The sequence below is a fragment of the Alexandromys fortis genome, unplaced genomic scaffold (genome assembly GCF_014885135.2).
Source record: "Alexandromys fortis isolate MF-2015 unplaced genomic scaffold, M_Fortis_MF-2015_v1.1 scaffold_179, whole genome shotgun sequence".
In the NCBI taxonomy this organism is placed as follows: domain Eukaryota; kingdom Metazoa; phylum Chordata; class Mammalia; order Rodentia; family Cricetidae; genus Alexandromys; species Alexandromys fortis.
Window position 1 is genome coordinate 3381691 of NW_026068062.1, and position 72089 is coordinate 3453779.

The window sequence follows — 72089 nt, forward strand, 5'->3', positions numbered from 1 at the left end:
GAAGCAGGATCAAATAAATAACCACCACACTGATAAGAAACCGCAATAGAAACTCTAAGGCAGTAATGCTTCACGAACGCTCCTGCCAGTCAGTCCAGTAAGTGCATGCATTCCCTGAGCTAGACTCAGGAGGAACCACGACTTTGGCCTGCCACTGGTACCCTATCTACGCTGAGTAGATATATACTCATTTAAACCATCATCCGTCAGTGAGGAAATATCAAACCATGCCTTTGAATGGGGTTGCATTAAAATGTTTTACTTTTAAAGCAGATAAGTTGCTGAACTGATCTTCAAAAAAAAAAATTCATTGAACTGACGTTGGCTTGGAATTGGGGTGGGATTCCTAACAATTTCTGAAATGGCTCTAAACACCATTTTGTGTTATACTGTCAGGTGAACGCCTCCTGGGAAGGCATCAACACACATCCACTTACCACAGATACAGTACAGGGACAGAACAAAGTCCTGATTCCACTCCAGTCCATGCGTTTACTGGACAGACAGACAGGAGCATCCCTGAAGGATTACTGTCTTAGGGTTTCTATTGTGTTGAGGAGACACCATGACCACAACAGCTTGCATAAAGACACGTTCAGTTGAGGTGGTGGCTTATTACCATCAGGGCTCTGGAGCATGGCAGCATGCCGGCAGACATGTGCTAGAGAAGGAGCTGAGAACCCTACGTCTTGCAGACAGCAGGTAGTAGACAGAGACACTGGGCAGTGTTTTGAGCATGTATGAAACCTCAAAGCTCATCTCCACCATGAGACTCTTCCTCCAACGAGACCACACCTACTCCAATAAGACCACACCTACTCCAACAAGACCACACCTACTCCAACAAGACCACACCTAACTCCAACAAGACCACACCTTCTAATAGTGCCTCTCCAGGAGGAACGCCACAGTTACTTATGGCAGATGGATGATCCCCAAACAGTCCCATCACTGAAAAGTCTCACCCAGGCAAGGACAACTTCTGTGTACCTGTGTAGATGGGGTCCTCTCCCTTAGTTAACCTTCCCCATGTTATATACTTTAGCCTTTCCTGAGATTGGCTACAGGTGTGTCAGAACTACATACAGCTGGGAGGATGTATAGACAGGAGTCGAGTCTCCTAGGAGGGAGTATCAAGAGGCCAGATCCTGAGAGTCTCTTATGTGTAGTGATTAAGACGTTGCTGGCTGATATATTTGCTCAGAAGACAGCATTGCATCACATCTGTGCAGATGTACCATGGTAGTCTCATCATTGACCACTATAGAATCAAACCACTGGTCAGCTCTGAAAATGTTCAAGGGGTTCCATGTCCTGCAGTGTCCATGGTCAGTCAAGATTTAATTCTTTATGTAAAAATAAACAGACATCCATCTCACCAACATGCAAGTGTCTTTTCATCTTCAATAAATGATGAATTATATGTATACCAAAGAATTGTTTTAAAATAAATTTCTTTGTTGAATATGATTAGTCAATGTTTGATTTATAGCCTTACTTTTTATAACTATATGCTGACATAAAACTTTCTCAACTCATGAGTCACAAGCAGACAAAGTTTATGAAGCCAATTGCTGGAAAAAGCCAAAGGCATGAACCACCAAGGGTGAGAAGTTGAAATCCCAACTCAGGAAGCAGTGTTGTGAAGAGATCAGCAAAGCCACAGGGAAAGGTGGGGTCTTTGGGCTTTCAAGGCTCCTTCCCAACCTTAAATATGTGCAGTCTCAAAGTTGGGACAATAAAGTAGTTGGTAATGTGCTTTCCATACACGAGAACCTGAGCTACATTCCCAGGATCCAGGCTTTTTAAAAAGCCAGGTGAAGGGCTGGAGAGATGGCTCAATGCTGCCCTTACAAAGGACCTGGGTTCCATTCCCCGCACCTACATCAGGTGGCTCACAACTGCTGGCAACTCCAGCTCCATAGGTACCTGCCTCCTCTGGCCTTCTTAAGCCACCTGAACTCATATGTGCAAATCCACACACATACACATAATTAAAAACACTAAAAGTAAATTTTGCAAATAAAGAGGACAGACACAGACACCTGTAGCCCCAGCACTGGGGAGGAGAAAACAGATCCACGGGGCTTGTTGGCCAGCCCATCTAGCCAAATCAGTAAGCGCCTGTCTCAAAAAAAATCAGGTGAAGATCAGGTGGAGAGTAACTGAGGAAGATACCTGACAGCATCCTCCGGCTTCTATGTATATAATGTATATGTATATGTATATATGCCTCCAAGCACACACACACTATATGCATGTGTATATATGCCTCCAAGCACACACACACTATATGCACAAACGTTTGCTGCCTCTGGTTCCGTGAATCAATGAGGCCAACACCGCAAAGTGGGAAGGAACTTCTGATGAGGTTTCTTCCCTCGATGATGGGCTCGGTCCTGGCTTTCCTGAGCAGCGGTGAGAACAGGAAGCGAGTGTTGGCATGAGAGGGATGTTATGTTTAAATCTTCATCACAAACTCGGTACAGGGATTTAGGCAAGCCTTGGAGCACTGCATCCATTGTGAGTGACCCCTTCCCTATCAAAGACTGAAGTCCTGAGGGCTACAGAGCAAGCCACCTTGAGGATTCAGTTGCCTCGTGCCTACCTGTTTACATACCTGCTACACAGAGTCACCAAGTGGCAACTTGATCTGCCCATTGTCTACAGGGCATTAGAGGAACACCCTGCTCCCAGAGAGAGAGCTGAGTCACCTACTTAGAGACTGCCAAGTTAGGTGTAAGCGTCTCAAACCAGAAGGAACAAGCACACTGAGTGAAGCCACCTCCAGCTAAACGGTGGTGAGGAGGGTCCACGGTGGAGTGTGTGAGATTTTGTGCTAAGGTCTAGGCTTCCCAATCAACAAGGTGCGGCACGCCCCTTTGTACCTGTCTGTCTTCCACTCACACACTTGCTGTGAGCACAGTGCAAGCCACATAGACATGACAGAGCTGGGAAGCCCTAGGAACCAGTTCCACTGAGTCCTCCCAGGCTGGCTCTAGATCCTGCACTTAAACAGCAGCACAGGGCAATGCCCCTCTGTGCCAGAGTGGGAACAGAAGCCTGGTCCCAGGATGTGTTACAGTCTCAATGTCTTTCTTCCTCTGAAGGGACAAGTTTTTGGTATCTTTCTGCTCCTCTCCTTCTCCTCTTCCTCCTTCTCTTTCTTCTCCCCTTCCCTCTCAGAGACAGGCTGCCATTTCTTCCAAGATGACCTCAAGCTCACTTTGAACATCTGACCCTCCTATTACCACCTTTGCAGCTCTGGGATTACAAGCCTCTGCTACTACCCAGATCCCACTTCTATGGTACTAGGGACCAAACCCACGGCTTTGTGCATGCTAGGCAAGCGCTCTACCGCAGCCCTGCCTTTCTGCTTTCAAAAGCTAATTCAACAAAAACACATTCCTGTGAACACCTGGCCCACATGAGCTTAGCTATTGTTGGCTGAGTTTTGTCCCTCCCTGAAATCCAGGTATGGATTTCCTACCTGCTCCTCAAGGCTCCACATCTCTGTGTGGCCTGGTTTGGAAAGAAGGTCATTCATGGCAGACATACTCAGCAAAGATGAAGGTATGCTGGAGTGGGTGGACTCTAACTCTGTATGACTAGTATGTTATTAAAAAGAGAAATTTGGGGGCTGGAGATTGGACTTAGTGATTAAGACTACTGGTTGCTCTTCTAGAGGACGTGGGTTCAGTTCCCAGTACCGACATGGTAGGTCATAACCATCTGTACTCCCACTTCCAAGGAATCTGATGCTGTCTTAGGCAAGCATCTAGTGCACACACATATGTGCAGGCCAAACACTCACACACATAAAATAATAAACGCTGTTTTAAAGAGAGAAACATGGATGCAGATGCCCCTCCAGTGAAACACCACATAAAGATGAAGACAGAGCCCGAAAGAGGGAGGCACCAGCTGCCGCTGAAGCTGCAGAGAAGCCCAGAGGGAACTCTCCTTCCCAGTGCTCAAAAGGGAGGCACCACTTAGAAACCCCAGTTCTGTGAGGCAGAGGCAGGCAGATCTCTATGAGTTTGAGGTCAGCCTTGTCTACTAGAGCTAGTTCCAGGACAGCAGAGAAACCCTGTCTTGAAAATCCAATAAATAAAAAAGAAAAGAAAGAAAAGAAAAAGAACCTAAATACCACCTTTTGTTTAAATTAAATGCAGCATAGCTCTTTGGCTTTAAACACAAATATTTAGAAGGCAGTTTGTGAGCATGAACATTTATCTAAACATGAAACAAAACAGTAGGCTCCCACCTAAGACTTATTTATAACCTCCATAGTTATGGGCTTTTGACCAGGTTTACAACACCAAATATCAAATTCCTCCCATGAAGAGGCTGCAGATCCAATCAGAAAGGGGTTAGTGTTTGGGTAGAAGCTTCACCTCAGCCCCTGGCATCCATATATCCAAAGAGTCTGGAATGTCTGGGTGAATGTTCCATCTCAAGCCCCCTCCCCTGGGAGTTGCCTCAGTCCAGACTCCACCCATGAGAAAGCCTGCCCAAATGGTGACCCCTCCCCAGAGACGCTCAAGACCACTCCCACAGGGTATTTAAAGTGCAACCCAGAGAACAAATATGTGGTTTTCCAGTCTTCCTTCCCCATCTCCTCTTTGGGGAGCTGGAAGGCCTCCTGGGAGTGTTAATATCCATTAAACCTGGGCTATCTCTAATTCGGTTTGATTTGGTCTGATTTGGATTATTATGTCAGCGGAGAGGTGTATTGGGGTGCAGAAACTTGTCAGCTAGATACCATCATGACCACTATGCCACTATGACACCAACTGGCACAATTTGTCTGATTAGTCAGGATCGTATAGCATGCGGTGTCCCGCACTGGGCAGGACGACTGGTGTCTTCTCTCCCCCAGTGCCCTGCATAGAACCTTGCAGCTCTGTGTAAACTAGCTAGAGTGTCCAAATCAATGAAGAGACATCAGCTGCTCCCTGGGCCTTGCGTGTACTTGTTTAACCCCAGGGAAGTAGAGAGTAACGTGACTCGGACTTCTAATCGGTCCCTCATGTATCTAACTGAACTCATTTGGCTTGTAGAACAGGTTTTGTTATTTATCAACTATTTGATTACCATGTGCATTATCCCTCTGGTGACTCAGGGCTGTTAAAGAGGTAGGTCCTCGTCACCATTGTCACTTCCAAGATGGTGAGAAACCACGCACACTGGTGTTTCCAACCACAGTACCCTGTACACCAGTGGTTCTCAACGTTCCTCATGCTGCGACCCTACCATAAAATGGTACTTCATAACTGTACTTTTGCTGTTGTTATACATTGTAATGTAAATATCGACTGTGCACGATGTCTGATATGTGACCCTATGAAAGGACTCTTCAATTCCCGGAGGGCTCATGATCCACAGCTAGAGAATTACTGTTCTATGAGGTCAAGCCATTCTCTTTTGCTTGCAACAAGTGAAAAGCTTACATCATGGGAAGTCATATTTTAGTGCCAAAATTATAACTTGCGTGTGATGAAATCCTTTGATTTGGCTCTGGCTAACATGGAGTTTTACAGAACTTTGTTTTCTCATGCCCACACGAGAATCACAAGCTGGTTAGGGAGTGCCAGTCAAGGTGGTGGCCTGCTTTTAACCTCTTTTTAAGGGGGACAGAGAGTTACTTTGAGAACAACCTCTCTTCCTCTAAATACCAAATTCTGTGACAGTTCTAGAAACTTGACTTTCCTCACCAGAGATAAATACTAAGAGGTGATCAGAATCTAACTCTTCAAAAACCCACACAGCATCTGCCATTTGAGATCACTGCTTGAACTTTAACCTTTGCAATGACAGTGATTACCTAACTTGGGGCTCACTAAAAGATTACAGCGTCCTTTATCTGTCTTGGCTTAGTAAAGAACACAGGAACTTTTTTCCGGGGTCAGAGATTAGAAAGGGAGAAATAGACAACACAGAACAGCAGCAATGTTTGTCCAGTGAACTCTGCTGAACTGGGTCTCTGCTTAGAGACCAAAAAGCAAGAGAGGCCTTTGATTTGGCCAGTCTGAGCTGTGACAGTAAGTTTCAGCATAGCATCCCACTGAAAGTATCCTCTGATGACTGGGAAGACAGGAGGGCGTAGCAGCCTCCCCTGAGAATGGACAGACAGAAAAGTGAGTGTGTCACCCGCAGTGACACTCCCCGGGAAAGACAAGCTCTTCTCAGAGGAGGGCTTGAATGACAAGGCTGAGGGACGAAGACACAGATAAAGGGTCTCTTTGAGCACAGTTCCAGCTGCCTAGGACAGCCCTGCGATGGCATGTGGGCACTCTCAGTGAGCACAGAGAATGAAAAACAAATGACTTGGAGGTTTCTATGCAAATTCTGGCGTGCTTTCTCTCCCCACGAAAGACAAGAACTTTGCCTGAGGAAACCTGTGTGTTGAGCACTTAATCGTGGCTTCCACTTTAGCCCACGGCTCATTTAGTGAAAAGCCAGCTACACAGCATGAGCCGGAAAAGCCAAGTTGAGCTTGTTGGTGCACTAACCTAGAAAATCATCTCTCAGCCCATAAAACTGACAAGGTCCTATTTGGTACAGATGACTCTCTCCAGCCATCCCCGAAAACAGCTTAAACTGCTCAACTTCAAGCTGGGAATTTGCAAAGGCTTGCCATGCAGGCATGATGCCCAAAGTTTGATCCTGATAGCCAAGTAAAGGAGGGAGGCATGCGGCATGCACATGTAAACCTACTCCTGGGAGGGCAGACACAAGTGGATCTCTAGGCCTGATGGACCAGTCCGCACAGCACAACTAGTGAGCACCCCCCCCCCCCCGGGTCCCAGTGAGAGACTCTGTTTTAGAGAAACACAGCGAGGGCTGGAGAGGCAGATCAGTGGTAAGGAGCATGGGCTGCTTTTCTAGAGGACCCAGGTTTGGTTCCTAGCCTAAACATGATGGTTCACAACAGTCTTAACAGTCTGTGACTCTAGTTCCAGGGGATCTAGCTTCCTCTTCTGGCGTCCCCAGGCACCAGATATACACATGGTGCGCAGACATACATGTGACACTCAGACACATGCCATAGAATTGAATGAATTTTTAAGAAGCAAGTCAAATAACAACACAAATCCACAGCACCTGAGGAACGACACCGAAAGCTGACCTCTGTAATGCACATATACAAAGGGGGGAGCACCCATAGTGGAACTCCAGTTTCTGTAGCAAAGAGCATCCCTGTGGCAGCAACAGCATCAAAGACAAGCCATTGCCAGCTCCTTCCTCAGACCAGGAGTCCGAGGTCTAGGTTGCATTAGAAAGAAATCTTTTAGTGGCAGCGAATAAACTATCTTAGACAATAAGGAAATACGCAAGCATGTTAAAATTAAATTATTATGACTTTCTGCTTACGTTGACTTGGAGCAATGGGCAATCCAAGCCTACAGTTATACAGGCCTGCTGCATTTGAAAATTAAGAAGAGATGGGAAAAGCAGGATGCCCCAGGGAAGGAAGATCACTTGAGAGTACCAGTTCCACTTTCCTTGCTGCTGAAACACCTTAGTCTTGTCCCACCTCTTCCCTGGCCAAGTCACAGCAAATGGAAGGGCTACAGAACAGAGATCACCTACAACAGGCAGAAGAGAAGTTGCCTGTAACAGATACCGAAGAGAGACCGCCTAGAACTTTGTGACTTTGCATGCTGTTTTGAGTCGGTAAGATGAAAAATAATTTTTTTCTCCCTTATGAGGGTACTATAAAAGATTAAGAAAAAACTTCACCTCTCACCAAGGAAACTTCTTGTTGTGCAATGAAGTTACATTTGTTCATACTGCATTTGTTATTGTAAAGATGTGTTGCATTTGCATTAATTAAATACAATTAACCTGGGCTCAGAGAGGTGGGCTTAGCAACAGGTTGAAAGGAAGTAGCAGGGAGGAGCTTAGCATGAGCTATTTTTCATTGGTCAGTGTGGAAGGGAGTGACTTCCAGGATGCCAGCAAGGAGAGCAAGTTAGCTATTGCTATGCGACCTCTCTGAGCTTGCAGGTTTTCACCCTAGCCTTTGAGTCTTGAATTTGATTAGAACTGTAGAGATTTAGTTAAAACTAACTACCTTTAGCAACAGCAGCAGAGCCACTATCTGGGGGAACAGAATTCCCCCCAGGCTACGGCCTTAGCAGCTGGATACTAGCAGTTTAAAGCAACAAAGTTGAAATAGCAACTTCTCTTTACAATAAAGACCACTACAGAAAACCACAAGCATTCAAAATGCAGTTGTGAAGCCCAGTTCCAATGGATGCATCTACAAAGCACTTGTGCACCTAAGGTTCAAGGAACATTGTGGAAGAGAGTGAGAAAGACTGGCAGAGTCAAAGGACCGGCGAGTTTGCTGTGAGTCTGTCTCCTAGGAATGTCAGACACCACACCTCTAAAGTCTCACCGACGTGATTGCCCAAATGTGTGCTGAACAGGAGGACACTAAAGGACATGACGAACTGGATGGGGGAAAAAACATTAGACCTCAACCCTACACAAAGAACTACAGGCATCTGAGGAACGCTGAGAGTGATCCTCACCAGGGAATGGTGATTAGTCGGTTATCCCTGTCAATCAGCCCTGAGAACAGACACACACACACACACACACACACACACACACACACACCCCACATATACACACGAACATTATATGTACTCAACATATATTTAGGAATATATATATGTATGTATGTATGTATGTATATATACAAATACATATACTCATGCAATAACAATGGATAGAAAAAGAAGCCATGATTTTGAAGGAAAGTGAGAAGAAGTATATGTGAGGGTTTGGAGGGAGGAAAGAGAAAATGTTGAAATTAAATTACAATCTAAAAAAAAAAACAACAGCAAGAAAGAAAAAATAAAGACAAAAGTCCCTCATTCCTTTTTGCTACCGTATTTGCTGTGCTGTTCAATAGAGAGAGAGGAGTACCTTTGTCCATGTCTATTCTTAGATTAGACCCTCTTGGGTTACAACAAGAAAGACCAAACTCCTCCAAGTAAATCAGGTCACTATTTTACACGTGTCTATACAATGGGATTTAGTCTTTCTTCTTTAATGTGGCATTACCACACATGTTTTCCCTCAAGGGTTTTGTTTTCTATGATTTATGAGAACATCAGCTACTATAACCAATCTCTTGGGAACTGCTAGGTGCTCAGTGTGGGCACTGATGTCACCCCAGTCCCTGGCATCCATCGTAGGGGCGCCAAAGGAGCCCCAATGGAACAGAAAGCTCCATCTCAAGTCTCCTCTCCCTGAGAGTTGCCTTGAGCCAGACTCCACCTCCGGACTCCAACTCCCAGCCTGCCAAGCGCTGACCCCCTGGGGAGGGTCAGGACCACTCCCACAGGCTATTTAGGCTTGCACCAGAAAAAGGAATGAGTGGTTTTGGGTTTTGCTTGTGCTCTTCCTCTGTGTGTCTCGTGTCCCCGCCCCCATGCCCCCAGCCACCCAAGAGTTTTATTAAAAAGAGTTTTTATGCATTTATTAAATGTGGGCATTTTTAATTCAGTCTAACCTGGTTTGATTAGAGTTCTTTGCACCGGCCGAGAGGCCCGTCTTAAGATTTTCCCTAACAGGCGCGTGAATGAATCACATGCTCCCTACCCCAAAGAAACAAGAATGTGTTCTCTCCTACTGCCAGACCTCAGCGGGAAGTTTTGGGTGCTAAAATAATAATCTTTTTCCCAGGAGGAGAGTGTCACTTGCAGGTTTGGGACGAACGGAGGGGAGTCAGGACTGGACATGTTACTCGAAATGTGAACTCTCCTGGCCCCAAGGAACTCACTACCTGAACCTCCGCCAGTTGCTGTAGCGAGTCACTGTGGCTGAGGAAAGATAACAGAACGTCCTAGGTCTCAAGAGCTTGAGGCTGGCCCCGCCCTCCGTGTTTGCCTCCGATAATCTCCTACCATCCCTCGCCCTGGAGTTTTGGGTGGACTTCAAGAGAGACACAACGTCCATCTCCACAGCACTTCAGAAGCCAAGAGATCTGGAGAACTAATAGTAGACAGGATTTTCTTCGCTTCTTGCCAGTTCGGACAACCACTGGAGCTGAACACACCTCTACTCCAACAAGCAAAACCCAGACCTAACCATCTGTCTGCAGTTCTCAGAACACCCTGTCCTAAATGGGTGGTGAGCAGTTTGGCATGGCCCTGGACTTGGTGCCTTCGCCAAGGCTTGCAGCAAATGTCATATCCAGAAGCGGTCAACGAAGAATGGCTCAAAGACGATGGCAACAAATGATCAGAGATACGGATTAAAGATGGAAGAGCAGTTAGGAGATATCAGTCATCCATGAGCTTTGATATTCAGTTAAGAAACACCATCTATATCTCAGTAATTGGACTAAGCTCCCAGGGACATAGTGCAGACAGAGACAATAGCCTGGCAGATCAGGGGAGACGAGTTAGCAGTTCTTGCACCAACAAGTCAAAGAGAAAAACTGTGTGTGTGTGTGTGTGTGTGTGTGCTAACACTATAGCTTATATGAAAGTCAGAGGAATTTGTGAGAGTCAGCTCTGTCTCTACCATGACCCAATGATCTAACCCAGAGGACCAAGTTTGGTGGCAATCACCTTTACCTATTAAGTCATCTCGTGGCCCATATGACCATAATGTGTCTCCACTTGTCACCAGTTGGTGGTTTTATGAATGGGGATTCACATACCAGTCTTTTGGGGTTTTTTTACTTTTTTTTTTTTTTTTTTGAGACAGGGTTTCTCTGTAGTTTTGAGGCCCGTCCTGGAACTAGCTCTTGTAGACCAAGCTGACCTTGAACTCACAGAGATCTGCCTGCCTCTGTCTCCCAAATGCTGGGTTTAAAGGCTTGCACCACCACCGCCAGGCTCACAGACAAGTCTTTATGTGAGCACCCGCGTTTACTTCCAGGCATACACCCAGCAAAGAGACAGCCGGTTATGAAGCTCTATACTTCTGAAGGACTTGCCATTCCCACAGAGGCCATGCTGTTCACGCCTTTCACATCCTCACCCAAAAGGCAAGATGTCTCCCCATCTCTCAAAACTTGTTTCTGAATTTATTATAGTAATCCTAGTGGGGGTGAGGTAGTCTTCACTAAGGTTCTGGTTTGCATTTCCCTAACAACTAATGTCACTGAGCCTGCTAAAGTGACAGCAGTCTATACTGGTCTTTTGCCTGTCTTGAAAGGTTTTTTTTTTTTTTTTTTTTTTTTTTTTTAGTTTTTTCGTTATTTGGTAATTTCACACAGGCATACAGTTTGCGTAAATATCTTCGTCTCCTTCCCCAGCCAGCTCTTCTCAGATTGCCCCCATTCTCTTCCCAGTTTCACGTTCCCCTCTTTTTTATTACCCACTGAAGCCAAAGCACCCAGGCATTGAGTTACCCATGAGAACAGGGCAACCAGCTAGAGGCCACACCCCTTGCCCGCCCACAGAAGCCACCAATAGTGCCTCAGCTAAGGGGCGGGGCCTAGTGAGCCCCTCCCCATCAACGCTGGAACTTTATCTTGATCTCCTGTGGGTTGTGTCCAGGAAACAAGAACAGTGAGCTTATGAATGCAACAGTCCTGACGTGCCAAGAAATCCTCCCAACCTCGGTTGGGTTCTTGTAATCTTTCCACAGCCCATTTCCGCAATGCTCCCTGAGCCCTGAACAGGGGATACGACACACATCCCAAGTCGGGCTCAGTGTTCCAGTCACTTACTCTCTATACCAGTTGTGAGCCTCTAGCAAAATAGTACCATCTTAACAAGTATTTAACTTATTTTAAAGTGCACATGCCCTTGTCAACTGCAGCTCATAGCTCCTCCTTCTTCTGTCTCAAGCTCTGAAGAGTTTACAATATCGTCCGACCCTGACCCTTCCCCTGCTGGACAAGAACTGTGATGATGAAGAGTGGCTGGGGGTGGCTCGGTGACACAGCATATACTGAGCATGCGCAAGGAAGGCCTGGCGCTGACGCGTAGCACCATAGGAAATATCGGGAAAGGGCGATGCATGCCACTGACTATAAAACGATTCCTCTTCACCGGAGCTAGAAAGATGACTCAGTTAAGTTATGCTGACCTTGCAGAAGACGTGGACCCAGTTCCTAGCTCCCACGTGGTAGCTCGCTACCGTGTTCACAATCATCCTACAGTCTAGCCTCTGTGGGTACTAGGCACCCGTGCAGTACATACACGCAGGCTTGCACTCACACACATATGATAAAAATAACTGAAAAGGATCCTTAAGAAACAATCTGTGCTCTGTAGCAACGGTAACGCTCCTTTCTGATGTGCTATTTCTTAAGAACGCCACTTCTGGTCACCTAGTCACAGCTCGGTACAAGTACCACCTAGCAGATTACCCCCTGGGGTTTCTGCATTTAAAATAAAAAGTCATGGATGCTAATAACACACCATGCAGGGGATAACAACGAAAGCTTCCTGAGAGGTCCAGGGAAGAGTAAGCAGAGCCACACCACACTTCTCGCGGCTCATCACTCAGCAGCTAAGGCTCCGCCAAAAGAGCAAGCAGCAACTCTGTCCAGATCTGTGCTCTGATGAGTCACTCAATCAGTATTTCCTAAGATGAGGACATACTCTGCTGTTGTCTCTGGATGGGGAATCTGTAGAACTTCAAAAGTTACGAAACTGTGAGTCTCTGGGGAACGACTTTTAAACAGAGAACAGGCCGTTACAACAGCGTTCCCCAGTCCACGACCTGGTTTACGCGGCTGTTATCCGTCACACACAGAGGACGCGGTGCCTCTTTCCTAGATCTTGTAGGTCACTTCCACACTCTGCCATGCATTTCTAGTAGAAAAATTACCAATCTTTGAGATATAATTTCTGAATCTTAATCTTTTTGAAAAAGAAACAGCGCTGGCACTTCACTGGTTGGCTAGGAAATGTCCCCACAGCTTGTGTGTTTGAACATCTGGGTCCCATCTGGTGGCACTGTCTCGGGGAGCTGCGGAACCCTGGCCTCTATGGCCTAGCTAGCGGGAATGGGTCTTAGCGCTCTGCTTCCTGATCCAAAAGTGTTGTCACAGACCCGCTCCCTACCCCTTCGGCCTTCCCGCCATGGTGGAGACTTACATTCTCCTCTTCCTTCTGCTGCTGCAGCCAGTTATGCCTGTCAGGCAACGGATATAAAACCATGTAACAGGTGTGTGTTAACTGCCATCAAGACAAGAACAACCAAGCCTTCATGACACAGACAACCCAGGTCTGGATAATCGGCACATCAAACAACTCTGCGAAATAAACCAAAACACTAAGCACTGGAGGCGTCCTGCCAAACAAACACACGGCAGCATGTTTTAAAAGCCAGATATATTTTAAAAAGATCGTGCTTACAATAAGTAAATTATGTAGTGAAGAAACATCAAAATGAAGTTGATGAAAAAAGGCACATTTGCAGAGTTGAAGAGTACAGAGAGTTCCTCGCTGGTTCCACTAACACAGAAGGAAGGGAGACAGATATGTTACAATTATGTTCTCAGCGGACGGTGGCTGGCAGCGGACATGATTAACACTGGCTTCTTTTCTCCCTCCTGAGGGGCAGTCTTTCCCCTTCCTTGGTTTGGAGAGGAAAGTTAGTCTTCTGCCATGTAGAGGCGATACATCAGGGCGACAGCCAGGGCTGAGACGGCTGGGATCACCCAGTTGGTCCACCAACTAGAAAGACACAAGAGCAACAAGATGCTTGAATGCTCCTCACTACAGAGACCTCAACCTCTGGGCTCCTCTGATGGAAAACTCCCACAACCTAGTTTTCTTACTTCTGGAACCACGTGAGCTAAAAGGTCAGCTCAGCTCTGCTAAACTTGAGCACAGTGCACACTCTAGAACGTTGACGTTGCTGCTCTCCCTGGTTGTCACCATGAGAAAACTCACACCCTTGCTCTGCTCCCAGCTATTCCCATATCCTTTATACAGAGAGCTGCGTTGGCTCTCTCAACAGACACTGCCTAGGAGCAGTGACTTTCTCCTGACGTGAAATCACAGACCACACAGGGGAATGCTCCTGATATGTCTTGTCCTCTTGCAGGACCCACTTAGCACTACGATGAGAATCAGAGGATTGGCATTCCCGTGTGGAGGACACTGTTAGCCAGCTCTACAGCAGAGGGCAGACCTTGTCCCCAGAGCCACCAAGTAAGGAGCCTGATCCCCAAGTGCAAGGCTGCCACTCAAACTCAGCTTTAAATTCTCAGATACTTCTTCAAAACCCCAAACTTAATATCTATGCCATATGGATTTAAACTGTTAAGTAAAACCATACCCAGAGTATTTAGTCTGTGGTGTCTCTCGCAAATTCAAAAGCATATCTGATTTACACTGTTCAGTTTTTCTAAGCTTCCAGTGGATGGTAAATTAAAGATTATAGGTAAAATTAGACACATAGCTGGGAAGAACTTTAATGTAGCTATAAATTTTCAAATTGGATTTCAACCTGTAAATTTCAACTTTTTGGAAGACAGAAATCAGATGGGAAGATGTCTTAACTCTGGCTCTGGAACCCTACAGGAGCCTTTGTCCAAAACAAAACAAATGAAAAGACAGCAGCATGTACCTGGAATTAGAGTCCACAGTAGTGATGAGACTTTCCTGGAACACAAAAAAACATGAAGTTAACATCTGAGCATTGATCCCCCTGATTCAAAACATGCTTTAAGATTAAAAAAAAAATCACCATTTTATTCAACTGTCTTTTAAAAATTGTTAAAAGAAACAATTATGTCCAAATTCTTCTTACTAAAAAGCCTGATTTCACCATGTTTTAAGAAAATGAAATTTTAAGAACTACATTTAAATTGGTGAATTTGAAAATGTCAATAGAATGCATATAATAATCCACACTTAACATTTAAGCACTTCATCATGAAAACTGTAAATAGAATACTCGTGGGCACATATGCAAGGCCGTGTCACTGTCCTTGGGAAGGGAACTTTAACTCTCCATAGCACCGAGTATGAACTATAAGTGTCATTTATGTCCACCACACCTGCCAGGGCATGAGAGTGCACCTACACCACGTTACAGGCGTGCCGACCACCATGGTAAGAGCACCGCCTTTCCTGAGACATCTTCAGCCCACTGGATGGCACCAGAAAGAGCCCAGACTAACTAGGGAACTGCTCTGCCTCGCCAACAAATGGCAGTATTTACCTTCTAGCACTTTCTGAGCACAGGCCTTCTCAGGAGGACAGTTAAAAAAAAAAAATCACCACGTATTTTCTCAGACCGTTCAAGGACTGCGTCCCACCGAAGCACACGCATTTAGGTTTTAACACATTTTAGGAAGCACTTGAATATTCCACACCAGCGAAACTGTTAGTGCGCCAGCAAAAGCAGCCACAGACAGGCCAGCTCTGTCAGAGAGTCATGTCTGCACTTCCTGCAGCATAGATGGAAAACATCAGCCAGGTAAGTAGCTTGACGCAGCAAAGCAGAGCGGTGCCCCTGAGAGGTGTGTTAGGGACCCCACCCAAAAAAAAGCAAATTCATTTTGGGGGCGCATGAGCAAAGCAGCCCAGCAACACACACCAACCTTGACACAGCACCTTTAGGACTCCTGACATAGTAGGGGGAAGAAAAACGAATCATTTAAAAAGAAAACGTCACACCTGTTACCCTTTTAAGCAATTTTTAATAGTGGTGGCGACAGGAATTCGTAACCAGCACAAGATTAATTTTCATGAGCATCTGGGTATAATTGACACCGAGTGTGAGAGACAATTAAATACGCAAACAATATCATTCAGTTATTAGAAGAAGCACAATGACAGACGACACCGAAGAGCCCGCTGAAGGCATGATACTATCGCATGCTGGATAGTGTGAGGACGCAGAGAGCAAGGACCACTTGCTTGAGATACAGGCAGGGGTGCATGCATTTCAGGAGACCCCGTGCAACCTCAGGTAAGCCTTCCCGGCCTCCCCTGTCTTTGTGGCCACATTGAGAGCACAAAGGCACCAATATAAGGTTAAAATATTGCTGAGGCTCAAATGTGCCCACACCATTTAAGATACGGTTATAAGGGCAGGTGACTTGGCTCAGCAGGGAAAGGTACTTGCTTCAGAGCTGGACAACCTGGGCTTTCCTGATCCCTGGGACCTGTGCAATGGAAGGGGAACCAGTTCTCCTGAAAGTTATCCTCTGACCTGTGCGTGTGTGTGTGTTGTGGCACACAAGCGTGTGCGCACATACACACACACAATAAATATTTCTGAAGTTTAAATATAGGTAAATAAAATAAATAATCCTAATGTATCATTACCACCACCATCACCAGTAACAATGACATTCCAAAAGGTAGAATTTAAAAAAAAAAAAAAAAAAAAAGGAGTTTTTGGATTGTCTACTTTCTTCATAGCCTTAAAACCCAGAATGCTTGGGAGTTGAAGCTATAATCTCCACTTCACAGAGGGATAAAGAAGCCCATTTTATCTAGTGGCCTGTGCTCCTAGAGGATCAGCTGGGTTCAGGGAGCCAGCAATGAACTCTCTGCTGCCTGTTTTCTGTGCAACCTGGAGGACTTCCAACGTGCAGTACAAACTACCGGTATAGCACGTATAATGACTTACAAAGGTCATGTGAGTCAGCATAATTCATGATTAGCTTCATATAAAAAAATACAAATCCCTAAAGCCTTTGCAAACCAGTCATCTCAAAGAAGTTCACGTAACCTAGCTCACTCCTTCATTGGAAGTACTGAAAGTGGAGTCTTCCTAAGAAGTTCGGAGACTCCAGGAACTGAAGAGACCAACTGACAAGCCAGACGCTGGACACGTGACCTCCACAGCTTTCATGGCAGCTCACCAGAGCTTCAGGGCCCCGAGGTCTGAGGATCTCAGAGACTAATACAACCTTGTATATCACGGTGCTTTGAAAAGTATCAACAAGGAAGTACCCCAATACTGTTACTACCTTCTATATAAGCAAAGTTGATTGCTGGGGATTCATTCATAGATGTATAATTTCTGTAAATTCCTTAACTTGGCAGTTTAGCTTCTTTTGGGAAGGTTCAAGAGAATACTCTCCAGTCCATCATATTTCTCAAAATTAAACTATATATTTTAGGTAAGCAATAATTTTTTCTCAACACTGAGGACTAACGCACACACCAGGTCTTATGCAGACTTGGAAAGTGCTCTACCACTGAGCTCCAGCTCCATGTGTGATGATTATTTAAAAACATCAGACTGTAGAACACATCCTCCAGCCTAAAGATGATTACATGATGCTGTGGGACAATGGCCTTTTATCCTGTCACTTGTATTATTTTTAATAAAATGTTGATTGGCCAGTAGGCAGGCAGGAAGTAGAGGCGGGTCAACGAGAATTTTGGGAAGAGGGAAGTTTCAGTCTTTAGTTGTTACCCAGGCAGAGAGAAAGCCAGACACAGAGCAAACAAGATGTGACTGCCTGGCTGAAAAAGGTACCAAGCCACGTGGCTAACACAGACAAGAATAATGGGCTAATATAAGTTATAAGAGTTAATAAAAAGACTGAGCTAATGGGCCAATCAGTTTACAATTAATGTAGACCTCTGTGTGATTTCTTTGGGACTTAAGGACTGCAGAAACCGGGTAGGACAGAAACCCCTATCAATAACACAGGACCCTAAGAAATACACAGTTTTGTTTGGCAGAAATAACAAAGCACCCGGAAAAGCAGCAAATCATTTTCTTCATGTCACTTGCTTCCAGCCTCTCGAGTAACCAGCAAGGGTCACCCCTTTCTCCCAGCTCCGCTCCAGTTTAAGCGAAATCACAACAGGAAATAAAGGGATTCTTTTGCTTGTTGGTTTGTTTTAAAACAACAAAATACCCCAAAGCTGGTCCATCTGTAAAATCTTGAGAGTAAAAATATCTGCTTTGCACACCAAGTAGATGTGGAGTCCAGGGAGAGGCTCCACGTCCACTGAGCCACGCGTGATAAAATGGAGGCCCAGTGTCTGACTGAGAGAGAGCTGCTCCCTCCTGCAAACATGGGCAGGAGGTCTTTCGTTAACACTGACAGTGCGAGTCCCAGAATTCATCCTGCCGTGTGTGCTCCGTCCACCAGCTACTCCAAACATCAAAGTAATGGAAACTACCCACAGAGAACAGCAAACATAGCAGGCACACACACGCTCGTCCCTCAACACTGCCCTTCGGGACAGTCTCATATATCCCAGGCTAGCCTAAAACCCACGAAGTTGCCTGGGACGATTTCTGGTGCTCCTGTGATCATTTCCCAAGGACTCAGGATTCCAGGTGAGCACAATAACGGCCAGTTGTTGGAGACTGAACTGAGGACCTCGTGCATGCTGAGCACCAGCATGTGGATCTCCAAGACCCACAGCTGCACAGCGAACATGTTCTAAGAACAAACGGATGAGGGCGGCCTCCAGTGGTCTGGGGTAGGAGACAGGCTAACCACCAAACACACCTGCATAGGCACTATGGTTAGGGATGTGGTTAGCCTGCAGCAGATCAAAGCTCAGGAAACAAGCCTCCCCAAAGCCTGTTTTCCTGCAGGTGACTGGCTCACAACAAAACCACTAACATACTAAACATCTAACAGGACTGAAACGGACCTCTTCCCTAACAGACTCTGGGGAAACAACCACAGATGCTCCAGCATGTCAGCCGCCTATAAAGCAGCCAGAAAACCCACCTACTCGTCAGAATCTGAGCAACTGTCACAGACATAGTTCAGATTCTAAACACCATTTCATTTTCTTAACTCTCCCTGAAGCACGCCTATCACCAGTGTTAAATGTGCACTGGGAAGCTGACACATGGCTTTTCCTGCACCGTGTGGGAGTCGGAGTGAGCGCAGCATCTGCACCCATGCATCTCGGCAGCAGAGACAACACGGCGGGCTGTCCACAGAGAGGCGCGCCCTGTGTGCCTTCTCCACTAAGGCCAGAAGCACAGAGCAAAACGGAAAAGCTGGGTTTCCTTGCTGTCGTTTCTAAAGCAAAACCTTCCCTCACCCTTCGTTGTTTACGAGCCTGAATTAACTTTGGCCTAGGCTTACTTTTCAGGAACTTCGGCTGCTGTCCTCATAAATTCTTACTCTAGATTTGATGAGCAAATTAAATAAGAAAGTCAGCTCAGACTGAAAAACTAGGGGATGCCAATGTGAGACGCCTTTTCTGAATGCCCAGGACACCACACTCTACAGAAAAGGGAGAGCCATAGGTAAGTCCTCTCCGAGTCAGGGAGGAGAACATGCTTCCACTTAAACAAGCATTTTCAATCGAGCTATACACCCAGACTTTTGTTTATTAATAATTATGATGTTTTTCACAGTAATACATTTGTTGTAACACACAAGGTCTCCTCAAAACCACACTGACTGGTAAGAAAAACAAAGGAAAAACCCCAAACCAAGCTTTTGCAAAGCCAGTAAATCACACATCTACCTAACCCAGAAAGACCTGTGCAGGCGGTGACCTTTGCCCCAGTTTGACCTGCAATGAAGACACACAGTGACCTCTGTCCACCACTCTGAGGTGGTTGTGCAAACTTACCGAAGGCTTGGCGATCTTTGATCTGTCATCCTGTAAGGGAAAAAAAGAAAAGAGTGGGATTAAAAATAACAGGACATCTATCTGTAAAAGTCTCATATTCAAAGGGCTGACTTATTTTTAAATTATTACTCAGTGACTAGCATTTGGCATTCAGCAAAGTTAAATACAAAGTTTGATCCGTGTGGTTTGACAACAAAAATTCACAGTAGTTAGGAACAAGAGGCATTTCCATTCACAGTTCCAGAGTTCAGAATGGACCCACGACTGTCTTGGTTATATGTGGAGAGGTTTAGAGACTTACTAGAGTTGTCAATTCAGAGAACAACTGAAAACAAAATCCTTCCCTTCCTTCTCCACTCTCAAGCTCACTGAGATACGCATCTTTCTGCTATGATGGCCTCAGTGAAGCCTGCAATCTCCCAGAAATATGACTATAAACTATCCAACCCTCAGGCTGAGGATGTCAAAATCCAAGGGCATCTAAATGCTGACCACAGAAGAACCTCACAGGGAGGTGACCTAAATGAAACTCACCCTCCCTCCTCATAGGAAGAGAACTTAAAGGAACAGGACAAGGAGGAATTCTCACAAGGGCAGACCTTGCCGATACAATACAACCATGTTATTTCTGGGAAGTATGAAAATGTGTAGGCTGATAAAACCTCCAGAGAAACACGACAGAGTCTAAGTATACATAACCTCCCAGCAAATCCAAAAGACGGCAGGCAAGCAGAAAAAGAGACACATACATACATACACACACACATACACACACACACTCACACTGACAAACACACACAGATACACACACACACAGACACACAGAGATAGCTCAACAGAACCTGCTCCAAAGTGGATTTCTGGGACTTCTAAAAAGAGCCTACTTTTATCTTTTCTTCACTTTTGGTTCTTACAAAAACCACCATTCATATACAGTAAGACATAAAAATAGGGATATGCCTATATTTATTTACCTTCAGCATTTATTGCTTGCGTAATGGGCTGGGGCAGCTACTTGTCTCTCATCAGGGAATGTGTACTCATGGCCCCCTTCACTCCCCTGGCTGCAGGAGAACAAACTGACTGGACTGATTTCCCCACTCTGAATGTGTCTCTCTCTGGGCTCTCAGAGCCTGGGGAGTGTCCCCAGGGCAGAGCCTTGGAGCACAGCATTCTGACCCTGATTAAGCAATAACCATAACCAAAAAATGCCAAGCAAAGAAAGCTTGAGCCAATTTATTTTATGACAAAATGGGGTCCTGACTAGGCATGGTGATGTACAGTGATAATTCCAGCACAGATAAAGGTTTGAGGAGCCAATTTCAGGCCAGCATGGGCTATATAGGAAGCTCCAGACCAGCCTGGGCTATGTATTGAGACCCTGTCTCAAAGTATTCTAAACTCAGAAGAAATTGGTTTTGCTCTATTGTTTTTTAAAGTTTTTTTCCTCTCTCTCTCTCTCTCTCTCTCTCTCTCTCTCTCTCTCTCTCTCTCTCTCTCTCTGTCTTTCTCTCTTTGTGTCTCTCTCTCTGTCTCTCTCTCTCTGTCTCTCTCTCTCTGTCTCTCTCTCTCTGTCTGTCTGTCTCTCTTTCTTTGGTGCAAATCTAAACTTACCCATGTCAAACACTAGCCTTATTGAAGAAGAAAGGCACCTCCTACCCCAAGAACTGACTTACTGGGTGGAGCTCCCCGATGATGTACGTTTTGGACAGTTCTCGTGCGTCAGTAGAGTGCCCAACATCCTCAAAGTTCTCCGTAGCATCACCCCCGGCTTGTTCTCTTAGAACTTCTTCCCCACCGGGATGCTGTTCAAAGAACAGATTGCATGAACGTTAAAATCTTTCAGGTCAATGAGTTAAAAGGAAATGGTTACTTTATTGAATCCAATAGCCTACCCCAGAAGTCACTGATGACCATGGCTGACTTTAAGTGTCTATGATGGGAACTCTAAGCATGCTTCTTCACGATCCAGTTCCTTGGTGACCATACAGCAGACGCTTCCTCTGATGCTATCTGTCACCGTGCTGGCCCAGCAACAACGGGTTATACGGGTGGTGGCCTTAATAATGTGGTGGGAACTGGAGAGATGGCTCAGGGGTTAAGAACACTGCTGCTCTTTCAGAGGACCCGGGTTCAATTCCCAGCACCCACCTGGCAGCTCAGCTCACAATTGTCTTTAACTCCTGTTCCGGGGGACCCGATGCCCTCGTACAGTCATACATGCAGGCAAAATACCAATGTACATGAAATGAAAATAAGTAAACTATTTAAAAAGATGTAGTAATGCCTGCTCTGCTTCTCTGGGAAATTCCCCAAATTTTGCTTCTTCACCCATCCCTAAACAGTCTCTTCAGCCATCTACTTAAGGCTCAGACTTGGGACCCTCTCAGCCTGATTCTGGGCCAAGGAGGGACCGTCCATTGGTCAGAGAGAGGTGAACACAAAACTTCCCTTCAGGACTCACTCCGTACAGCTACACTGCACAGCTGGCATTGCTCAGGGGACAAGCAGGAAGGTGCAGGATGAGTGAGCATGGAATTCTTTCTGGAGGGATCCAAGTAACCGCCATCACGATGTATAGCCAGAACATCTACAGAAAAGACAGTGCACTTCTACGTGGAGCGGAGGGAAGAACCCTTCATTTTGCAGAAGCATTTTAGTGCTTTAGTTGCATTAACTGGAAAAACAAAGGACAATCTTGCTTCAGGAAGCCAAGTCCAACAGTGGAAAGAGACCCTAGGGGATGAGGCCCAGAGGTTCCTGGCTAAGAGTTCTCAGACATGCAGAAGGAAAACGCGCTCTGCTAAGTCATCCAAAACACTCTGGCAGGAAAGCAAAGCAAAACAAAACAAAAACCACTTCTTATGTTTTTGGTTATGAGCCTAACCTTTAATGACTCAGCCATCCCTCTCACCCCTGAAACTCTTCTTAAATTAAGCTTGAAGATGTACCTGGATCGAATTCATCCTGATCTTTAAGTAAGTTACCTTAGGGTCCATAAGCCACCTCCCTGTGTAGCCGAAGGCAGTCCGGCCTTCCTTCCTAGGAGGTGTGGTCTTATCAGAAGACCTGTATCACTGGGGATGAGCTCTGGAGGTTTTCAAAGCCCACACCAGACCAGCGTGACTCTCTCTGCCTGCTGCCTGGACTTCATGATGTAAAGCTCTCAGCTACCGCTCCAGGGTCACCCGTGTCTTCCTCCTGCTGTTATAACCATGGACTGTAAGCAGGCTTCTGATTAAAGCTGCTTTTTCTCATGAGTTGCCTTGGCCATGGTGAAGAGATCTTCACAGCAACAGAACACCAACTAAGACACAATGGGAACCAGAGAAAATAGCAGGACTTGGGGGCTGGAGAGGTGGTTCAGTAGGAAAGAGCATTTGCCACTTGCAGAAACCCAGATGCAGACACCAGCACTCATCTCGTGGGGGGTGGCTCAAAACCACCTGCAATTCTACTGCAGGGGGTGGGGACCTGCACACATGCGATCCACATACATGCACTCAGGTACAACACCCATACATACATCCACATAAAATAAACAAGGAAGGAAATCCTGGTCATAACTTTGGAGGATATATTTTATGTGTCAGACAAATATCATTATGTTTAGCGAACACAACAGTACCTTAATAAACACTTCCCGATATTAGTATCTGCCCTCAGCATGACTTGCATTGCATAAACATTCCTCTGTGTCACTGGAATATGCTCTGCTCCAGCCCTTCTGACAATCAGAAGTGACTGGCAAGACGTAAATTTACACTAAAGGCTCTAGATGCACCTCAGGTGTGGCAGTGGTAATCAAGACTTTCTGGTTCTGGAACCATCTGGAACTGCCAAACATTGATCTGACCAAGGAGCAGAAAGGCAGGGACGTAGGAGATATGAAGAGACCAAAGTCCCCAGAGCCCAGAGGTGACCAGTCCCACACTACTGCTCCTCAGGTAATGACCTAAAATTCACAAGTTCCTCAACTTGGGATTCCTGCTCAGGACAAGTGAGCCTCATTGGATCTCCTGGAGTCTCGATGTCCACCAGAGACAGCCTATCTTCCGAGACAACACAAACGAGGTGATGTCATCATCTTGGTCTGCTATGGAGTCATGAGGATCCTGGACTGAAGGGGCTAAGGTGGAGAAACCACACACCCCATCTCAATTACACAACAGTCTTAACCTAAAAGAGCGATGCCAAGGGGGCAGCCCTACCTCAGCTCCAACAGAAAACAAAGCAAAGGGCCTGTTTACCTGAAGCTCCGTCTCAAGTGTGAACCTGGACTAAATCATCTGTCAGGCAATTTTCTAAGCAAAGAAGAAAACACTTTGGGCTACTGGTCTCACTGATCACTGCTAGGCGAGTGTGAGTGTGTGTGTGTGTGTGTGTGTGTGTGTGTGTGTGTGTATGAATAACTTAGGAAAAACACAACACCAAATAAACTGATGGATGTTGGAACATTTTAACTCTACTCTAAAAGCTTTGAGTGAAAGAATCAGTAAGAAAATCGAAGCCTGAAAAATTGTTATAAGAGAAAATAAACTTTACATCCTGATAAAAGAGCAAAGATAAGGGACTAGCTCTTAGCAATAGCCAGTATTTTCCTTGAAACATGTGACACACACAGAAAAAGAGAAAGTGCTCGCCATGTAAATTAGGAGAAAGAGGGGAAGGATGCGGGGCAGAGTAGAGCAAGATGGCCAATCGCATTTGGGAAGGGTTCCCATTATCCCAAAGGAAGCTTTCATTTTCTGTGGCTCTAGTCAATTCACACAACAAATGCAGGCCTCTGTCCTCAAAACCCAGCCTCAAGAGTAAGCCAAGACAGTCCTGGTTCCTGCTTCTAAGGACCACAGGCCAACAGGCAAACATGAACAATGCTCAAGTGTGAACTACAAGAGAATGTCACCAAAATGAAGAATGGAGAAGAAAAAAGTAGAGGCAACTCGAGTTATGAGAAGGTAAGGGTCACAGAAGGAAGTCCCTCTAATTCAGAAGTTCCTGAGTTCAGGGACAGGAAGGAAGCCTGCCTGAGGCCCAGGAAGGAATCCCAGGTCTCTTCAAGGATCTTGATCTTTTTGGTGATCAATAAGATCTTGCAATAGGAAGTCATCAAAATGAAGGTGATGAAGTCAGACTTTACTCTGAGAGTCCTGAGGGCGACAAAGGACAGTAAGTATTCTAGGCCAGAATGACAGCTCATAGCGGAAGCAGCTGGGAGATGAAGGAGGTGAAGATGGGAGAAGGGAGGGAGGTTGATGTGGGGTTTAGGGAGACAGACCAGATCTAAACTGGTTGTTGGGATAACCTCAGCACTCTGCCCACTTACCCTGCAAGATCACAGTTCCTTCCACATATTTTTGTGAATTCCCAACTTCTCTAGCTGCCTTGATACACCCTCATCCTGACGATACATGAGAACAGAGACAGAGATGAACAGAGACAGAGAAAGGGAATGCCAATAAATGGTGTTAGTAGTCTTCACGTTTTTATCTGAAAGGAAGGAAGGAAGGAAGGAAGGAAGGAAGGAAGGAAGGAAGGAAGGAAGGAAGGAAGGAAACTCTGTTTTAAAATACTAAAAGTTGACATGGTCCATAAATGGAGAAATTTTCTGCCACATCTCCAACTCAGAACTAAGGATACGTTGAGGAAGTCATGGTACAAGCTGTACACTCCTGATCCTAAAACCTCAAATAAAAACTTACTGGGTGCTGACATGATACCCCGACTTCACGTAAGGGGTTGCAGGAAAAATATAAGTACACTAAAATCATATAAAATTACCCTCGAGTTACGTGTGTAAGAAGGGCAAGGCCTTGCCATACATATCCTGAAAGAATAAAGAGCAGTCTTAGCAATAAAATGGCTGCTGACATTCCAGAGATGTCTACACCACTCGAGAGATGCACCTATCTGTTGCAGAGGGACCTGGAGGGACCCAATGGCGGTACTCCAATTCCAACAACTGCACTGCTACACAGCCCAGTTCTTAGACAGGAAGAGAGGCTCCGGCTGGAGCAATGGCAGGGAAACTGGAAGCTGATGACTGTGTAGACTGTCTACAGCCATGGACAGCGCACCAGGCCTCCATTACGAGATCTGTAATGACGCTCATGCCATCACCAAGGTTTATACTCGGGAGAGTGTGTCTCTTGTTCCAATCCAGAATATCCTGGGGGAGAAGATCCATCTGCAGGGTTTGGATGCAGACAAGGGGTGCCTGCTGTGCCTCTCAAGCACAGAGATGAGTTCACAATGGTTGGAGGAAATGACGCTGAACTTGTTTCAAATTTAGCGGCTCTGATTCAGAGAGCTACAACAGCTTTGGTTGGTTGATTTTTAAAGGACAACAGAAAAAAGCAGGTGATATCTGTTTTTGCAAAAGGAACGGTGCAGTGGTCTCGATGAGACTTCACGCATCTACACAAGCAAGGTCATCATCTGACAACACAAAAGGCTTAGGAAGAAACACAAAAGAAGCGTGTGTAACAAATGGATCCCGCACTGGTGGAGTCCCATCCCTAAGAGGCCATTGTGAGTACACAAATATCCCAAAGTTGGGGGCCGGAAACACTTCTGGTGCCAAGCATTTCCAACTTGTATCACAGACAGTTCAAACTGGCTACCCACTCCTGAAATTCAGCTGGCTCTCAGCAAAGTTTCTCATCATGGGTCTCTTCTTGAAATGCTGTCTTTCTCTGACACGTTCTCTTTGTTCTTCGGCCCATCAAAGCCACCCGACACCCAAGTGCAAACACTGAGGCTCCGTCCTTGGCCCTGCTCCCAAACCACTTGCAGTATTTCTCCTGGTAATTGCACCTCCAGTTTGCATACCATCCGTCCACTAACGAAGACAGCTGAGTAACAACTTCTGTGACCTCATAGTGCCAGGCTCCTAGCACGTCTATATACTTGAAAACTTCACACAATGCCCAATGTCCATTTCAAGCAAAACATTTCTCTCTCTTGCCCTAAAGACACTCTTTCCGATTCTTTTGGCTCTTGGTTAATGTTGCCCCCGAGACCTCAGCGGCTATGGCCATCTCGCTCCTGCTCCAGTGACAGTTTCCAGTTCCCATCCTTTAATTCCCACTCCCAGCATGGCCTCCCTGTTGTCCTGCACGACAGCCTCTCCCCATTCCCTCAGCTCACACTGCTACACTTTCAAGTCGTGTACACTTCTGTTTGCAAAATTCATGACTCAGACTCAGCCTGCTCTGTTCATCTGTGTTTGCTACCCACGTCAATGCCTTCAAGTATGCGCTAACTAAATACACGAGATTAGCACGGATCTTTGCTTTTAGGATCACTACCTATGCCAGCCAGCTGAGGAGCTGAACTTTCTCACTCCCAACGGTTCACACAAATCTCCTTTCCCTGAGATAACCCACTAAATTAAAATCTATATGCAAAGCACTATGAGGCATATAGAAAAGGACACACCCGATCCTGTCTGACTGAACAGCTTAACAGGCTCAGGCCTGTTCATAGTTGGATGGGAGAAAAATCATGAAAAGAAAAAAAAAAAGTACGCGCTCTAATCCTAAAGAAGCATATACTTCATGTACTTCCTTTGGCACTGACAGGGCCTCAGTTCTGACTAATCATGAATGGCCCACAGGCCCTACACCTCAGGCGTGACTTGGAGCAAGGTCCCTAAGAGGCAAGGACGAATGAGCTGTGGGCTCCCAGGTATCCACCTCTCACTGCAGCTGCAGGATTTTCATCTCTGTTAATGTTCAAAAAAACAAACAAACAAACAAACAAACAAACAAAAAAACCTTTCCCTAGCGTTAGTGTAAAACAAGTGCTCTCCCCTCTCTTTCTCCCCCCACACTGTGTTTATAACAGAATGTTTTAAAATATATAAACATCTTTAAATGATTCGATCAAGCAAATTACTCTTAGCAATTATCAACTATAAATTCTACTTAGCAATAACCATCAAAGGAAGAATCTAATACAAATCAAAATGTTTCAGAAGAAAAACCCTTCGTAGCTGACACATCCCTCGAAAAGCTGAGGCGGCAAAGGGCCAAAGGACTCTTCTGTAACTACCGAATGGGCATTAGGATCAAGCCAAACCTGTTTTACAATCCTCCCAACTGTAGGACGCTGAAGAGGTTCTGGTTAAGTCTTGTTCGAACAGTGGAATTAAAGCTTATGTAACATTTCATTCATATTAACTTTAAATAGATTAAGTGTTATAGCTTTAATCATTGCTTTGCAATCACTAAGTATCTGAAGTGATTTCTTAACCATCTCATTTAAGATTTATTTAAATAATTGGGGTTAAATTATTAAATAAAAATATAGCAATATATATTACAAATTAGAATTCAAGGGCCTACCTATAAAATGAGAAATATAAATAAGTAAGGGAGGAAAGTAAGCATTAAATGAATGAGAGCAATAAACTCAGGCAAAGAGGTCACTTCAGAGAGGAAAAGAGACAAGAAAGGAAGCCTCACTATTCAGAATGACTGGCTGGAAAAGTGGGGCTACCCTTGACTATGTTAACTGGGCATCCTGGTCAGTGGCTTTCAGAGAGCTAATATAATATTCAAAAACGTAACAGGTGTGTATCTTTGGTTTCCTAAAAAAGAGATAATATCACAAACTTGCTCATTATTCTTCACTGAGCAACATTTATCCATAACAACCTGAGTGTGCTATTTACAGACCCTTGGCCAATGCTGATTGATAAAAGCTCGGATTCCTGTTCCATCTTCACTAATAATGGTAACCTAGTATTTTTAAGTAAGTAGTTAAATTATTTGCTGTGAGAAATGAACTCAGTTAAAAGCATGACCACAAGATATCAGCTTATCTAGCTACAGGGCCGGCCATGACCCTACCCACCCGACACCTTTCCAAAGGAATTTAATGAAAAGTACACAGCCTGGGTAGAGACCACCGTTCCTGGGATTGCTTTCTTCATGAAGAGACACCAAAGTTATCAAAGTGGCACACGCAAAATCTCCCTAAGGGACCAGATGATAACACCATCCACAGCCAAGCTCTAGGAACCTCAGTGAGAGTGTATGTCTCTCGTTAAGACTACAGTGCACAAAGGTTTACCCCAGGCCATAAAAAATGAACCCAACCATTACAGGCCACGCCGGCTAGCCCGTGTCTGACCCAGTACTGTTCATGTGGTAAACTTGTCCCCAGAGGGTCCTTATCTTCACCCCCTTCTCTAGCTTCTTGTTAAGTCTCCACTTCAGTACAATCAGGAGTAAGGACGACACAGCAACGGCTTTGCCAGTGGAGAAGAGAGTGGAATTTCTCATACACAGAAGACAGTAATACCAGAGTAAAACTGAAGAAAGCGTTCTCTAAAGAACAGTATCACAGGCATATCACACCGCCCTGGAATGCATTTATAACAAACTCATGACCTGGGGTTACTTTCTAAGTTATGAGGACAAGAACGGTAAGATATTAGTAAACTGGTACTTCAAACCCTTTTCAGAATGAGGCCAAAGAGAAATGCTAAGAGACAGACGTATCAGACTCTACAACAGTGCTTCTCAACCTCCCTAATGCTGTGACCCTTTAATACAGTTCCTCATGGTGGGGGACCCAACCATAACATTATTTATGCTGCTACTTCATAATTTTGCTATTGTTATGGACTGCAATGTAAATGTCTGGTATGGATATCTGATATAGGACCCTTGTGAAGGGTCATTTGACACCCTAAAAGGTCACGACGCACAGGTTGGGAACCACTGCTCTACAGGACCCAGAATATGTATTTTTTAAACTGCAATGGGGAAAATCTACTTTGGATTTTCTGGGACCTGTGGATCTACAAAAACTGATAAGAGAACTTTTGATACTAGTTATGATATGGATTATTTACATGAATAATAAATAATTCTTGACATAGAGGCAATGAACTCAGATGAGAAAAAATGCTGCTGCCAGAAGTCAGCATCACTTTAGATACAAACCAGCAGCCTGCGGCCGTCATTAGAGATGCTCTCTCCTCGGCAAGACTGGTCCCCAGGCTCGCTCTTCACCTGGGACTAAGGGAAGCAGAGGTTCACTCTTCACCTCGGACTAAGGGAAGCAGACACAAAGGACTGCAGGATCTTCCAAAGGTCCTCCCTCCTTTGCCCTAGCTTCTTCATCTCCTCCACTCCACAGCTGCTCCTGAGATGAAGGAGGAAGACCTGCCCCAAACTGCCTGAAAAGGGCGGGAGCTCGAGTGTGGACTCCTCAGGACAGAACGGTTTACCCATAGCCCTGGGCAGGAAAGCTACCTGCTTTGACAGAGAATCAACTCTCAGCTCCCGTGTGCGCAGTTACTTGGGTTTCCTATGAGTTTAAATCTAATAACTGCATTAATTACCGACTTAAGAAATCCAGCTTGTGTGATACCATCTCTAGCAGCATAAATACAGTTTTAAACCGAAAAAAAAAAAAAAAAAACCTCAAAGTTCTAGGACAAGTGTCTTGACATATATCAATGAGAGAATTATTAAGAAGTCTTCTTTCTGGATTATTGACTAAACAGTAAGACTAGACATCTAGGTAGAAAAACAGGGATTTTTAAAAAACAATCTAAGTGCTTTCTGGATTGCAAAAACTGAAGTTCACAGAGCTGGTACATAAAGGAGCAGAGGTAAAAAATAACAGGTTACTCACAGATATTGAAAAGTCTGTTATTAACAAAGAAATTAGTTTAAATTTAAAAAAAAAAAAACTATGAAAGACTAGATGGTTAGAAGTAAGTAAGCACATAGGGTGTTGAAAGCCAGCATGCTGCAGGAGACTAGAACGAAGGGTCACTCTGAGGCCGGAAGAACACGGCATTACAGATGTGCCAAGTACCTTGTCCCCACCCAACACAACGAACTGAAGGACCCAGCCACATGTAGGCTAAAAGCCATTGCAACCCAACTCCAGGAAATCACAGCGATGCTGCAGGACAGTGTTGCAATAAAAACTGTCACACCACACACACACACACACACACACACACACACACACACACACACACACACTCGTTTGATCTGAACTAGTCCAGGGCAGCTAGCCTCACAGCAACCAGTCCTGGACTTCTACTAAGTCTGGCCTCCTCTGAATCCAGAGCCCAGCCCAGAAACATCCATCTGGGTCAAAGTTCCTGATTCCAAAAAGGCTGAAGGTCAAAAATCCCCCCTCCACCCCGAACCAAAGAGATTAAATGGGAAACGCCCTTCTGAAATTTACAGGTGAAGAAAGCTGACGGACAAATGACAGAAAGGCTGCAATCAGAAGAAAGGACGGGGCCACAGGCACTTTTCTGACGCAGATGGATTACTTTTTTAAAAAAAAGTGTGACCCAAGTAACTTTATATACAAAACCAAGTTTCTTCATAAACTTCTCATCGGGGAATTTGGAAGGAAATCACTCCTGTAAAACCAAGAAAACTAAATGCTTACCACCGTAAATGCTCCAACTAAAAATAACCCAAAGGAAATTTGGATAGCACACACGCATGCGCACGCATGCACACAAACACACACCCCTCCCTCTCACACACACGCACCCCCTCTCACACACACACACCTCACACACACACCTCACACACACACCCTACATACACACGCGTGCGCACAGACACCCTCACGCACCCCCACACACACACCCCTCACACCCCCACATACCCCTCTGCACACACACGCACACACACACACCCCTGACACTCTTATGTCGGAGCTCTGAACTGATGGCGAAATGGCCCCTATAAAAAGTGAGAGAGCACTGGAGAAGCAGGACTGGAGGAGCCCCAAGGTGAGCAGACTGCACAGCACTGTAAATCACATCCAGTCAGGGTCTACACTGAGCTTGCTTAACCGAAGACTGAAAAACAACTACAAAGGACAAATACACTTTGCCACGTAATCTAACTATGTGGGCCAAAAGTCCACCAGTTCTGGAGTCTGAAACAGGCTCTTTCATCACACACACACACACACACACACACACACACACACACAGTTCCGAAAACAATGACAAAGCAAAAAGACAACAAAAATCCACAAAAAAAAATAATGCCCCCCCAAAAATCACAAGCAAAAACTTATTCGAGATTATCTGTAATAGTTAAAATAAAAAATACAAAAGAATTTGAAAAGCAGTAAGATTTAAAATCACAAGAAGTCCAACCAGATGTTTCCTTTCATTTCTGAGGTCTGTTTTTCTAAGATGGCAAAGCTTTGACGCCGGCTCGAGCTCATCCGACTTCTCTTAGTTGGGCGCTCACATAAGACCCCTGTGCAATCACCCAGCTGACACACAGGCCTGCCCGCTCACTCAGACACCTGAGTGCTATCCCAACCCCGTGACTAAGGTGGAAAGGCCAAGGAGGGGTCTCTGAGAACTCTGACCATGCAGACAAATGGCTAAGTGACAGCCAGTGCGGCAAGGGCAGAGACAGCAGAGAAGGGACGGCGTGACCAAGAAACAAGACGTGTCAGAGGCCTGGAAAGAACATGGTGGACCTGACACGGAGGAAAAGCAGCTGCGTGTAACAATGGAGAGTGTGGGGGAGATTCGTGCGCAGGCTCCTCTCTGCAAACAGAATTAACCTAGAGAGACGGAGAAAAAGCCACCTCAGAGAGTTTGCCTGAGGTGCCTGCATTTCACAGCAATGCTTCAATGCCCCTATCTGTCTGTCTGTCTGTCCATCTGTCTATTATCTGTCTCTATTCATCCATCTTCCAAAGTTTCCCATTCCTCTGTCAGCTTCTAGCTCTCAATCTCTTTCCACTTGTGTGGTGAAAGTCTCAGACTGGGGAGCAAGGTCCACAAGGACACTGAGACAAATTGAGGAACAAGGAGTTTATTAGAAGAGTTATCAGCAGCATAAACTGTCAGGCAGACAACAGCATGAACTGTCAGCCAGACCACAGAACGAGCTGTCAGGCAGACCACAGCATGGACGGTCAGCCAGACCACAGCACGAACTGTCAGGCAGACAGCAGCATGCATGAACTGTCAGCCAGACCACAGAACGAGCGGTCAGGCAGACAACAGCATGAACTATAAGGTAGACAACAGCATGAACTGTCAGCCAGACAATAGCATGGACTGTCAGGCAGACAACGGCATGGACTGTCTGGCAGACCACAGCACGAACTTTCAGCCAGACAACAGCATGGCAGAGCTCCTACAGAGAGTTCAGGTCTCCAACATCAGAGACAGCACAGGAGGAAGGGGCTCTGCAGAGAGGAACCAGGGCCCCAGGTGGCACACGTAAGAATCTCTTCTCACAGTTTTCGGAAGAGAGAGGAGGTTTCTCAGCAAAATCCCACAGCCAGGCTCTTTGATTGCCGGATAGGAGTCAGAGAAGAAGGCGGGGAAGAAATGTGTGGCCTTTGGTAAACTCCAGGTGAGGGATCCTAGAACCTGACGTCTGTTAGATGTGGGGAGGACTAGCAAGCTAAGTCACAATAGGGTGCCTGCAGGACCTGTGAGGAGAGGGGAAGGCGCTGTGGCCTGAGTAACAGCCAGAGTCCAGTAGATAGCTGTTTCTTCTGCGTCAAAACACCCCATCTTTGAGGGAAAGGGGATGCTAAGAGGTTTAGGAAACTTTCCAGACTCACAGGCCACTCCCCATGGGGCCACATGGTGAGCGACACCGGTTGAGGAGGGGAGATTGCTCTGGGGTGCAGCTGCCCAAAGGCTGCAAGGGGTGGTAGAGTCCTCACTCAGGCTGGGTGGGCTTTTCCGGTGATGCCCCTGCCCCAGGCACCCAAACTCCGTTAAGCAACCCCCTCACTCATATTCCTGTAAGTAATGCCAACAAATTCATGGGTTCAACCAGCCTGTTGTTATAGCTCTTCATGGGGTGAACAGACATTGCCCCACCTCTCCCTGGGAAAACTCACCCAGCATTCTTCTCTTATCTGGGAAAACAAAGTAGGGACAACAGTGTCAAGTAACAGTGACAAACTGCATTTCGCCAATGACAGCCGTGCCGGGAAGTGTTCTGAGAACAGCCTCTCCACACACCTCCAAGCGGGATGTTTCTACCATCATCCCAGGGAGAACCGGAGGCAGGTATCCAGGCAGGCTGACTGCAAACCACACCACTGCCGTGAGTGATGCTTCCAAAATCCAAGTCCAGGATGGTTTCTGCGCCACAAGCAATGCTTATCTGCTGGGCACTCGCCCTCCTCCCTCCAACCTCTCCAGATGTTTTCTGGTGGCCTCTTCTCTAGGTCAAGGCTGCCCTTGAAGGTTTAACCAGATTTTACAAGTATAAAAATATAGTGGTTAATGGTTTGCTTACGTGTTTTGTGTGTTGAGGAAACATTCAGAAAGAAGAGAGAACAAAGCAGATCTTCCCATAATCATTTATCAAAATCTTAAAATAGACCCTCAAACTATAGAAAATTAAACAGCAAAACAGTATGAAGCCTGGCACCTAAGAGTGTTCAAATAATAATGTAGTTCCCATTTCTCCCTATCCCATGACCCCATTCCCTAAAACCATTAAAAGTCAGTTCTAGCACCAAAGCCCAAAAAAGCCCATTCTTACCACCCCCACCCCATCATCATTAAGATGATGAACTTAAATCAGCTACCATGATTCTGAGAAACTGGGAGGTAGACAGACTCCCTGGTGAGGAGACAGAGAGGGAAAGAGGCCCTGGCTAGGTAACAAAGGTGACAAATTTCCATATTGGTCAGCTTCTTCCTCAACGTCCCGACTTGAGACAAAATCTACCTACCTGGGAGTCTATCTGACTCCCAGTGTCTCGATTCTAACAAGGCACACACTGAAAGAGTTCACGGAAACATCATAGTGACCTCAGTCTCTAGGGTCAGCCATGAGGAGGGCAGCTATGAAACACGGGGTCAGCTGTGAGCGGGCAGACAGCAGTGCTTTTCCTCCTTGAGAAAAGCAAGCAAAACTTCACTTTTTATAAATAAAACAGTAAATGTTTGAACTAAAATATTCCATGCATCAATGATGATTCTGAGCTTGGTCAGTATGCCCTGACCAGCACTTTCAGTCCACCATTACTAAGCCTGTCTCAACAGATAAAATAAAGCAAGTAAAGAAAGTGAAGACATAACTATTATTCTGGTTCCTGAAGGGCACAAAGCCCCAAGTTCTGATGCAATGGCTTTGAAGTAGAAGGAAGAAAGGCTCGGGACAAGGCCTGCTTCCCAGGGACAGAACCACGCACAGATGCCATCAGGCTGGGGTGGTCACAGTGGACTTCTTGACTGACCACCCAACTTCAATTAAGACTAGTAAAGCTACCAAAACCAGGGGCCCAGAGGTAGCTGACTTTGACCTGAGAGGGGCTGTTGGTCTACCTGAAATCCAGAGTGAGTCAGAAGAGCCGAAGCTATGGGCACCAGAGGGCTGACAGTGGCGCCATTCCATCCTCCTTGCTCCCCCCCCCCATACCAAAAACATCAGGGCCCTTCCTTAAGTGTTAAGAATAATAAATGGGCTGGGAGGTGGTGGCACACGCCTTTAATCCCAGCATTTGAGGGGCAGAGGCAGGCAGATCTCTGAACTTGAGATCAGCCTGATCTACAGAGCGAGTTTCAAGACAGCCAGAAATCCTGTCTCGAAAAACAAACAATAATAAATGGGGCTGAAATCTGCAGGCGGGCAAGGAAAAAATTATAAAAATTGCCAGGAAACTACTCAGTCTGATCCAACAGCCATTCCTAGGAGCTTTCTTCTATTTTATACTTTTAAGATTATATTCATTCAGTCATTTCATTCATACGGAGTCCCTTCTCCATGCAGGGCTATTCTAGGAATTAGGAGAGACCTACGAATAAAACTGAGGAGCTCCGGGGTTCACAGGGGGCATCCTTTAGTAGGAAACAGATATGCAACAATGCAATAAGCAAGCAAGTTAGTGTTTGGGGTCATGTAAAACAAATACAAGGCTGGAGATGTAATTCAGAGATAGAGCAACTGCCCAGCATGACTCAGGCCATGATTTGATCCCTAGCACCGAGGAGATGGGGGATTAGGAAGGAAGGAAGGAGGGAGGGAGGGAGGGAGGGAGGGAGGGAGGGAGGAAGGAAGGAAGGACGGACGGACAAACTCAGGGATCTACACAGACTTCCAGCTTGATTAATTTGGTCAGGATAGGCTTTGTCTGTCTGTCCATTGTTTTGAGAAGCTCTCCTTGTGTAGCTCAGGCTGCCCGGGAATGCATTAGGAAGTCATAGCCGTCCTGGTCTCTGAAGCGCTGGGGGCTAAGTGGAGCAGTGGGAGCCTTCTTGGGGTAACAGCTGGCTAATACTTGAAGGACAAAGGAGTGAACTGTAGAAATATTTTCTTTTTCCAAGGCAAAGATCTTAGAATGGGTCATTCTTTCAGTACCATGCTAAGAACACTCTGCCTAAATCTAATCTCTTTAAAAATAAAAAAAAAAACTGCTTCTGTGATCCATTTTAAGCCAATTTCCACAAAATGTGAAGTTTAAAACAGGATTTATTTTTGGCCACTGATACCCAGTCATTCCAGAACCATTTGCTGAAGACTGCTCTTCCTCCCTAAAACTGCCTTTTTATTTTTGAAAAAAAAAAAAATCAGTGAGAAATATCTGTGCAGGTCTATTTTTGGATTTCTCTATTTCTGTTCCACTGATCTACATATGTGTCCCTCTGCCAGCACCATGCTCTCCGGAATACTGTAGATACACTCTAAGTTTTTTAATTAGGCAGAGTGATTATCCACAAAGGGATTAAATGGAACAAAGTGGCATAAATTGGCTTTACTTCTAAAATGTCAATCTAGTGTGGTGAGCAAACTCAGGGTCACAGGAGACAGGGCCAGGCATGAGCTGTCCGAGGGTTAGACCAGGGACAGCAGAGAGAGGAAACGTTAACCAAAGTCTAACTTAATATGAAGATAAGCCAACAGAATATTCTGGTGAGTTTAACAGGAGGTGTAAGAGACTCACGACTGGGGAAGGCAGGCAAGGATAAAGGTGAAGCTTTGGAACACAAAACCAGGTATTGGTTTCTCAGATGTTAGGTTTGAGAAGCCTATCAGAAACCAAAGTGTGGATATGAAATAAAACACCATACGTGAAGCCGTGCTCAGCAGAGGGGCCTTTCTGGCCTGGATGTTATAATCCAGAAGTCACCCACACATTGGAAGCTGTGACAATGGACAAGATGGTCCAGGAAGAATAAAAAACCCTTGGCCTTAGGGTCTCCAGTACCGAGGTCAGAGAGAGGCAGAGAAGGAAGAGAAGGAGGCCAAAGGTGTGAAAGGAGATAGGAGGAAGCGAGGGTGCTGTCCAGGAAGCCAAGCAGGAAATGACCGCATGACCTTCGGAGGACAACTGAGGAACAACCCCGGAGCGGAGCAGTCGTGGAATTAAGAGAAAGGAGCAGATGAAACAGAGAGAAGTGGGGAGTTGTTGGAGATAGGTTTAACAGGACTTTCAAAGGCTGCACTATGCAAGGGAACAAACCCTGAGGAGAAAGTGGGGAGAGCTGTCCAGAGACGCCGAGTGCATGTATTAGGATGGGGGTCCCCATGTTGAAGAAGGGAGAGAATGGCCTGGGGGGTGAGGCTCTGACGCTGGAACTTGTTCTTGCAGAATAGAAACAGGTGGTGGGGAAGAAACGTCATATCACCAAGTGAGAAAGCAGAATCCAGAGGAAACATGGCGGCATGGACTTTGACAGGAAAAAGCCGGGAAGCCTCTCTGTGTGTACTCCACTCTCTTACACTCTCTTACAACACAGGATCTGACTCAAGTGTTGCTCCTTGCTCTGTGGTTATATAACAATTCGGATTTCCACAACCAAGTCCCATTAGTGCTGAGTGACAAACCCCTCAGGACAGAATTCCACCAAGTGTCTGTGACAAAGAGATCCTGACGCTACCACAAAGGGCCATGAGTGGGAAGGGGGTGAGGAAAACCCGACAGCAGCGAAGATGAGCTGGCGGCTGTGCTCCACAGAAGGCTCTCCTGCTCCGCCCGAGGGTTAATGCTGAGCAGTTACTATGTCTGGGGCAGACAGCACTGAGCAGACACAGGTGCAGTCTGCTGTCTAGAAGAGAAAGCCCAGCGGCTAAAGAAATGCCCGGTCCTGACTGTTGTCACCGTTAGCAGGCACAGGATACAGAAAGTAAGACAGAGAACTGTCCTCTCTGTGGAGCTGACCAGGGAAACAGGACAAGCAGGGAGGAAGAAGAACAAAGGCTTCAGGCAGAAACAAGTCTAGCTGATTTGAAAAACAAAGGCATGGTGGACAGGAGACAGTGTCACTACCTGAAGTGGAAGAGGGCCATCACCATTAGATTGGGCAGAGATGGGATTTGATTCTAATGGCAATGGGACACACCAGGAAGGAGTCACATGACAGTCACGTGACAGTCTTCCACAAGCCGGAGCTTAGTTTTCTGGAAAATGCACTCCCTAGTGTAATGTTAGCATGCCTTAACTAGCTGAAGGCTCATGGTGCCACCAAGTGAACAAAACCAAAGGCCTGCTGCAGAGGTCAAGGTAGGTGAGATGGGCTGGGGATGCAAGGGCGTGGAAGCCGGTGACAGATGAGCCCGGACACAGAGGTCCCAGCCACTCCTGTGGTGGCGTGGCAGACTCACAGGAGAGGACTATGGGGCAGGAGAAAGCTGAAGACAGGAGGAGGGGGCAGGAGGGCAGCCAGACACACCCAGGGATCTGTCAGAGCAGAGACTTCACTGCGTGTCTTCCAAAGGCAGTCACTGAGGAAGCCTTCTCCAGAACCTCCACAGCCTCCTCACACACGCCTGACACGTGGGAACTGCACCTCTCTGGATGGAAATCACTCACGGTTAAGTCGGCTCAGTGGCAAAGATCCCTAAGAACCAATTCAGCTCCTGTGAGAAACAGAATGGCTGCTTCCCTTCCCTTCTAGAAAGCTACGCAGACAGAAGGCAGGCAGGAGTCTGCCCTTTCACCTCCTTCCATCTGTTTCACAGCTTGCCTTGAAACCTCCGAGCAAGAAAGGGCACTCCTACCACGGGATATGATTTCATTGAAAGCTATCCTGGTTATCTTCCAAACCCTATAGGCCTCAGGTTTGGTAGCGCAGTGCAGGCTGTATGCCCAGGGTGGCTGGGAGACTCTCTAAGCCACGTGCCTTTGCCTTTAAGAGAAGGCTGCCCCCCATGCAGTAGAGAGGTCTGTTTTAGGGACTGACAACACAAATGTAAAGTTCTGTTTTCTCTCTGGTCTGGTTTGTATGTGTGCACCTGTGCTTGTAGGTGCAGCACACATGGGAATGCATGCATACATGGATGCGTGTGTGCACACCTGTGTGAAGGCCAAAGGTTAACCTCGGGCTGTTCCTCAGATGCTGTCTACCTTGTTTTAGACACAGGGACTCCTACTGGCCTGGAGTTAACCAAGTGGGGTAAGTTAGCTGGCCAGTGAGCCTCAGGAATCTCCCCAACTCTGCCTCCTCAGTGCTGGGACTACATGTCTGCACCACCACACCTGGGTCTTTTACACGGGCCCTGGGGATTAACTCAGATCATGTTTGTGGGTCGAGCACTTTACCAACTGAGCTATCTAATCCCAACAAGGGTTTTAGAACCAAACTGTCCTCAGCATTACGGCCTACGACGTAATGAATGTTAATAAACGTCCAGTAAATGTCCCCCTGCTATAGTTTTTATCACCCCACTGGGAAGGAGGGAATTAATAAGTGACATTTACTTGCATAGTAAAAAGATGGAGAGCAGGCAGAATGTGTTTTGTGTCCCAGCCTGTGGTGGCCACAGCTGTACAAATCCTGATGAACAAAAGAACAGCAGGCAGGAGAGAACTCTGGTACCAAGGAGCATGCAACGCTGAAACAGTTGCATCCCCAGCCAGCAAGCCAGACAGTGTGGGCCTAGAGGATGCTAACACAATCTTATCCCTTCGCCTCCAGTTCCCCGGAGTATCCTGCCTTCTTCCAGAGTCTCCCCGGGCTCCCATTGTCTGGACACTCACCTGACTAGACTATACTTTATGGGTATAAAAAATTAAGTTCATCTTTGTGATCCTCCTGACCAGAGGCCACCAAGACCAAGTTCTGGACGCCACCTATCATAGAGCTTGGTGCACCCGATCTTCGATAACTCCATGGCTCCGATAACTGCAAGAAGCTCAGGAGTCAGCTCATAAATACACTTAAGGGTCCATTCCCAAGGAAACTACATCCCAGGGGACACCAAGAACGCACCTGTCAAATGGTCTTGCACATTGCACAAAGACAGGGAATAGTGCTGGTGCTGATGGCCACTGCTCCCATGGGACAGACGGGTGTGTGCCGATAGTAACAGATTTACATGTGAAAGGTGCCAAGCACGTTTCTGTTTGTTTGTTTTTCTGATAACAATACACACCCACATAACAAGTGCTGGGGATCAAATCCACAGCCTTGAGCCTGCCACGTAATATTCTGCCATTAAGCTGGACCCTCACCCCAAGTAGGCAGTAATCAAAATGTAATCATGTGACACAGGTATGGTGGCCCCGCTGGCCATCCCTGCACTCAGGACCATCTGTTGAAGGCCAAGCTGCGCAAGACCTGTCTCCATAGTAAAACAAAATAGCAAGGTGTGGGGACGTAGCTTAGTGGCTTGTCTGGCACACTCAAGGCCCTGAGGTAAGCACAATTAACAATAACAAAAAAAAAATTAATTGTCTGAACACCTCCTCTTTACGCGCTTTTCACGCATATTATTCTTCCCAATGTCCTAAGACCAGAACCAGCCTTAGCACCACAGCCCGACATGCTCGTACGAGTGGAGGAGGACCAGAGTTATTCAGATTCTATTACACAAGACAGGCACTGTGGGTTGTCTCCCAGGGTTCTGGAATCTTCTAGAATAACAGATATCCATAGTAAGTGGTGATTAGCATCTTACCTAGTCCCTGATTTACCCCCGCTGGCCTGTAGAACCTGTTTCACTTCCTTATTTACAAAATTTTCATCACCTTAAGGACAAAAAAAGCGAGATTTAAGTGCTTTGAGTGTGGTCTGGAGCCTTTGTTTTGGTTTTCACTGTTTTGGAACAAAGCTGGAATCTATTTTCAGAAAATGTACACCTCCTCGAAACAGCAGAAATAGCTAAAAGAAACTTAGGTGCATACCCAGGTGGCCTTGCAGGATGTCACATCGCGACTTGTTTACCCAGGATGCATAAGCCACTGCCATCACTGAGGGCTCCTTTGAATGTGACAACAGATTTCATCAAGACCCCAAAGCCAAAGCGCGTCAGAAGCTAAGAGCTTCTGCAAGGCAGAATGCTTTCAAAGGATAATCAAGACTCAGTTTAGAAACAGGGGCATCTGGGAGCCACTAGGAAATGTTCCATGGGGAGGAGGGTCCACTTGCCTTGTGACACGGTCCAGGAGATGTCTATGTTACCAACACCCATGCTGCCCAGACGGAAAGGTAGCTAACAGGGTTATCACAGGATGCTTCCTTCCCTCCCTTCCACAGCCTGTTAAAACCTGGCCCAATGCAGGAGGGGGAAAAGCAAACTTGTTCTTTGGCCCTAAACACCTGTTTTCATTTCAAATCATGATGTCTCAAATTTCTGTAATCACTAACCTGGTTAATAACATGCTCTGATAGGACAAGACTCAATTTCACAAAAATAAACTAAAAACCTAGAGGTCAGGGCTAGGAAAAAAAAAAAAAAAAGAGGGGGTTTCAAAATATAGGTAATGAGACTTATAATCCCATTGCAGGCACCAGCTAGGAAAGCAAACACCTGCGGCTGTTTAGATTGCCTTGGCAATCGGCCTGCCCTCCCCTCTTGGGTTTCTACCCATCCTTTGAACCTCTAAACATTATTTCAGCAAGACAGAGTTCACATTGCACAAGTAACCTTCAGTCTGTGTTCTTGACCAGAAAGATAATTTTTCTGAATACTCTCCTATTTCAAGATTACCTTCTGGATTTACATGTTACCTACAAACACCCGGCACTGCGAAGTGGAAACCACAGCCCTAGGCTGCCCCTGACGGCAGCTGACAAAAGCACACGCACTCATCCTGCTTTGTGGTTAGCAAACAATGGGTTCTGTTTGTTTGCTTGTATGTCTTGTTTTGTTTTTTCTTCTAGTTTTGGTTTCTGGAGACAGACTGTCACTGTTGCCCAGGCTAGCCTCTTTCACTCTTGGCCATTCTCCTGCCTCTGACTCTTGAGTTCTGGAAATGCTGAGATCACATGCATGCACATCACACCAGTCATGCTTCAATTCCTGTGTCGGCGGCAGGCAGGCACTGCCACGGACTCCCCTTTGCATGTAGGGATCGAAGGCACAGAAGAAGGCAGAGAGCAGAGCAGGAACCACCCAACATCACAACACACGCTTCTTCAACAGAAACGAGGGATTCTTAAAAAAAAAAAAAAAAAAAAAAAGGGAGAAAACCACCTCAGGGGAGCGTGGCTACGTGGAGGGGTGAGCTGTGGAGACTTAGCTCAAGGTGACAGAAAGTTCCTTTTGGAGGTAAGGAGGCTGCCCCCGCCCCCCTTTTCATTTGTAAATTACCAAGGATAGACTAGTCCTCAGTTCACTGGCTTCACAAAAGTGCCAAAGGAAAGGCAGAGAAAGTGGGCCAGACGGCCAGACGCTCTGGTCTTGTAAAATATTTCTGTTTTAAGCCTAAGCCTGTGATAACTGCATAGACTTAACAAAGATAACTGAAGCTGGAGGGACCTAGGAAGGAGAAAAGCTGTCTGGGGGCATGTCTTCGCAGCAGAGCTGAAGGAGACGGGTGTGAAGCTGCAACCCGAAAGGACACAGGCAGTCGACCGCAGGGACCACACAACACTGTGCACACAGTGAACCTAAGGGCAACACTACCCTGAGGGTGGAAAACCAATGATTAGGACACTGTGCAAAACAAGCAGTCGTAGGTAGGAAAAGCAAGCCACAAAGATGTCAAGAGGAAAAACCTGTCGACACCCGGCAGAATCCGGACATACTGAGAAGTCACAGGAAATGCTCCTGCTACATTCCAACATGCTGGAACATTCATACACAGTGGCAGGGGTAAGAAAGGCAGGCGGGTACCTTGGTTCCTCTAACCCTCAGGTCAACAGGACCCAACCGTTCTGTATCTTCCAAACTCAGCTCTCTTCATCACCTCCCTAGCTGACTGGCTCCTGGGGAGCATGTTGCTCAAGAAGTGTTCTTCCCAAGCAATTCTCAAAGACAGGGTGTTGATAACTTCGGGAGAACAAAGGATTTGCTTTCCAGCTTGTTTCCCAACTGAGCGGCTGCCTCTTAGGCCTTCAGCTGGGCCCAGGAAACCTGTAGGATCCTCTCCCCCATTTCCTGCCTCGTGAGAATAAAACAGGAGAATAAACAGTTTTGAATGGATCTAAAAATCTCTTCCTTGTTATCTACTTCTAAAAGTCATACACAATGTATTCACTAGGAGAAACTGCATGGTCTGTGGGACATTTGGCAGGATCTGGAAACAGTGTCACTGTTAGGACGGGGTACTGAGGACAGCTAGAGAGGCGACCTAGCAAGTCAACAGGACTGAGTCTAAAGACCGTGTTTTAGAGGACAACAGGACAAGTTAAAACTGCTTCGTAGTATAAAATATCCCAATGTTTTGTTTTGTACAAATGCTACACTTCATTACACGCACACACACGTACTGGCACACGCATGCACGCATGAAGTCAAAAGGCACACTGTATGATTATAGATACCATGGCAAGGGAAGGGGCTAAAGGGACAGTTCCATGTGAGGAGTCAGGCACAGGGGCCTGGGCTCCTCATGTCATGCAGGCATGTCAGTTTGAGAAGCCAGGATGCAAATTTCCTCTGGGCCCAGCAGAAGGGAGGCAGATCTGAGTCCACACTCACTCCATTCCCACCTAAACTGGAACCCCTTTTTATCCCTAACAGTCAAGTCTTTTACAAGGAGACATCAACTCCAAACAGGCACGTTTTCCCTGTGTTTGTTTAACACTGTATGCAAAAAAGGCTCTTGATTTAAATTATAATCTAAAACTGAGCCTCTCCTTTTGCCTACTCCACAACCAAAACAATGCAAAACACAGGCAAACCACCCCCATCAATCAGAATTCTTATTTAATTGGAATAAGTGGGGCAAAAAAGTTGTGCTGTGACTCAAAGCAAAAGTGCATCCGGAGGGAATAAAGATTAAAAACTACAACCTTGAGACCAGCATTGCCCAAGGAAATTTAAACCATTTAAAACTTCCGAAGTAGCTTAAGGATGAAGCTCCAGTTTTCTGGCTGTACCATGCTGCTTACCTGCCTACCCTAGTGCTAGCTCAAAGGGCAGGCTAGGGAGTCTTCCGGATGCCCACCAATCAGGCGCTGGGCTCCAAGTCATACTGCAGTAAGGTGGTCAACATTCAGTCTCTGCTGAGTGAACACTAGTGAACATAGAGGTCTGGACTTCAGAATGGCCCTGGAGGTGTCCCCTCCTGGACTTCCGACCCTAGAGAACCCTCTGGAAACCCACACCTCTTCAGACTAGCGGTCTCCAATCCGCTGGTATAAGAAGTCCACTCATAAATCTGTTCTACAAGGAGAGAGCCTTATATGCAAACACAAGACGGAATAAAAAGAAAAGGGATCTTTTAAAATCCTTGTGCGGTTATGCCCTCTCCTAGTAAGTAAGCATTTATTCAGGACCCTCCTGAACACCTTTAGGAACCCAGCTCTGGCCTGGAAGTACTCCTCCCGTAGCAGCCTGCAAAAACCGCTCACAAAGGCTAAGATGCTTCCCGACCTCCCAGAGCCATGCCCAGGTGTGCAAACCCAAGGCGCTCAGGAGCACAGACACAGGCGTGCACACGCAGGTGAGCATGCTCAGAAGCGAACACAAGTGTGCAGCCGCGGAGGGCCCTCCTAAACTTACGCAAACGAATGCGTACTCACAGATAACGCCTATTCAGACCTTGGTCCCGGGTCACGCCGGGGAGACCCAAAGCCCGGGCTCACCCTCCCTGCGCCCCCACTGGAGCGCGCGTGCCCAGCTCACCTCTTCCAGAAACTTGGTCAGATCGTACACCTTGTGGTGCAGGATCACCCAGGTGCTCTTGCTGTCTTTGTGCTTCTGAATCTCTTCCAGGGTGTAGTACTTCACATCCTTGTTTGCCTGTCCGGCCATCTCGGAACAGTGAGCCTCCCGGACCCTGCAACTCAACCGTGCAGGGTAGTGCGCTACTCAAGTCTGAGTTGCCTCCGCCCGGGACATTCCCAGCCTTACCGGGACCCGTGCCCAGGACCGTGAGGTGGCGCCTCAAACTGGGCAGGGACCGCATGGCCTCCAGCGATTGGCCAATATGGTGCTCCCGCCCTCGGTCGACACCCTCCTTCGGTCCAATCACGCCCCTCAGCTCAGGATGCTGGTATTGATTGGCTACAAGAGGTGCCCTTCACAATCACCCGCTGCCTGCGCCGACGACAGGGAGAGACTTTTCTGAGTCTGCGCGGAGGCAGCGGGTGGAGTCACTGGGTGATGATGAGGCAAGATCAGAGGTCTAAGCACCAAACAGTAGAGGAAGCGGTAGGGCCGGGGCAAACTCCATCCCCAGCCTTAGGCCCTGACCTCCACGCTAATTCCTTGCGTGTTTCCTACTCAAACCGGCCTTGCGTCCTGATAATCACTTAGATCAAAAATTGCAGTGGTTCAAGTCCACAAAGTGACTGTCTGTAAGAAGAAAGGAAAGAGAGTCTCTTACACAAGTGTCACAGTTTAAACCCTGAAATCGAATATGTGGTCCCAAATAACGAGCCATGCATTTTACTTGGCCGGTACCTTAGGGATGGCTCATCTAACAGGAAAACAAAGACTATAAAGAAATTACTACATAAAAATTAGAAGCATACAATAATTTCTGTAACCTGAAACAGCTTCTGTGCCAGGACACCCCGAAATGGCAAGGACTTTCTCTTTCCCTCCACAATGTTGTCAATTTAAATTCTAAATAAGGAACCGAGCTGTGCACTGTGAAGGGCAACCCTCCAGCCCTCCGCCCCCGCCCCCTGCCTGGCACTCCCCCGCCCTTTTGACAGGGAGTAAATACCATATAAAATAGCAGGGGGCACAAAGACTCTTTTAACTTATTTTAAAAGCCCTTAGTGGTTTATTTAAGTCTTTTCAACAATGAACTCCAAAAATAAATATAAATAAATGGCATTAGTGATTTCCACCTCCGTGATTTCCGGGGAAATCAGGAAGGTCCTGAACACAGTAGGTGCTTAGAGGTAAGTTCCTTCCCCTTTACCTTCTCCAGGAAGGCCTACTCACCAGGAAAAAAACACTGGAAAGTACTCCAAACTACTCTCCTTGTTTCTTTCGTTTAACCAAAAGGAAACATTTCCAGTTGTAACTCAGAAGTATTTCTAAGGTAAATTATTTGTATTAGGATGGAAATCTGTTTGATTCACATACAACATGCATGGATTTTATTTTACATTAACCAACTAAAATAAAAAGTAGGAACAATTTCCAAGAAGTTCAGTGGAGTTTTTAGCTTCATGGGAAGTTTCAAATATGTAATGATAGGCTCTCTGTATCCCTCACCTGGCAATATAATAATGTAACTATACAATATAATAATGTAACTATACAATAAAAGCAAAAGGCAGCACACACCTGCAGACCCGGACTCAGACAGGGGAGACAGAGGACAACAGGTCTGAAGCCAGCTTGGGCTACATAGCAAACAGTTTTAATTTTGAAGACATCCCATTTTTGTTCGGTTCTTTGTGTTTGTTTTGCTGTTTTCTAAGACAGTGTCTTACTATGTGGTCCAGTCTGGCTGGGAGCTTACTGTGTGGACTACACTGGCTTCCAAATCCTCTCTGAAGAGGTCTTTCTGTCTGATTCTCGAGTAGCATGGACTACAGAACACCCCCACTACGTCCCAGTTGCAATGCGTTCCAAGCTCCCTTTCTTTGTGTAAAGTAAAAGACTTACAGTGGAGTTCCTTTTCTTTGTATCAGATTCCTCAAGCGTTATTTGTTGAGAAGACTTGAAAGTAAAAGGAACAGAGTAAAATATACCCTGTGCATACCCTACAGTAATTCGTGTGTGGCTTGGTTAGATGTACCTAACAATCAAACACGGGAGCCGGTTAGCAAGAGAAAGCACAGAAGTAGTGTTAACTGTATGTGCACATGGAGATCTTCACAAGAGACAAAAGTTAAAAATACAAGCAAAGCACAATGGTTTTATACATTTTAGATAAAGAACAATCAACTCGTGAGGAAATGACGGACCTCTGAGCTACGCTAGTAAATTCAAGGGAGGTCGTCAGGAGACAGATGGGATGAAGGTAAGTGCTAGAGGAAGGCAAAGGTCATGGGAAGAACTTATCTGTGTGGGTTTATGGCTGCCCTCATCAATACTTAGTGAGCAAGGCTGTTTGTACTTCTGGTGTTAGAAAGGTAAGGTTTCAGCTTGAAATAACCACTATGCCAGGGCCACATGATTGGAGACAAGTCCCTAATTCCTGTTATGGCCTGTCTTCAGTAAATTCTTTTGGCTTATTTATCAGATATTAGTTAGTGGAATTAATTCTGAATTGTATACTCTTTTCCACTACCTTTTCCCATATGTCTATGCTCCCACCAATATGATACAGTCTTGACAACAATAACTATGGAATAATTCCTGAGATCAGGTAGGATGAGTCCTCCTGCTTGTAGGCAGATTTTTCTGTCCCATCAACCAGCGCCCAGATAATGGCATGGAGACATATTCATTATGGAAGCTCAGTCGATAGCTTAGGCTTACTTATCATTAGCTCTTATAACTTAAACTTTTATTCACCTACAAGTTGTCATGAGACTCCTGGCATTTGCCTGTCCTCCTGCCTGTCTAGCTCCCTCTCACTCTGGCTGGTAACTCCTCCTGTGTCTCCTCTTTTCTTCTTCCCAGCATCCTTGTGCCTGGAAATCCTGCCTAGCTATTGGCTATTCAGCTTTTTATTAAGCCAATAACAGAGACACGTTCTCACAGTGTCCAAAAAGAATATTCCACAACACCTGCTTTATTTCCTTCTCTAAAACTGCTTCCGATAATCTCAATTCCTTTCCTTGTCTCATACACACAAGCGTAGCTAATGTCTGTGTCGGCCCCAGTCACTTTTCTATTTCTGTGATAAAACACCATAGCCAGAGCGACTTACAGAAGGAAGAGTTTATTCAGGCTTGTGGTTGCAGTGGGGTGAGAGTCTGTTAGCAAAGGGAGGCAGGGCTGCTGGGGCAAGAAGCTGGATGGCGGTTAAAGCAAGAAGCAGGGAGCTCACATCTTGAACCAAAAGCACTGTAGTAATTTGAATAAGAATGCCCCCCCATAGACTCATATATTTGGATGCTTAGTCTCCAAAGAAGTGTGGCCTTGTTGGAGGAAATGTGTCACTGGAGGTGAGCTTGGAGGTGTCAAAAACACGAGCCAGGCCCAGTGGTTCTCTCTTCCTACTGCCTGCAGACCCGGATGAGAAGTCTCAGCTACTTCTCCAGCAGCATAGCATCGGCTGGTAGGTGGCCATGCTCCCTGTCATGCCGATTATGGACCAAGGGTAAGCAGGACCCATTTGTGTGCTTTCCTTTGTAAGCGGTTCAGCTTTCATGGTGTCTCTTCACAGCAATAGAACTGAGACAAATAAAGCAGAGAGAGAACTGGAAATGTCATGGGTCTTTAAACTAAAGATACCTCCAGGGCCGAGCTCCCTCCAAGGCCATGCCCCTAAACCCCCAGCACCACCAGGGGAGCCCGGATGTTGAAATGCCCAAGACCACAGGCAACATTTCTCGTTCAGATCATCACAACGTCCACTCATGTATTGTTGAGAATTTTATAAGAATTCCTGTAAAAGACGGGAGAGCTGGCTGACAGCAAGGGCTGCTCTTGGAGAGGACCTGGGTTCAGTTCCCAGCCCTCACAGGGATTGGCTCATAACTGTAATTCCAATTCCAGTGGCCCCGGAGCTCTCTCCGGCCTTAAATGTCACCTCCATGTATGTGGGACACATACTGACAAACAGATGCACACAACCACATATTTTTAAAAGACAGTTTTTTCATTAAAGCTATATGTTAAGCTGGGAAAAATTTGTGCACTGCCGCCTCTTCTAAGATATAAGCACAGAGATCTTTCTTAGATATTTTCCATCAGCTGTTTCAATTTCAGCACACAAATCTTATATCTTCATTGGATAGACATCAGAATGTTCTCACATAAATTTTAGGTATTCACTATCATTATTGAGTGTGTGATGTGGGGGGGGGGGTTGCACGTGTCAATGGCATGTGTGTGAAGGTCAGAGGACAGTTTCAGTACCCTCTTTCCACCTTTACGTAGGTTTGATGCAGTGGACTCGCATCCCCAGGCTTGTCGAACAAGTGCTTTTTACTACCAAGACATCTTGCCGGTCTTAAACATTCGTTTCTAGTAATTATAAATGGTATTGTATTTTCTTGTATACCACTTCATATTCATTTCAACATATAATTACTTAGCTAATTTTTACACTTTCTTTGAGTCTCTACTTTTATAACTCGGCTTCTTGGCATGTGTATTGAGATTGTCTTATAGCCAACTATGTCACCTGGTAATAACCTATCCTCTTTTTTTTATAAATCCCTTATCTCATTGACTGTACCATGTTCAAAGGTGGCTGTATTACTAGATCAGGTACTTGATTGTTGCTGCAATAAAAACTGGGGAAAACGCTTTAGAGAAGGGCAGGTTTTTCTGCCTGATGGTTTGAGGGTACAGTCCAGCCTACTGGTTATGTTGTATCTGCAGGCAAGAACACAGAAGAATGGCTCAGCAGTCAAGAGCACCCTTTGCTCTTGCAGAGGACCAGGGTTCAATTCCCAGCACCCATGTGATAGCTCACAACCATCTGTAACTCCACTTCCAGGAAATTCAACACCCTTCTCCACTCTCCACAGGCACCAGGCACACATGTGGGGCACATACACACATGTAGGCGAGACACGCGTACATACAAATAAAGGCCATTTAAGAAAAGCCAACAGAGGTAACGCTGGTGCTCACCTGGTCTTCTTTTTTTCATTCAGTCCAGGACCCAAGGCCATGGAACAGGTGGGTCTTCCTACTTCAATTAGACTAGTCCAGAGAAACCAACACAGACATTGTCAGGAGCTTCCTTCCGGGGTGACTCCAAATCCCATGGCATGGACAATTAAGAACGATCACTGTAGGTGATTGATTATTTCTGTGGATGTCCCTTAGTAATTGAATTGCTTTTCAGTGTTCACCAGCTTTCTGACAGGTCCTATCACAAGGGACGTAGAGCTTTAATCTTGTTTATATCTGTAGGGTCCTATGGTTTCCCCTCTTTAGCCTTTTCCAATGATAGAATGCATTGAGTTGCTGTAGGACAATGGTCTTGTACCCTGTAAATATTTGTCACTTGTATTGGTCTAATAAAATGCTGATTGGGGGGCTGGAGAGATGGCTCAGTGGTTAAGAGCATTGCCTGCTCTTCCAAAGGTCCTGAGTTCAATTCCCGGCAACCACATGGTGGCTCACAACCATCTGTAATGGGGTCTGGTGCCCTCTTTCGGCCTGCAGACATACACACAGACAGAATATTGTATACATAATAAATAAATAAAATAAATATTTAAAAAAATGCTGATTGGCCAGTAGCCAGGCACAAAGAATAGGTGTGGTGATCAGAACAGGAGAATTCTGGGAAGAGGAAAGTCTCAGTCTGCTGTCATCACCCAGACGCAGAGGAAGCAAGATGAGAATGACTTACTGATAAGAGGTACCAAGCCACGTGACTGACATAGACAAGAATAATGGATTAATGTAGGGTGTAAGAGTTAATAAGAATCCTGAGCTAATAGGCCAATCACTTTACAACTAATGTAGGTGTCTGTGTGTTTCTTTGGGATTGAACGGCTGAGGGACCAGGTGGGACAGAAATGTCCGTCAACATTGGGTTTTAAATATTGAACTAGCATTGTGCTTGTAGAATAAACCTCATTCATTTGTGGTGTTTAATATTGTTTTTAGCAAAATCTCAATCGTTTGATTTAAAAGAGCATCTTGATATAACTTTCCTCTTATTTTACCCCCCTTTAGTTATTGACTTCCGACTTCCTTTCTTCAAATAGATGCATTTAGTGAATGTTGCAGAATATTCGATCACACTTTCAACCCTGAAATCTCATTATGTACTTGAAAAAAAGTGTGGCTCAGCTCCAGCACCACACCTTTAATCCCAGAGATTTCTGTATATTATAAACAGAATTAAATGAAGTTAACTAAAGGTCAAGAGACAGAGCAAGCAGCCAGTTGACAGGAAATGAACAAGAAGAAAACCATAGAAAGCAAGAGGGAGTCAGGAGTGCAGGACGTAGAAGGGGGACGGACATTGAGTTGGAAGAGTCTTGTTTGAGACGGTGTTAGAAGAAAGGTCTTTTTCTGGGTCATCAGTGGAGGAGGAAGGTCAGGTGGGTGATTTCTCCCCCCTCTGAGCTAGCAGGCTTTCACTCCAGCATCTGGCTTCCAAGTCTTTATTGGTAAAATCAAACGATTGAGAGTTTCCAGCACACGGCACAACCCACACAGACTGAGCAATCATGCCAGCTGTGGACAAACTGAGACGCCATCAGATTTGGTAAACCACCTAGAAGGTTCTCAAGGAAGGAATTAAGTAATATTAAAGGGGAAAATCTTTCCCGTATCAATGATGGGAAATGTTATAGTACAGGGCCTTAGGAGGAAGTCAGCTGGGTGAGATCTCTGCCTCTCTGAGCTAGCAAGCTTTCTTTCACCCAAGCATCTGACTCCCAAGTCTTTATTGGTAAAATCAAATGATTGAGATTTAGTAAAAACTGACAAGGGAACCATAATATACCTTTTTCTTTGAAACCCTAGGACTACTGAATGACCTATGACCTCTAGCAGAGCCTTCTCTTGAAGTCATGGCAACCTCTATAATCAGACCACAGAAAGATGCTTTATTCTTAAGTAGATGCACAACTGTTTAGATTTAACTAAATATGCACAAGAGACAGAGACAGATGTTTCTGGAAAGGAAAAGCTGTTCTATATTAACATGGCATTCAAAAGACACAAATAGGATGTAGCTTTCCTCCGTTCATATCTAAATCGGAGTCTTTTTGCAGAAAAGTTTATTTGATAAGGAAAGCAAGAGAGAGACAGACAGAAAGACAGAGACAGAGAGAGGAGATAGAGAGCAAATACTTCTTAAAGTATATATATTTTTGCACAAGGTTAGACGTAGAATCGATATTCTCAATGGTATTACAATGTCCCTGTTGTGGAAGTCAGGAGGCATTTGTAATATTTGTGTACTTTTAATTTCTTGGGTTTCTGTGTCTGTGAGAATTCCAGATACTAAACATAACTGTGCAAACCATTCAGGGCCCTTGACAGTCCCAGGACGTAGAGGTGACGGTGCCTCTCAGGCCAGGAGTTAGGGAATTGTCTAGGCAATCCTCAGAATCAAAGCCATCACCAATAAACTGCTTGTCTTTGCTCAGAAAACAATCACTTGTTTTAAAACAGGGCCAGCCACACTAAAGTCTTCTGAGGTGCATTTTGTTGCCATTCAGAGTTATGGCACACGATGACCTATTTAAGAGGCTCGAGGAAAAGGATTATTTGATGGCAAAATGGAAGTACTCCAGTGAGCCACTGGTACACTGGTACACAAGCCTTAACCAGCAGTTAGGGTGAGCTCGCTGGTGGAGCATCTGTTGCTGGACAAAGGGTCTAATAAGCACATCGTGTCTGAACTCCTGCAGTTTTGAAGACTATTATAGGTGAACTCTGTCACAGGAACCTACACATCTGCAAGGAGAACGCCCGTTGGAATCTTGCGAAAGAACTGATCGCAGACAGGCAACGACTCTTATGACTTCCCAACTCTCGTTTTCTGTGTGTCTGACAAGAACGAGTTCACTTTGGGGTCAGTAACTTTTCCTGCTCCGAGTAAGTCCTTCTATGGTAGAAAATGCTGTTTAACGCTCCATCGCCAAACGCCTAGCAAACACCTAAGTGTGGCGTGTGCTTAATAACTACCTGTCAAATGAGTCCGAAGAGCGAGGATCGTACCACAGCGGTGGAGCCTCATCACCACAGTTGCTTAGAGAGCAACCAGAATCTGAGCAGAAACTGTTCCTGTCACGGGCCTAAGCCTGCGGCTTCACACAGCCCTTGCACACAGCCCGGGAACCACTTGCACTTGGGCGGTTGGGTGACCTGCGAGGTGCTAAGCAAACTCTCGTTTTCTCAGGAAAGCCCATGGGCCATGCTGGGGCGGTGACAGAAGACTGCATGTATTGCATGGTGGGACCGACCCCTCCGGGCATGTGACACAGAAGGCCACGCTGAAATCGGCTCCCTAGGCACCGTGGCGTCTGTCGGTGGAGGGCACGCGGGGAACGAAGGCTGCGCGGGAGCAGCTGCCAGGGGTCATAAGGTGGCACTGGGAAGCACAGGCCTCTGGGAGCTCCGGACCCCGTGGGAGACTTGACGGGTGCCTCCTGCTGGGCGGCAGGGGTGTGGGCTGGGGGCTGCCGGGCTGAGTGGACCCCAGGGCGGACCCTGCAGGGATCAGGGGGCTGATGGGAGCCAGCAATGAATGTGACAGAAGTGGGGAAGAACTAGGAGCGCAAGGCAGCATGGGAGTTCCCAGGAGCCCAGAGCGCAAGGCCTGATGGGAGTTCGAGCGCGGGACTTGACAGGAGCTAGGTGTGAGGAGAGCACGTTCTGACGGGAACACGGGGCTTGAGCATCCTAATAGCTCCCGGGACTGCGGGGACCGACTGAGGAGAGCACGGAGGCAGACAGACAGACCGAGGTAAGAGAGGACCCGCTGCAGGCGGCTTTGATGCCAGCCTGGCCTTCCTCACCTCCCGAGGAAGGGCTTCACAGAGGCACCACATCACTAGGAAGCAAGGAAAGAGAGATGAAGGAGGAGGTCAGAATCGCCGGTCGAGCGAGACCTTCATGATCGCCCTGAAAAAACTGGGGCGCTGCTTTAAGAACCACACTGAAGACCCCAGAGTTAAACAACCCGTGCTGGTTTTGCACTGGGATAGCTTAAGGGCCAGGAAAAGAATTCTGTTAAAACGATGTCATTTGCTTCGATTTTTAGAGCATTAGACATATCTGGAAGTACCTTAAATTTGTTTTTAAGGGCTTCAGAGGTATTGCTGCTACTGAGAAAGTGGAGAATAAAGGAGGGAAGGAAACTTATGGGAAGCATAAGTGAACCCAGCACTGAAATATTACTGAAGAAAATTTCAAATGCTGTGGTTTAAGTACGTTAGATTTGTTCAAGCCAAAGTTCAGGGCCAGCATTCCTCAAACGACAACCAAAGGCATTTGGTTGATGTGACCAGACTGAAGTCCTTCAGATTCCAGGGCTGGCGGTTTCTCTTTAAAGAGAAAAGGTATGTTTGTGTCAAGTCTGCCGTCCAAGTCACCTCTCACTGGTGTACTTGCCTTTCCCTAGCCGGCTCTGCACTGAGATTCCAGTTTTCTGTAATGCACAACACACACTTCAAAGGTTACCTGTGAACTAGCAGTTTTAAAATGTGCCCCCAAGTACAAGTTTTAAAGCCAAGTCATTTCTTGGAAATGAAATCTACTTAATGGTTACACAGTGACATGTTTTGGCTAACCTTTTCTTTAAAAAAAAAAAATCCTGTGAGAGAAAAGATTTCATTTTCTTTGAAAATAAAACTTTAAGGATAGCCAAGATCTGTCGAATGAAATTATTAAACACAATATGGTAGGCATATAGCAAGTAGAGAAAAAACTTAGGCATTTAATAAATTAGAGCTATTGGTACAGAAATTAGCCATTCAGTTGTGTTGTAGAGGTGAAGATTTAGAATCTTGGGAGAGGCAATGAAAGTGTTCTTCCTAATCTAGTCCATTAATAGGTGTGTAGCTCTCTGAATATAGTAAACAAAAGTATTGAACTTATTCTAACTGGATAATCATAGGTGAACAATATTTTAATAAAACCTGTCTAAAGACAGGTGATTTAGAAGACCATGAAGCTGAAATGGTGATTTTTTTTTTGGCTAAAGTTTACTAATTTATTTTTATATTCTTATTCTAACATGACATCAAATACAGTCTGCTGAGTTAGTATTGAAACCTTATGGTTAAGCTGTTGATGTGTGTCTTTCTACAGCCATGTGTCTGTGACGGACCTGCCTGCTGAAAGACAGTCGACACGAAAGCATGGACGAGGCGAGGCAGCCATCGCTGTTCTTTATCCTGCTTCCAGACTTACACAAAGTCTGTGCTGTGCAGATAACGCTGAGTAGCAGGGTGGCAGGAACAGAGATTAGGAGTACACAGATCAAGATGTGCAGGTAAAAACGTGTGCATTCTCTCTGAGCCTTTGGACTTTACAAATCCCGTTATAGCTACTTTAGGGGGGTTTCCTTCAAAACATCGACTAAATCTGTATCGCTATTTCGAAAGCAAAGAATCCAGGTATATTAGATTATATTTTAAAAGGGAGTTAAAATGCTTGAGGTAAATATCTCACTGTTAAGTTTTTATATTTGTGACCCCTTGTGAGCTTTAATCCCAGCACTCGGGAGACAGAGGCAGGCGGATCTCTGTGAGTTCGAGACCAGCCTGGTCTACAAGAGCTAGTTTCAGGACAGGCTCCAAAACCACAGAGAAGCCCTGTCTCGAAAAACCAAAAAAAAAAAAAAAAAAATTGAATTTTCAAGGCTGCAGAGATGGTTCAGTGGTTGAAAGCCCTGGGTGCTCTTCCAGAGGACCAGGGTTCAATTCCCAGCACCCACAGGGAAGCTCACAACTGTCTGTGACTCGGTTCAAGGGACTGACACCCTCACACAGATATGTATGCAGGCAAAATGCCAACGCACATAAAATAAAAAAGTAAATTTTAATTCTTTATAAGACTTAGCTTTTGGACTAAATCAGACTCCCCCCAAATATACTAAGTAATATATATTTGCTATATACTTTTTACAAGGCACTTAAAGATACAAAAAGATTAACATAATTTCTAAATTTCTATGTCAAAACACGACAACGGAGAATATTTCTGCTGTGGGATAATGCTCTTGGTACACTGTAAAGATTTGTCACTTGTATTGGTTTAAAAGAACAGCGATTGGCCAGTAGCCAGGCATGCAATATAGGTGGGGCAACCAAACTAAGAGAATTCTGGGAAGAAGAAAGGCGGAGAGTGAGTCACCAGCCAGATGCCACAGCAGAAGCAACGAGAATGCCTCAGTGAGAAAAGGTTCCAAGCCACATGGCTAAACATAGATACAAATTATGGGTTAGTTTAAATTGTAAGAGCTAGTTAAAAATAAGCCTGAGATAATAGGCCAAAGAGTTTATAATTAATATAAGTCTCTGTGTATTTCTTTGGGATTTAACAGCTGTGGGACCAGGGACAGGAACTTCTGTCTACATGTTTCTATAAGAATGATCTTGCAACTCCTGACTCAAGATAATCTTTAAGGAACAGCTCAACTGAAATCTGATTGTTAAGGACTCACTGTATCAGTGCCTTTAGCTGTTTGAGGTACCCAAAGGACTCAAGACAAACTTATGTGTTTAAATAACTATCTCAGAGGAGAATAAAGCCTGTAAGATTGCTAGGAGAAAGCTGAATGTAATACTGAGTTTACATAATCCCAGCAGTCTGAATGCTGAGGAGCAAGAATCCCAAATTAGAGGCATCCTGAACTATATAGTGAGATGGTTGCAAAACAAAACAAAATCTTAAGGATGGAAGTGGGGAGGACAGTCTTGGAGTGCTATCCCATCTTAAATCCCCAAATATATCAGAAAATCTGTAGCCTTCCTGCTTGGGTGTAATTTAGTCATACGTAATACAAGTTATCTCTGACCTCTTTGAAAAATAACAAAATAGGTAGAAAAGTGAAAGGCTAGATGAAGTTTCTAAATATTTCAGTAGCATACAAGTATAGACAGTAGACAAGTTCAGTTTGAAAATAATGTGTTCCTTCTCCACAGGCAGCTACTACTGCTGCATGAAGATGTTCTTACAGCACCTGTGCCTGGAATATTAAACCAAATCTGGGTAGTGATGTCGGTTAGTATCGCTGATTCCTAGAAGCAATATTAATAAATAATAATAAGTATGGTAGCAGAAATGAAAGATTGTTTATGGGGACTGACCACCCCTATTTCAGTTTGAGTGAATGTCCCATTAACTTGATATGTGTGACATTTAAATCTATCTTGTGATTCTAAATTAATATTTAGCTTTATCTTATATAAGTGCTGAAATAAAGACCACTAATCAACAGAACATGTTATGGTACAATAGATAAGATAGCATGGGCTTCAATGCTTTTGATCAATATTTTAGTTATACTTAAATTTCTCATCTCAGTAAATCAACATTTTTATTATTCTTTGAGAATATCATATATTTATACCCTTTATTTCCATCACACCTTTCCCCCTCCAAATCCTTCCATACACAACCTCTTCCTCCTCCCAACTTCATGTACTTTTTCTTAAAAAAATAATCCGCAGACTCTAATCAGAGCAGGCATGCGTGGTGGTAGAGCCATTCACTACAGTGGTCACCCTGACAGGGATCACACCCCTTCCCTAGCAGCCATCAGCTCTCAATAACTTTTCAGCTTGTTGTGGGACCTTGGGTGCCCCTCCCCCACCCGTGTGGTGATTTCGTGCAGGCCACCACAGTTGCTGGGAATTTGAGTGTCAGCTATGGAAGGAACTATTTCACACCGGTCCTCCCTGACCTCTGGCTCTTACAGTTGTTCTGTCTGTCCCTTCCTCCATGATGTCCCATGAGCCTGAGGGGCAGGCAGTATGACATAGTTGTCCCGTTTCGGGCTGAGCAGCTCCTAGCCATTCATTCTCTGCACACAGACTAGCCGAGGGTCTCTGTATTGATCACCATCGGCATAAAGACACTTCTCTGGAGGGTACTGAGAGCTGTGTAACCTATTGGCATAGATGTACGTATTTAGATGTCAATGTGATACCGTGCCCATTCAGCAGATAATGTCTGCTATTCTGTTAATACTTACATTTCTTTCATTAGTAGGCGGAAGCCTTTTAAATTTAAATTTCTATTTAGGTTCATTTTCCACATCCACATCTACGTATGTCTTGTATATTTAAAAGTTGTTAAGTACTTATACGAAATGTATTTGCCTTTTCTTTTATATGGCTTGGAGAACATGTCAATACCAGGCAGCTTCACCTTGGCAGTGAACCTGTCACAGATCCTATGTCAAGGAAAAAGTGGTTTTCATAGTCTCTTTCTTCAGATGGATATAGAATGGAAATATAGAACGATAGCCAAAATCTGTGCCCTTCATTGTATTTTACTTAAAATATTTATGTATAACAGTATTTTGTTAAAGATCTATGTTTAGTCCTTTTTACAAAGGACTTTCTGTTACAGATACCGTTTTTCAAATCTGGGAGACTTCATGCCTATATTGAAAAATATGGAGCTAAGGTAGGTGTTTAAAATAATAATATATAGTCTGCTTCTTTCCTCAGTGTCCTGGTGTGCTTTCTGTTGCTGTGACAGACACCATAACTAAAGAGCAACTTAGGGGAGAAGTGTTTATTGGGCTCATCCTCCCCATCACAGTGCATCTCCACAGGCAGTGTTCCAGACAGGAACCGAATGGCAGGAACTGAAGAACAGACGTGACCATAGAGGAGCTCACCCTTCTGTAACATGGCTCACTTAACTCGCGTTTTTACGTAACCAGGACCCCCTGCCAAGGGGTGGCAGCACCCACACTGGGCTGCCCTCATCCCAGCACCAATCATTAATTTAAAAATGACCCGCAGACTTGCCAATCTGATGAAGGCATTTTCTCAGTTGAGGTTCCCTCTTTCCAGATGACCCTAGTTTGTGTAGAGTTGTCAAAAATAAATAGATAGCCAAAACTTAACCAGCAAACAACGTTTGGAGTCTCTTTCTCACAAATTGTTGTTAAGCATGCAAAAAGACTTCAAGATGTTTTCCAAAAAATTTATATAAGGACACAAAGAGAGAGGGATATACTCCATTTTGACATAGAAAAACAACAAAATCCCAAGAGATGGAATTATTGCCACAATTATATAGCTAATATGTAAGAGAAACAAAATTGTAGACTGTATTCCACTAATGGTGAGCTTCTTAAAAGGCAGAAAGTGGGTGTGGGTGTTGGGGCAGTGCATCCTGGCTTCAGAGGGTTAAGCACATTGTGCTGAGAAGGCTTAGCTGAGAAAAGCAGTTCACCAGTGTCACCTAGGTGGGAGAAGAGAGAGAGTCTGCACTTTCAGGCTTTCAGCCTAGCCTCAGCTCCAGCCTGTGGGGATGGCACTGCCACGTTCACAGTGGATTCTACCCCCAGTCCTCCCTGTAAACCCCTCACACATCCAGATGTATGTCTTACTAACCCCTTTGGCACTTCTCAAATAATTAATTTGACAATTAAGATTAACCGTTGTATTTATGGATCAGTTAAGATCTCTACCACCAGGAATCGTAAGAAATAAATACCACCTCCCTTAAAAAAAAAAAAAAAAAAAAAAAAAAAAAAAAAAAAAAAAAAAAAAACACTTCCAAAAAAAAAAAAAAAAAAAAAAAAAAAAAAAAAAAAAAAAAACACTTTTCTGGAAGAAGTCATGTCTGATTTTGTTATTTCTTCCCTAAATGTTTCATGAAATTCATCCATAGGGCTGTCTGGAACTTGGATTTTGAAGAGTTTAACTATAATTTTACTTCATTGGGGAGTAGAGATATTGAGTTATTTTGAGGATTGTGTCCTTGCATTTAATCTCTCAAATTTGTTTTAATAAAGTTGCTTTGGTGTTCTCTTATTTTCCTTTGCTGTAAAATATGAAGTGATTTCTCCTTTCTGATTTCTTTTTTTGTTTTGTTTTGTTTTGTCTTTTCAAGACAGGGTTTCTCTGTAGTGTTGGTGCCTGTCCTGGAACTAGCTCTTGTAGACCAGGCTGGCTTTGAACTCACAGAGATCCGCCTGCCTCTGCCTCCCAAGTGCTGGGATGAAAGGTGTGCGCCACCACCACCCGGCTTCCTTTCTGATTTCTAGCATTGGTTATATGTGTGATCTTTTTTGAATTTTTTTTCTTTTCTTTTTCTTAATTCTCTGATCAGTCCAGCTAGAGAGTTGACAACCATTGATAGGATTAAGCAGGGTGTTAGGTTTCATTGATTTTCACTATTGTTTTGCTACTTTGTATTTCATTGATTCCCCCCACATACACATCCACCGCTTTGGTCTATAATATTTTCTTCTACTTAATTTGGTTTTGTTTTGCCCTCCTTTTTCTAGCTTCCTAACGTGATGACCGATGTCACTGAGTTAAGAACGTCATTCCTGCCTAGTACAGATATGTTTAGGGTTTTACATGTTCTCTAAGTAGTTCTGCCCTTTAACTTTTCAGTTATAAGTGCTTCCTAACGTCTGCTATGAACAAGCTGCGTGGTTTTCAAATGGTTCCCAGGGGTCTGCTATGCTTTCTCATTCGATTATTAGTTAGAAAGATGTTTCATAAAGCTTTAATTTAAAAAAAATGATTTTTTTAGGGTCCAGAATATAAACTACTATAGATTTAATAAATGTTCCTTGTCCTCCTGACAACAATATGTGTTCTGGTCTTATTATAGTATTCAGCATTGTATAGATGTGAACTGGGTCTCATTGGTTGATAATGATAAATCTACCACATTCTTGTTTTCTGTTTGCTTGTGCCAATGATTAGGGTCAGGGTATCAAAATCTCTACTTGTAATTGTGGATAATCCAGCAATCAATACTGCCAAACAATTCTTGGCCCTCTTGCAGAGTGTAGGGCAGATCTTTCTGGATTGTATTCAATGCTCATGTAGCAAACACACTTGGTTCTCATTCTGACTTCAGTGGTTTCCTCCCGTGGGTGTGCTGGTCCGTACTCAGCAAAAACCCAGGGTCTCTGCTGGCCTGCAGTCTACTCTCCACGGTGTCCTCCTCTCAGGGGCTTTCTAGCTTCTTTGTCTTCTGTGGACCCTCAGCTCTGTCTCTTCAGCTCACAGAGACTAACAGAGTCTCTCTAGATTGCCTCTTTCGTGACCACAGACTGGAAACCCCTCTTTACACGGTAAACCAGGGACATGTTATCCTCTGTAGAGGAAAGGCCCACAAGATGGGCTCTATGATTTCCCAGGGCTCATCTTGTTGACTTTTCATCTATAGAGAATACCTCTTCCTTGTTCCATAATGTCCAGTATTTTATGAACCATTGTTTCAAATAACTTGCCCAGTTTTTTTAGAAACTTCAAATAGGAGAAATAAATCCAATTCCAATTACTTGGGAGTCAGCTATGAAAGCATTAATATTAAAGATTGACTCTGTATATATAGATAAATGCTTGGTTGCATGAGTAATTTTGTACTTAGTCATTTCTAATGTTAAACTACAGTGGGAAAAATAAACAAACCAGAATATCATTCTTTCTTGAGTTTCTCTGTGTAGAGCGGGCTGCATGGTTGAAGACTGGGTACAGTTTAGACTTGAGCAAGAAATTTTGACAGTTAACAATGCCACACTGGTGGCTTCGAAATGAGCATCTCTTGAATTCTTTAGCCTTATAACTAAGTGGAACTTCCTACAGGAACAACTGTTGTTTTTATCTAGAATTGCTAGGTTCATTGGAGGCTGATCTGAGACTACAGACAGGATCTGAGTTTGTAGCGTTATAGATATGTAGATATGTAGCATTGCTCTTAATTTGCCCATATTCTCTTTGTCTCAGATGGAGACTCCACAAAGAGTAATTCCTGTAATTCTACAAAACTGCCTTTCGTATTCCCTCAGCGCGAGACTTGCTCCAGCCTGGAACAGAACAGGTCATCTCTTGGTACAAGGTGACTTTGCGTGCCAGTCACTGGGCTGCTTCTATATGTACTTCTATTTTTGATTTCAAAGTGGCTTCCTTTTAGTGAAGAGTTCCTAGACAAGCCCACAATAACAGCACTGTCATCTCCCTACGGGGATAATACGCAGAGCCCTGCTGGTGCTGCTTTGAAGTGCTTTGATTAGTAGAATTCTTGATACTTAAGAATGAACACGTTATGAAGATTTGATAAAATAAACAGATTGTCATTTTTGTTCGGCCTAAAGGGCCATCTTGAATTTACTTCTAAAGTTTGGTGGTTTTCTACTTTATAGCAGGAGATAAACTGTTGAAGAAAGTATTGAGTAGCTTGGTCCTTTTCAGCGAACAAGTATTTTTTGAGTGATTATATATTTTTCTAAGAACTGTCATTAGAAATTTGTTTTGTAATTTTTATAGCACTTCAAATGGTTATATTTGTCAATAATGATTATTTCTGAATTATAATAATATGGTATTTTCTTTGAAATTTTTAAGGAAGAGATTTTCTTTCTCATATGGGAAAGCAAAGTGCTGTTGGTAAGTAAAAGTGCTCAAAACAATAGAAAAAGCATTAAGATGACAAACAGTTGTTTAAAAACCAGTGTTGAGTTGTTACAGTCTTGATGATTACCATATGCAACGAGACAATAAGACATTATAATCAGAATTCACGTAGGAAGTTACTTCTCATTAAAAACATATATTTACTTGAGAAAAAATTCACTTAGTTGGGAGGAAAGTTATATTTTAATTTCTCTACTTAAGAAAATGATTGTGAAGATGTTTTATTCTGTAAGTATTTTAATATATTTTCCAAGATCATATTATCAAAAATTGTATTAATTATGTCAAAACTTATTTTTATTAGAATCTTATTTTTCTCCTGAAAATAATCTAAAGGAACATCAATAATCTCAAAGACAGAGTTTATTATAACATCCAATCTAATTGATTGCTCTGTGTATTGCCTTGAAGGCAGGTAGGTTGGTAAATAGTCCTACTGAGGTACAGATGGATCATCAGCTTCCAGTAGGCATTAGTAACCAGACGTGGCAGGTTCTTCATCGTTTGGACCCAGTCTCCCAGTCCTCTTCTATAGCCCCCAGCTCCTGGAGCGGAGCAGACTGTCCTGCTGAACCGTGATTCAGTTGACGGCGCAGTCGCTCTGACCTCACTCTGGATGAGTGAGTTTGTTCCCTAAATTTAGCTTTGTTAGCATGAGACCTTAGCTAGAGAGTTGAGATAACAATTTAGAAGAGAAAATTTCTTGGGCTTCTGTCAAAAGATTGTTTTTACTTTTGTGTAAATGTAACATACTTAGTAAAAACTCGGATATTTTAAGTGCATACTCGCTAAAGTTTTACAAAGTCAGAGCAGCCTTGTAACTGGTCCTCTGATCAAGAAGCAGCGTCATCAACATCCCTGAAGCTCCCAGAGCCTCTTCGGATACTGCCTCCTTCCAAGGTCCCCATGACTGCCATATTAGCATGGCTCTATATAGGAGAGAAAAGAAGGTCTCTAGGAAGAGGCTTCAGGGACGACTTCTGAGGTCAGGAGCCTGGTACGAGACCTCGCTGGAATTAGTAATAGGTGTCAGGTTTGCGGAAAGTAGGTATTGAGTGTTCTATAAGCTGTAGGAAGTCTTCTCTCTCCTACTGCCCTTCTGTCGTAGGGCCTCCTTCCCACATAGAGCCTATGGTTTATTGTCTTTGTCTTAGAAGTGTGGTCTGTGGGCTGCCAAATCCACAGTCCATTATATAAACTTCATTATATGTGTAAAAAATTCTTAATGTATAAGCTGGATAAAGTAATATGTGTTACTAAAATGCTTCGTTTTATGTTATGATAGAATACTAATTCTAGAAAATTCACGGGTAATTCTTTTCCAGTATTAGACATCAACGTAACAGAAACACAAGTTTGTTTAAGTGTAGAAGTCTATACTATCAGATTGCCACCGCCTGAGGTACAAAATATTTGATTTCTATAAGTTCCTATATTTAAATACACTTAGTGTGTGTGTGCTCTTATTACTGTTTGATTTTAATTTTTAACATAGAAGCTGATTGGAAGGGTTTGTCACCAAAACGATTGCAATGTTTTCTCACATATGCAGACATACATATACACAGACAGACAGACAGACAGACATACGTGGAAACAGAAGGTGAGTATGTGGAGGGAAAAGGAGTGGAGGGAACTAGCAGGAGGCAGGGTAGACAAGAGAGACCAAGGGCTACTGTGAACAGAGCACATATATACACGTCAATCAAAGTCTTAGAGAAGCCCATTGTTTGGTGCTAGCATTTTAAAGGGCTCAGTGGTTGTCTGTTGCTGTTGTTTGTTTGTTTAGTTTTGGAATTCTGAAACAAGGTCTCATTCTACAGCTCTAGCAGTTGGTATCTGCCCTGCTGGCTTTGAACTTGTAGCTGTCTTTCTCCCTCTGTCTCCTGAGTACTAGGACTGTAGGCTTCTAATTTGAATTAGACAACTCACTACCTAAAATCTATTCTCCTAAGGTAAAAATTCCAGTAGTTTTCTAAACTTTGATCTTATTTAGATAACTTTTAGAGATAGTTTATCTTTATTATAAGAAATGGTATTTCAGCTCTTATTTTTTATTTTTAAAAATTCATACATATTTTTAAATAATAGTTATTTCTCCAAATTTAAACTGTGTTAAACTATACTAGTTTCCTAAAACTTATTGTCTTGGGGTTTCTATCATTATGAAGAGTCACCATGACCACAGCAACTCTTATAAGGAGAACATTTAATTGGGGTGGCTCGCTTATAGTTTCAGAGGTTCAGTCCATTGTCATCATGATAGCGAGCATGGGGCATGCAAGCACACATGTGCTGGAGTAGTAGTTGAGAGCCCTAAACCTTGAAGGAAACAGGAAATGATCTGAGGAAGTGGGTGGTATCCTGAGCATCACAAACCTCAAAGCCCACCCCCACAGTGACACACTTTCCCCAAGGCCACACCCACTTCAACAAAACCACACTTCTTAAGAGCCAATGACATCCATACTAAATGTATGTGTGTAAACTGACTCAAGGTGACCCTGTCCCAGAAAGCAAACAAAACAGATTATATTCCCAGGGAATGACTGCCAGGGTTGCCCCCACTCACACATGACCACATGAACATGTACACACAGATTCCTTCAGAAGGGATTTAATTTCTCTAAGCTGACATAATCAAAACTGTCTGAGTTAAGCATAAAACAAAAGCCCTGGATGAAAGGGAAAAGAAAGCCTGGCCTGTGAGGTGTCCTGTGTGGCAGAGAGGCGGTGTGTCATAGCACTGATCAGGTTGTGATTCAAAAAGACGTGAATCCCCGAAACGTTCATAACCACGGTCAGTGTGCATTGTCGTAATGTCTCCTTTTATGTGGCAAATTCCTGGAGGACTTATGTGTTGAAATCTTGTTTCATTTAAAAGCTGCAGGAATTTGATATTTCTCAGCATGTTATAGAGGATTTTTATACCAACCAGAAGGCTGTCATTGAGAGACATTCCATTCTAAGCAACTGGTGCTACGTTTTGCCAAGGTAAGATTTTAGTTTGTAATGCACAGCCGATGTAAGAACTATTTTGCACCACCGTGACCACAATATCTAGTAGAAGAAACTTCAGGGAGGGGAGGTTTTTCTGGGCTGACAGCTTTAGAGGGTTCAAAGCATCACATTGTGGAATCACAGTTTGGGGCAGCAAAGTTTGTATCAAAGGCCAGGAAGCAGCAATTGGAGAATGCCAGTGTGGCAGGCTTTATCTTTCCCCTCTTCTATTATGAGCCCCCGGCTATGAGAAGTTCCACCCACGGTTAGGAAAAGCTTTCACTTCACCCTCAGTTAGTCCTTTCTGGAGTTTCTCCAAATGTCACAGAGACATCTAGAAGTGTTCTGTAGCCAGAACACTTAATTTAATTTAATTTAATTCTAAATCCAGTTGGGTTGATAATGAAGATTAAACATCACTAGTGGACTCAGAATATTATAATACTTGATAATTTGTTTCTTAACAGTTTGTTCAAAACTATAAACTCCTTTGAACTTTTAAAAAACATAATTATAATACTAGAAAGTACTGGAGCAGGACAAGAGAGATGGCTTTGGTGGTAAAGGACACTTGTTGCTCTCGCAGAGGACCTCGGTCAGTTCTCCACACCTACACGGCAGCTTGCAACTGTTTGTAACTACTTTCAGAGGATCTGGTGTCTTCTTCTGGCCTCTTCCCCAGGCACACATGTGGTACACATACATTCATGTAGGCAAAACACTTATATACATAAAAAACAAAACTAAAAAGTGCTAGAACAGTTTGTCACAGAGTTTGTAACTCTCCCTTCTTGAAGCACTACAATAATTTATTCTGCATTCACATTTTTGCTGGTTCTGCTTTTAATAAAGAGTAAAATTATCTAATTTCCCAGTACCACAACAATTCTAATACCAAATATATGAATGTTTACTTAATACTGATTTGTTATAATTTAATGTGAACTGGTTTTGCTTGTATTATCAGAAAAAAATGATTCATTTCTATTACCAAAATGTTTTAACTTGCTCAGGAAAATTAAGAAAGGATTTACAGATGGTAAAGCATCCAAGGGAAGGGCATGATTGTGGCTCAGTTCTTACCAGACTTTCCCTCCGTCTAACAAGCACCAGGCACACTGCAGATGAAAACGTTTTTTCTTCTATTTTGTGTGTATTTGTGGTTGGTGCATTGTTTGTAGCAGGTCGACTCAGTTTTTCCCAATCAGTTCGGTTATTAAGATTTAATCCAAGTAAGTGCCATACATAATAATCCCACAGTAAGGTCATTTTTTAATGGTGGAAGGTTGAAAACTTTCCATTAAGATCAGAAACAAGACAAGAATTTCTATTCAACCCAATACTGGGGCTAGAAGGAGAAGAAAATGAAAAGTCCCGTAACTGGAAAGGAAGAGGTTAACTGTACTGCTCAGCAACAATTGAATGCTACAAACAGACAACCTTAAGGATTCCATCAGAACCTAGAACTCTGAAGTGAATTCAAAGAGTTGCATGCTATAGAACCAACTTATAACCCACAGTATCTGGTACACACCTATAATTCCAGAACATAGGAGGCTGAGGTAGGAAGACCATGATCTCAAGACCTACCTTGATTACTTAGCAAGCCTTTGTCTCAAACCACCACTGTCAACAACAGGAAAATCCAGCAGCATTTCCATACTTCAATAGGGACTATATAAAGAAGAAATTAATAAACGATCTCATTCAAAGTAGCTAACAAAAAGAAATTCTAGAAAAAAATCTAACAAAGAAGTGAAAGTTAAAATTTAAAAATACTTCTAAAAGGCATTGAAGAAGACATAAATAATTGTAAAGAGAGCTCAGTCATGGATTAGAGGAATTAGAACCATTAAAATATCCACAATCTAGTCTAGAGATTTTATGTAATCCCTACCAAATTATGCTATTCTTCAAAAATAGAAAAAAAATTATTTCATTTGGAAATAAAAGACCCCAAGGAGCTAGAGCAATTTTGGGGGTATCACACTCTGATTTCAAACTGTCCTACAAATCTATAATAATTAAAACAATAAGCAGACACATAGACTGACAGAACAGAACAGCATTCTGTATATTAAGTATGTATGAAAACGTCATTAAAAACTTCAGGAAAGCATCATGGCTTTGATCTGGGGGTGAATTTTTTATATGGCCCAAAACATTGTACAACAAAAGTAGAAATGGATCAGTAGAACTTCATCAAACTAAAACTCTTCTGCATACCAAAGAAACTAGTCAAAAGAATGAGCATCACCATGAAGTATGAGAAAATACTTCTAAACCATTTTCCTCTTAGAATATTTTGTGCTTCTATAATAGAATGTCTGGTCCTGGATAATTTATATGCAATGCAAACTTATTTCTCATAATGGGCTGGAAGCTGGGAAGTCTGAGGCTGAAGTGCCGGCACATTAACTTTCTACTGAGTTCTTTGCTCTGTCATTCCGGAGTGAACAGGCAAAGAGAGGTCCAGAAAGACACACAAAAAGGCCAAGATTGCTATTGTATCAGGAACTCAAGCCTGAGATAATTACATCATTGTAGTCACTGTCAGCAGAACCTTACCAGCATAATTGCCCCTTCAGTGGTTACAATGTCAATTAAATTTAGGAGGGAGCAAACACTCCCCACATCAGGGCAGACATACAAAAACTCTATTCAACAGCAAGATAACAACTTGATTTTCAAATTAACAAAGAAATAGACATCGCTTCATCCTCTTCTTCTTCCTCCTCTTCCTGCAGACACGGTCTCATTGTGCATCCCAGGCTGTCCTATAGAATTCATGATTAGACTTTGAACTCACTGAGTTACCCTTTCCCTCTGCCTTGTGAGTGCTGGGTTTAAAAGCAGATGCCACTAAACCCAACTTACATGGACAAAAGAAGATATCCAGATAGCTAATAAACACATGGAAAAGAACATTCAATAATAATAGGGAAATCCAAATTGAAGTCATAATGAGATATAACCTCATATCTGTTAGAATGGCATTATCAAAAAGAAAAAATATCAATAGATGTAGAAAGGGCCTATATAATGTCACACCCACTAGCCAACATTCTAAATGGAGAAAAATTTGAAGCAATCTCATTAAAGAATGAGAGAGGGATGTTCTCTATCTCCATTCCTCTTTAATATAGTATTTGAAGTCTTAACTAGAGTATTAAGAAAAGAGAAGGAAACTGAAGGGATACAGCTATCCCTATTTGCAGATAGTTTGATATTATATATAAAAGATCTCAAATATTGCACCAGAAAATTAGAAATGATCACTTCAGCAAGTGCCTGGATACAAAATTAACTTACAAAGCTCAACATCCTTTCCACACATCAATAACAGACATACTGAGAACAGAATCCATGGAAACATGCCCGTTCACTCTATCTTCAGGAGAGAGAGAGAGAGAGAGAGAGAGAGAGAGAGAGAGAGAGAGAGAGAGAGAGAGAGAGAGAATACCCAGGAATAAACCTAACCAAGAAGGTGAAAGGTCTTTACAATGAAAAATTTAATTTCTTAAGAAATAAATGGAGGAAGTCACTAGGAAATGGGAAGACCTCCCATGCTCATGGATTGTTAGAATCACTACTGTGAAACATAATCCTACAAAAAGCAGTTTATAGTTTCAATGCATTCTCAGTTAAGCTCTATATGAGCGATAGAAAAACACCTCTAAATTTCATAGGAAAGCACAAAAGGCATGAATAATGTCAGCAATCCTGTATCTAAAAAATAATAATGACCCATTATCACCATACGATATTTTAGGTCACATTACACAGCAATAGTAATAAAACCAGCATGATAGAAAAGTGGACTTGTAGATCAATGAAACAATAGAAGACAGAGTCTCAAATGCACATTAGTATAGCCACTTGATATTCAACCAAGATGTCAAAAACACACCCCGGAGGAAAGAGAGCATCTTCCACAAACAGTCCGGGGAAAATTTGATGCACACATATAGAAGATTTATATTTATTATCATGCACAAAATTAACTCCAAATAGATCAAAGACTTCAGGGAGAAACCAGAAGAAAACAGATTGTCCCTATAGGACATAAGTATAGGAAAGACTTTCTTTTACTAGAACTTCAGTGGCCCAGGAATCAGCCCCAACAATGAACAAATGGGATCTTATAAAACTAAAAGTTTATGTGTGATAAAGAAAATAATAAATGAAGAGGAGAGAATCTTTACCAGCTATAGATCCAACAGAGAACTAATGCTTAGACTCTTGCAAAGAACTTAAAACAATAAAAGAATAAAGAAAAACAATCCAATAGAAGGGGGCTATAAATCTCTAGTGGTTTGAATGAGCATGTCTCCTATAGGCTCAGGCATTTAAATTCTTGGTCTCCAGTTGATAATGCTACTTGGGGATACTTGGGGAGGTGGTACAGTGTTGCTGAAGAAAACATATTACTTTATACTTTCTTTTACTTTATAATTTTTTTATTTTATATCACTGGAGGTGGGCTTTGAGAGTCTAAACCTCACTGTATTTCCAGTTCACTACTTCTGCTTTGTGTTTGTGGTTGAAAATAGGATCTCTCACCTCCCTGCTCCTGCTGCTGTGTCAGCCACAATGGTCATGATACTTTATCACAGCAATGGAAAAGTAGCTAATACAAGATAATTAACAGGAAGTTCTGCAAGAAAAACAAAAGTGGTTAAGACCATCATTAGCAAACAGGGAAGTGGAAATTTAATTACTTTAAGGTTTTATTTCACCCCAGCCAGAATGGCTAAGAACAAACAAACAACTTACAGTAAATGCTAGCAAGGATATAGAGAGGACAACCTTTATCCACTGTTGGTAGGATTATAGAATGCTGCAGCCACTATGGAAATCAGTGTAGAGAATACACACACACACTCACATTCACACTCACACACACACACACACACACACAGAGAGAGACAGACAGACAGATCTACCGTACAATCAAGCTATACCACTCTTTGGTATACACTCACAGGATTGATATCCTACTACAGAGACTTGCTCAGCTGTGTTCAATACTACTCTATTCACAAGAGCCAGAGAGTGGAAACAGCCTAGATGTCCATCAAGTCGTTACTAGATAATGAAAATGTGGTACACATCCACAATGGAATTCTACTCAGCTATAAAGAAAGATGAAGCCATGAACTTTTCAGGCGAAGGAATGGAACTGAAAAATATACTGAGTGAGATAACCCAGACCCAGAAAGACAAATGCTCTCTCTTCTTCGTGGGCTCTCAGTCTAAATCTATAGGTTTGAATGTATAACTTAGAGTAACCAAAGAAATACACTGAGACCATTTTTGCTTATGAATGCCTGGTGTTAGCTTGGCAGGCTCCCTTCTCTTTATTCTCTCTGCCCACCAGTCCCCTACCCCATTTCTCTCTCTTGCCTATGTATTGGTCGTTTAGCTATTTATTACACCAAACAGGTGTTTTAGACAGGCACAGTAACACAGCTTCCCAGAATTAAACAAATGCAACATGAAAGAATGCAAGACATCTTTGCATCATTAAACAAATGTTCCACAGCATAAATGAATGCAGCACATCTTTAATATTCTACAACACACACATATATACATACATACATATACATATATTTAACAAACAAATACAAAAGAGTTCATGAATTAAAAGGAGTGTTAGGGTGGATAGGGAAGTTGAGGGAGGGAAAATGCAGGGTGGAAAGGATAGAAATACAGTATAGTCGTGTACAAAATCCTTAAATTAAAAGAAAGGTAAGTATCCCATGTAAAAAGGATGTCAGCATGTTGCTCATGAGATTGTAAATTAGTACAAATACTATAGAAAACAATATGGAAATTTCTTAAAATGGTAAATATGGAATTACCATATGATCTTTAATCCTATATGTCCAAAGGAAATAAGTCACCAAAGAAATAAAGCATGTCAGAGATATTTCTGCACTCAAATCTGTTGCAGCACCCTTCACTGTAGGTGAAACATGGATACAGCCTAAGCATCTACCTGATAGAACAGATAAAGGTGTGGTGTGTATACACATGGAGCAACATTCAGGCTTAAAGGAGGGCAGTCCTGTCATATGCGACAATACGGATGATGAACCTGAAACATGTTATACTAAGCAAAATAAGATAGACAAATTCTATGTGATCTTATATGTTGCATCTAACAAGTTGACTCATGAAAACAGTAAAATTGCAGTTACCAGGGGTAGGATGGGGCTTTGGACTACAGCAGAGAGATGTTGACAATCACAGTTACCAGGGGTAGGATGGGGCTTTGGACTACAGCAGAGAGATGTTGATAATCACAGTTACCAGGGGTAGGATGGGGCTTTGGAATACAGCAGAGAGATGCTGGTCAATGATAAAGAATCTCAGATAGGAGGAATACACTAAAACAATCTGTGTATGACACACTCTAGTGAATATCAACAAATTGTTGTTCTTGAAATTACTACAAATAGATTTAAGTATTTGCACCACAAAACATGTACGTATGTGAAGTAATGTATGTATGAAGCTGATTAAGGCATTCCATAACCTATTTATAATTCAAAGCATACCAAATATATCTAAAATTTACATGTCAAGACCAAAGATTTAAGGTAATGGGGTTTACAACTCGGTGCTAACGATTAGTTTGTCATTTATATGTGAATAGTGATATTACTCGCTAAGTCTTTTGGAATACTTTCTAAAGCGCAGTTAACTTCTCAAACAACGCTTACCCTTATTTAAGCAGCAGCATAACGTTGTATCAAATCTCCTTGTTCACAGTATGAAAATGGGGCAGATAATAAACGTTCTTCATACTCCACCGCCTGACTGTCCCTTCCGTTCCTTCGACGATTTCCGGGGGCACTGGGACGACCTGGTAAGAAGCACAGGGGCGTTTCACTCAGTGCCGTTTGATCTCTTTGCTCCCCGTGTGACACAAGGACAGACTCCCCCAGCAATGTTTATATTGTGTGTTTAATTTATAGTACGGCTATAAACTCCCGGAAGACCGTGGAGACCTGAAAACATACTGCAGCATCTACTTCAGGATGACCAAA

General features: G+C 44.0%; 2 protein-coding genes and 1 long non-coding RNA gene across 3 annotated transcripts in view; 1 reads left to right on the top strand and 2 right to left on the bottom strand.

Annotated features, from left to right (window-relative positions):
• Positions 1-13302: 13302 nt before the first annotated feature.
• Cyb5a (cytochrome b5 type A) lies at positions 13303-44758 on the bottom strand. The gene is made up of 5 exons (XM_050120271.1): positions 44531-44758; positions 21194-21322; positions 19518-19547; positions 14563-14597; positions 13303-13664 (listed from the first exon to the last, which is right to left on the bottom strand). The coding sequence occupies exons 1-5, from the start codon at positions 44657-44659 to the stop codon at positions 13583-13585; spliced, it is 405 nt and encodes a 134-aa protein (XP_049976228.1). The 5' UTR covers positions 44660-44758; the 3' UTR covers positions 13303-13582.
• Positions 44759-54694: 9936 nt separating this feature from the next.
• The window catches only part of CUNH18orf63 (chromosome unknown C18orf63 homolog), a 31236-nt gene continuing 13841 nt past the window's right edge, over positions 54695-72089 (top strand). The window contains exons 1-9 of the mRNA XM_050120270.1: positions 54695-54902; positions 56557-56635; positions 57989-58045; positions 61345-61456; positions 61963-62004; positions 63357-63433; positions 64916-65025; positions 71812-71908; positions 72018-72089. The exon at positions 72018-72089 is cut by the window's right edge and continues 14 nt beyond it. Coding sequence (XP_049976227.1) covers positions 54769-54902; positions 56557-56635; positions 57989-58045; positions 61345-61456; positions 61963-62004; positions 63357-63433; positions 64916-65025; positions 71812-71908; positions 72018-72089 — 780 coding nt within the window. The 5' untranslated portion in view covers positions 54695-54768. The remainder of the gene's footprint in view (positions 54903-56556; positions 56636-57988; positions 58046-61344; positions 61457-61962; positions 62005-63356; positions 63434-64915; positions 65026-71811; positions 71909-72017) is intronic.
• Positions 69517-72089, bottom strand: part of LOC126487493 (uncharacterized) — a 36585-nt gene continuing 34012 nt past the window's right edge. The window contains exons 2-3 of the long non-coding RNA XR_007588407.1: positions 71763-71905; positions 69517-69688 (exon numbers count right to left, since the gene is read on the bottom strand). This is a non-coding gene — a long non-coding RNA (uncharacterized lncRNA). The remainder of the gene's footprint in view (positions 69689-71762; positions 71906-72089) is intronic.

Coding starts and splice junctions, on each gene's coding strand:
- Cyb5a (XM_050120271.1), bottom strand. CDS start 44,659: ATGGCCGGACAGGCAAACAAGGATGTGAAGTACTACACCCTGGAAGAG. Junction 14,598..19,517: donor CAAAGATCGCCAAGCCTTCG/GTAAGTTTGCAC, acceptor TTTGTGTTCCAG/GAAAGTCTCATCACTACTGT. Junction 13,665..14,562: donor ACTGTGGACTCTAATTCCAG/GTACATGCTGCT, acceptor GTGTCTTTCTAG/TTGGTGGACCAACTGGGTGA.